Here is a 72,089-nt window from a genome sequence, read left to right as displayed (position 1 = left end):
GTGCCATTGCCTTCTCTGGACCATCATGTTAGGTAATGGTAAAGAAAATAAAGTGGGGGTGGGCCAGATGGAATGTCAAGGGATGCTATTTTAGATATGGTGGTCAAAAATGGTCTCTCTGAGGAAGTAACAATTAAGCACAAAATTGAAAGAAATGAGAAAGAAAGCCATGGATATAGCTGGGGAAAGAGTGTTCCAGGCAGAATGAATAGCAAGTGCAAAGGCCCTGGAGCAGGAATGGGCTCAACATCCTGCAAAAAAAAAAAAAAAAAAGAAAAGAAAACAGCAAGGTGCCCAGAGTGGCTAAAGAGTGGGGCCCAGGGAAGAGTGGAGGAGAAGCACCAGGGGGCTAGAGCTGGGGTGTCCTGAGACACCGTGGTGGTTTTGTGGGAGTTTATCTTGCTTCTCTGACAAAGCTGAAAACCTCGGGGGTCGGTGGAGCAGAGCAGTTACGACTCCAGACTCTAGTATCAGGCAGATCTGGGAGTTAGCCAAGGTCACAACTTTGCATCACTTGGGAAAGATCTCTTAATCTCACTAAGCTTCAATTTCCTCCTCTAGAAAACGGAGCTCATAATAGTGCCCACGCCTATCTCATTGGGTTTTTATGAAGATTAGATGAGAGAAGTTGGGAAAGGTGTTGGACATTGAATAAGTGTCCATACGTTGTTGTTCAGTCAGTAAGTCAGGTCTGACTCTTTGCAATCCCGTGGACTGCAGCACGCATGCCAGGCTCCTCTGTCCTCCGCTTTCTCCCAGAGTTTGCTGCAATTCATGTCTATTTAGTCAGTGATGCCATCCAACCATCTTATCCTCTGTTGCCCCCTTCTCCTCCTCCCCTCAGTCTTTCCCAGCATCAGTGTCTTTAGCTATTACCATTGAGGACAGCAGACCCATGCTCTGCACTTTTATCCATCAGCAGATCCATATGACGCTCTTACCACGGACATGCCTTGTGAAGTATAATCCCATACTTCCTAGCATTGTGTTGACCACATAACCCAATGCCTAATGAACTTTTGTAGATTTACAAAAGAGCAATACCTTTCTAACCCAGCAATCAATTTACTGACAACTCTATTTGGAACCCAAGAACCAGAAGGAAAACAAAACATGTCTTTAAATTCCCCAAACACCTGCCAGAAAGATTGCAAGCTAAAGCTCCTCCTTCCAACTCTCTGTAACCTAAGAAACCAACTGATGGAGCACGTGATTGGGTTTGAAAACATTAGGAATAGAGAGCTCCTTGGCCTAACGTTTCAAACCCAATCACGTGCTCCATTTGGTTTCTTAGGTTACAGAGAGTTGGAAGGGACAGTGGCCAAAGGCCAACACACTTAATGTAGCTTAATGTATAGATAGCAACAGTGCAAAAGAACATCAAATGAAAACCATAGAAAGCAAGGAGGAGAATTCAAAACAGGAAAACAGGAATCTACTCACTCACCCCTTTATTCCTGTATTCATTAATTCAGTTACTCAACACATATTTATGGATGACTATTGTTCAGCTCAGTTCAGTTCAGTCGCTCAGTCGTGTCCGACTCTTTGCGACCCCATGAATCGCAGCACGCCAGGCCTCCCTGTCCATCACCATCTCCCGGAGTTCACTCAGACTCACGTCCATTGAGTCCGTGATGCCATCCAGCCATCTCATCCTCGGTCGTATTGTTAGATAGGTACTATTGTTAAGAGCTGGGTACACAAAAGTGGCAAGACCCTCATCCTTGCCCTGGCAGAGCTTACGGTGTGGTGGGGGACGACAAGCAAGCAGTTTCAATACAGCGTTAAGTTATGGGCCAGAGTGAGCACAGAACACTAGAGGGCGCTAGAGGAGCGTCGATCAGCCTTTATCGGGCAGCGTTCGTTTCCTGGAGAAAATTGGAGGCCATTTAGCATCAGGGCACTCAGAGGCCGTGGTCCATCCAGTGACTCAGTAAGAATCACCACACTGCAGTAATGGATGCTCAAAAACACAGTGTTCAGTGCACAAGATAAGGATCGTCAATGTTCCCTGTATTTTATTTCATAAAGCAGGGAATAACATGAAGATTTCCATTAAAAATTATTTCAGTACAGTTTTCAGTTCTTAAATTGATGCATTATCTGGAAATTTTTGCTTCACTGCAATCTTGCCCTTGTGGCACTGACATTTATTTCCTAGTGATACAAGATCTATGAGGGATTATTGTTAGGGCATAGTTTTTCAGATAATGTATGAGGCTTACTATATAATATTTTGTCTTGTATATAAATATTAGATAAAGTGCCTCCTTTAAAAAAAAAAACTGGTTATGGGGAAAGGTTTAGAAAGAAATATCCTTTGCTATGGGAGTCCTGTGAAAGTTTGGCATTTTTTTTTCTATTTTCTTTATTGTGGTAAAAAGACAAATAATATTTTAATGCAATATTTTAAAACATCAAAATCAGTGCAGAAAAAGCCACAATGAATGAAATAACAGTTTTCAATACAGTAAGGTGGGTGAGGTGACTATGCAAATTGAGGGTTGGATCCTGCTTTGTTTTATTTATTTTTAATTTTCTGGCTGCCCTGGGGCTTCATTGCTGTGCACAGGCTTTCTCTAGTTGTGGAGGGTTGGGGGCAGCTCTCTAGTTGAGAGTGGGGGCTTCTCTCGTTGTAGAGCACAGGCTCTAAGTGCATGGGTTTCAGCAGCTGTGGCATGTAGGCCCTCGATCGCACAGGCTTCAGCTGTGGTATGCAAGCTTAGCTGCTCCAAGGCATGTGGACTCTTCCTGGACTAGAGATGAACCCACGCCCCCTGCATTGGCAGACAGATTCTTATTCATTGTACCACCAGGGAAGTCTCTATTTTGTTTTTATTGATGTGTTGCTGCTGCTGCTGCTGCTAAGTCGCTTCAGTCGTGTCTGACTCTGTGTGACCCCATAGACGGCAGCCCACCAGGCTCCCCCATCCCTGGGATTCTCTAGGCAAGAACACTGGAGTGGGTTGCCATTTCCTTCTCCAATGCATGAAAGTGAAAAGTCAAAGTGAAGTCGCTCAGTCGTGTCTGACTCTTAGCGACCCCATGGACTGCAGCCTACCAGGCTCCTCCATCCATGGGATTTTCCAGGCAAGAGTACTGGAGTGGGGTTATTGATGTACAATTGACATACAATATTATATTAATTTCAGGTGTACAACATATTGATTCATTTGTATATAATGATCACCACAATAAGTCTAGTTGCCATATGTCATCATAGAAAGTTAGTACAATATTGTTGACTATATCCCCCATGCTGTATTGTACATCCCTATGACATTTATTTTATAACTAGAAGCTTGTACTTTCTGATCCCCTTCACGCATTTTGCATGCCCTTCCCATATTTCCCACCCTTCTAGAAACCACCGATCTGTTCTGTGTACCTATGAGTCTGGGTCTGGTTTTGTTTTGTATGTTTGTTCGCTTTATTTTTTTTAGATTCCACATATAAGTGAAATTGTGTGGTATTTGTCTTTCTCTGTCTGACTTATTTCACTTAGCATGATACCCTCAAGGTCTATCTCTGTTGTTTGAAAATGGCAAGATCTCATTCTTTTCTATGGTTGAGTAGTGTTCCATTGTGTATGTATAAACGGCAACCCACTCCAGTACTCTTGCCTTGAAAATCCCATGGATGGAGGAGCCTGGTAGGCTACAAGTCCATGGGGTCACAAGGAGTCGGACACGACTGAGCGACTTCACTTTCACTTTCACGTGGATATGTGACCATGTGCATGCATGCTAAAGTCCCTTCAGTCGTGTCTGACTCTTTGCGACCCCGTGGACTGTAGCCTGCCAGGCTCCTCTGTCCATGGGGTTCTCCAGGCAAGAACACTGGAGTGGGCTGCCATGCCCCTCCTCCAGGGGGTCTTCCCGACCCAAGGGCTGAATCCCCATCTCCCATGGCTCCCATTGCAGGTGGATTCTTTACTGCTGAGCTACTGGGAAAGCACGTACATATGGTGTGCATGTGATATACATGTGCACCATATATATGCATCTTCTTTCATTCACTGATAGGCATTTAGGTTGTTCTGTATCTTGACTACTGTAAATAATGCTGCATTGAGAAAGCTTGGTACTATCAACGCTGCCAATCTAGAACGTGAATCTAAAACCGGAGTCAGTCAGTTAACTGGGCTATGTTTCATAGCTAAGTCATGACCACAACTGTCCACTTCTTCAGTTTACTAAAAAGTACATACCATTGGCAAGTCAATGCAGTGTTGATTGTTAGAGCAAAACACTGTAAACAACCTAAAGATCCAACAACAGGGAACAAAATGTTAAAATGGAACATTCTTCAAGATGTATTGTTAAAGAAAAAATTGAGTGAAAAAACTATATATTTTATAGTAAGTGGAAAGATGCCCAAAACATTAGTGACAATGCTAGCCTCAAAGTAAGGGTGCTGGGTGACTGAGGTTCAGGAAAGGGAAGGAAATTATTTTACGCTGGTATCCTTTGTACCTTTTGAATTTTGTACCATGCGCATGTGTTACAAATTCAAAAGTCTACAAAAAAAACTTTTAATGAGGAAAAAGTAAGAAATGTCATCAATTGAAAAGGCAATTGAGATAGTGGAGCAGATTGACCAGGTGCCAAATGAGGGCTGAACAAGGACCCCCTCCTCCTGGTTCTGTTGCTCAGAGCATGGTCCAGGGTCAGAAGCCACCAGCCTGCAGAGAGAACCTGGCTCAAAAATCCGTGCTTTAAAAATGTGGATTAGATGGACTCCAACGCAGATATGCAAATGACTGGTGAGCACATGAAAAGATGCTCAATGTCAGTAATCATTAAACCACCATTAGATACAACCTCACATCCATTAGGATGGCTACTATTAAAAAGAAAACAAACAGAAAATAAGTGTCGGTAAAGAGACAGAAAAAAGGGAATCTTTGTGCATTGTTTAGAAACAGAAAATGGTGTGATTGCTGTGGAAAATAGCATGATTGTTTCTCAAAAAATTAAAGATAGAATTACTGTCAGATCCAGCACTTCTGAGTATATTCCCAGAAAAATTGAAAGCAGGGTCTTAATGGGATATTTGTACATACATGTTCATGACAGCATTACTGACAACAGCCAAAAGATGCAACTCAAGTGTCCATCACTGAATGAATGGGTAAACAAAATGTGGTGTGAACAGACAGTAGAACATTATTCACCCTTAAAATGGAAAGAAATTCTGACACCTGTGACAACATGGTTGAACCTCGAGAACATTATGCTAAGTGAAATAAGCCACTCAGGTCATCTCAGGAGGCAGATCTTCAGAAAACTAAGATCATGGCATCCAGTCCCATCACTTCATGCAAATAGATGGGGAAACAATGGAAACATTGAAAGACTGAAAAAGATGTTCTTTTCATCATAGGGGACTGGAATGCAAAAGTAGGAAGTCAAGAGATACCAGGAGTAACAGGCAAATTTGGCCTTGAAGTACGAAACGAAACATGGCAAAAGCGAACAAAGTTTTGCCAAGAGAACACACTGGTCATAGCAAACACCCTCTTCCAACAACACAAGAGAAGACTCTACACAAGAACATCACCAGATGGTCAATACCGAAATCAGATTGATTATATTCTTTGCAGCCAAAGGTGGAGAAGCTCTATACAGTCAGCAAAAACAAGACTAGGACCTGACTGTGGCTCAGATCATGAACTCCTTATTGCCAATTTCAGACTTAAATTGAAGAAAGTAGGGAAAACCACTAGACCATTCAGTTCAGTTCAGTTCAGTTCAGTCACTCAGTCGTGTCCGACTCTTTGCAACCCAATGAACCACAGCACGCCAGGCCTCCCTGTCCATCACCAACTCCCAGAGTCCACCCCAACCCCTGTCCATTGAGTCGGTGATGCCATCCAGCCATCTCATCTTCTGTTGTCCCCTTCTCCTCCTGCCCTCAATCTTTCCCAGCATCAGAGTCCTTTCAAATGAGTCAGCTCTTCACATCAGGTGGCCAAAGTATTGGAGTTTCAGCTTCAAAATCAGTCCTTCCAATGAACATCCAGGACTGATCTCCTTTAGGATGGACTGGTTGGATCTCCTTGCAGTCCAAGGGACTCTCAAGAGTCTTCTCCAACACCATAGTTCAAAAACATCAGTTCTTATGTGCTCAGCTTTCTTCACAGTCCAACTCTCACATCCATACGCGACCACTGGAAAAACCATAGCCTTGACTAGACGGACCTTTGTCGGCAAAGTAATGTCTCTGCTTTTTAATATGCTGTCTAGGTTGGTCATAACTTTCCTTCCAAGGAGTAAGCGTCTTTTAATTTCATGGCTGCAATCACCATCTGCAGTGATTTTGGAGCCCAGAAAAATAAAGTCTGCCACTGTTTCCCCATCTATTTGCCATGAAGTGATGGGACCGGTTCAGGTATGACCTAAATCAAATCCCTTACGATCAAATCCCTTACTGTATAAGTGGAAGTGACAAACAGATTCAAGGGATTAGATCTGATAGAGGGCCTGAAGAACTATGGACAGAGGTTCGTGACATTGTACAGGAGGCGGTGATCAAGACCATCCCCAAGAAAAAGAAATGCAAAAAGGCAAAATGGTTGTCTGAGGAGGCCTTACAAATAGCTGAGAAAAGAAGAGAAGCTAAAGGCAAAGGAGAAAAGGAAAGATATACCCATTTGAATGCAGACTTCCAAAGAATAGCAAGGAGAGATAAAGCCTTCCTCAGTGATCAGTGCAAAAAAGTGGAGGAAAATAATAGAATGGGAAAGACTAGAGGTCTCTTCAGGAATATTAGAGATATCAAGGGTACATTTCATGCAAAGATGGGATCAATAAAGGACAGAAATGGTATGGACCTAAGAGAAGCAGAAAATATTAAGAAGAGGTGGCAAGAATACACAGAAGAACTGTACAAAAAAGATCTTCATGACCCAGATAACCACAATGGTGTGATCACTCACCTAGAGCCAGACATCCTAGAATGTGAAGTCAAGTGGGCCTTAGGAAGCATCTCCAAGAACAAAGCTAGTGGAGGTGATGGAATTCCAGTTGAGCTATTTCAAATACTAAAAGATGATGCTGTGAAAGTGCTGCACTCAATATGCCAGCAAATTTGGAAAACTCAGCAGTGGCCACAGGATTAGAAAAGGTCAGTTTTGATTCCAATTCCAAAGAAAGGCAATGCCAAAGAATGCTCAAACTACCACACAATTGCGCTCATCTCACACGCTAGTACAGTAATGCTCAAAATTCTTCAAGCCAGGCTTCAACAGTATGTGAACCATGAAACTTCCAGATGTTCAAGCTGGTTTTAGAAAAGGCAGAGGAATGAGAGATCAAATTGCCAACATCCACTGGATCATCGAAAAAGCAAGAGAGTTCTGTAAAAACATCTACTTCTGCTTTATTGATTACGCCAAAGCCTTTGACTGTGTAGATCACAATAAAATGTGGAAAATTCTTAGAGATGGGAATACCAGACCACATTACCTGCCTCCTGAGAAATCTGTATGTAGGTCAAGAAGCAACATCTAGAACCAGACATGGAACAACAGACTGGTTCCAATTTGGGAAAGGAGTACGGTCAAGGCTGTGTATTGTCACCCTGCTTATTTAACTTATATGCAGAGTACATCATGCGAAATGCCAGGCTGGATGAAGCACAAGCTGGAATCCAGATTGCTGGGAGAAATATCAATAACCTCAGATACGCAGATGACACCACCCTTATGGCAGAAAGTGAAGAGGAGCGAAAGAGCCTCTTGATGAAAGTGAAAGAGGAGTGGGAAAAAATGGCTTAAAACTCAACATTCAGAAAACTAAGATCATGGCATCTGGTCCCATCATATCATGCAAATAGATGGGGAAACAATGGAAACATTGAGAGACTTTATTTTCTTGGGCTCCAAAATCACTGCAGATGATGACTGCAGCCATGAAATTAAAAGACACTTGCTCCTTGGAAGAAAAGTTATGACCAACCTAGACAGCATATTAAAAAGCAGAGACATTACTTGGCCAACAAAGATCTGTCTAGTCAAAGCTATGGTTTTTCCAGTAGTCATGTATGGATGTGAGAGTTGGACTATAAAGAAAGCTGAGTGCTAAAGAATTGATGCTTCTGAACTGTGTTGTTGAAGAAGACTCTTAAGAGTCCCTTGGACTGCAAGGAGATCCAACCAATCCATCCTAAAGGAAATGAGTCCTGAATATTCATTGGAAGGACTGATGCTGAAGCTGAACTCCGTCCAATATTTTGGCCACCTGATGTGAAGAACTGACTCATTTGAAAAGACCCTGATGCTGGCAAAGATTGAAGGCAGGAGGAGAAGGGGATGACAGAGGATGAGATGGTTGGATGACATCACCAACTCAATGGACAGGAGTTCGAGCAAGCTCTGAGAGTTGGTGATGGACAGGGAAGCCTGGCATGCTGCAGTCCATGGGGTCGCAAAGATTCAGACACAACTGAGCCACTGAACTGAACTTTCCTGGTAGTGAGATTTACCATCTGAATTCAATAACATAATTTAACAAACATCAGTTCAGTAATAATGAAGAGGATTACTGGGAGGCACACAGATCAAAGAAACATAGTTTCTGACATCAGGAGCTCGCCCATAGCCCCTAGCATGCAGGACTGTTTCTTCAGGTGTTTAGCCTGATTTGTAGTTTCTACTATAGCTAGTACCATTTTCAACCCTTCATGTGTTTTGTATCTAAGAGTTCTGTAAATAGGAGCTGGTTTTTCTAAAGGTCCTTCGTTACTTCCTCCCTCCCTCTCTCCCCTCCCTCTGTCCCTCCATTCCTTCCTTCCTTTCTGCCTCCATCCATACTCTTTGAGCATCTGCTATGAGCCAAATGCCATTGAGATATGGAAGGTACCATGATTAATAAGACAGAATCCTTAACCTCATGCCACTAACACTCTGATTGAGAAAGTTTCCTTCCTCGCCAAAACTCTGTAGTACTCTGAAAAACGTCATCTGTCTTTAAATAATGTCCTTGAAGAAGCTAGATGACATCAGTGTATCAACACACTGGGCACTGCTTGACTCTGACCTATGAAACAAGTAACAAAAATATTTGACTTTATAAATAATACTGTACGTATATTTATAGTGTGCCTTTCCTGTGCACAGCTCCAAGTGTCTCAGGATTTATGTAGTGGAGGAGAAGATCATCCTCATGTGAAAGATATGAAAACAGGTTTTTTAAAAAAAAACTCAAGTGACAGATCTCTGTAGGATTGTCAACTTGAGGACACTTGTCGAGGAATATCCCACAGGAATCATCTTACTTAATTTTTTGTCAACAAGTTGGTTAAGTGGTTTTAATAAATGATTCAAAATATGTCTGAGTGGCTGGAGCTAGAAGCACAAATGGCTTTTAAGACAACCTTGACAGCCTTTTCCTGCTGACACCCCAGGGGCAAAGATGATGAACATTCCCAAAACAATAGGTCCTCCTTGTAAGGGAAGTGGTTGGCATGAAGGTTTGAACACACTGAGCCCAGCTGCTGTCTAAGATATTGCTATTCATTCAAAGATGCTAGAATTTGGAAAGGAATGTAGAAAGGAGCCTGGGAGATGAAGCCTTGTCTGCACTTTATAACTTTGGTTTTATGATGAAACCATTAAAATACTGAAGTTGACATGACACCTAAAAAAGTCCCAGGGTGTCCCAGGTGTTGACTTAGAGCCTCCCGGCTCCAAAGACTCCTCTCATGGTTCCTCTTGTGATTCTGGAGGTGGATCCTCTGGCTGTTTATCCTCTGCCAAGTGGCACACTATGGACCTCAGTCATAATGGTGCTGTAGGAGCACTGCAGGAGGAAGGGCCTTGTCTTCCTGAATCTGGGGCTTTTTCCTCTCTCCTTGTTCCTACAGCACATGGGACATCCCGTGGCAGTGAATTCAGTGGTTCCATTCCAGGTGGTCACCAGAAAGTTCTCCAGAGCCGCAGCCAGTTTCCTGGAAAGTACACCCCCACAGCAACTTGCCATGACTTGGCCAGTGCCCCAGCCAAACCCTAGAGAGTGGTTCATAGCTAGTTTCATCAGGACCTTACAGAACTTCTCTGCTAGCCAGAGGGCTGTATAGCCATGCCCTCTGCAGGAAATTCTGAGTCTCGGTTTGCAGGAGAGAAGGCCCTCTCTTCTAAATTTGTTCCTTCCTTGGGGCGTCTGCTCCTGTCCTAGGTCATAGTTGTTCTTCCTATAATCTTGGGAGTTTCTTAACCCCTTAAGGTAACGAATCCTCTGTTACTAGCTAATACTTTTGTATATGAAACTTTTCCTGTTCATTACAGTATGATTTCTGTTTCTTGACTAAAGACCTTGATTAATTCACTGATACCCAACAGAAATGTGCATTTATGTTCACCAAAAGTTATGTACAAGAAATTTCATAGTTGCACTTTTCACAGTGGCCAAAATGTCCATCACCAAGAAACTGTAGTACATTAATACAAGGGAATGCTATCCAGCAATGAGAGTAAATGAACCCCAAGTATATGCAATGACACAGATGAACTGACAAACAATGTTAAGTGAAAGAAGCAGAAACAAAAGAAAATATTCTGTGTGATTCCATTTATGTCAAGTCTAAAACCAGGCAAAACTAATCTCTGGTGCTAGAAAGTAAGAAATGTGGTTATTCCTGGAGGGGACTAATGATTCAAAGGAGGCACAGGGATCTTTGGGGGTGCTGGTAATGTTGTTTCCTGGCCAGGGTATTGGTTATATATCATTGTTTATGCAAATTCATTGAGCAGTGCATTTTTGACGTTTGTATTTTAGAAATGTTTCAAGCTGAAATGTATTATGTAGTTATTGAAATGATGAAGTGTGACTTATTTGACTCAAATAATGATAGCTCAGTTGGTAAAGAATCTGCCTGCAATGCAGAAGACCCCAGTTTGATTCCTGGGTCGGGAAGATCTGCTAGAGAAGGGATAGGCTACCAACTCCAGTATTCTTGGGCTTCTCTTGTGACTCAGCTGATAAAGAATCCACCTGCAAAGTGGGAGACCTGGGTTTGATCCCTGGGTTGGGAAGATCCCCCGGAGAAGGGAAAGGCTACCCACGCCAGTATTCTGGCCTGGAGAATTCCATGGACTGTATAGTCCATGGGTCACAAAGAGTCAGACGTGACTGAGTGACTTTCACTTTCACTTCCCAATGAAGTCAAACTCATTCATTCAACAAAAAGTATATGTACATATTAGATACCAGTCACTGTCTATAATGCTAAGGATCTAGAGATGAATTAGTTATTGTAGTTCCTGTTCATAAAGGGGCATAGTATAAAGGAGGAGGCTGACATGAACATGTAAACTACAGTGCAACATGATTCATGGGTTGGTTCAGGTGTGTATGGGGTGCTAGAGATATAGAGAAGCTGTGAATGGTGCACTGAAAAACTACACACAGAAAGGTGATGTTTCAGCAGGGAACTGACCCCCATGCACAGTGTAGAAGTATCTACTCACTCCTCTGTCCTCCATTGCCGTAAAGCGATGAGCAGGAGCTGGCCAAAGTGAAAAGGGTGTTCTGAGCAGGCCAAACAGCATGTGGAGATGTGAATTTTGAGTCTCCATAAACTCAGAGAACAGAGTGTTTAATGTGGCAGGAATCCAGGTAGTACTGGAAAGAATGGCAGGAGAGGCAATTCCAAATGTAAACTGAGGCTTTGGCAGGAGAGGAAATTCCAAATGTAAGCTGAGGTTGATGATGCCTTCTACAGAGTGTGAATTTCACACAAGGAGCCAAGAAACAATGTATAATTAGTCTTCAAAGATGCCTCTCTACCCACATAGCTGATGCTTTCACTAGTCCCTTCTCAGAATGAATCTGAGACTCATTCTTGGCCAGTGGAACCAATAGGATTTGGTGCAAGTGATATCTGAGACCACTTCAGCTTCTGAATTGATTTCTTGGAATGCTTGTTCTAGGGGGAGCTAGTTGTCTTGTGGGAAGTCTGGCTATTCTGAGCTCACCTTATTGTGAGGAAGCACAACCTAAGAGAGGCCATGAGGAGAAACCCTTCACCAGCCAAGACTTCGGATGACACCAGCTGCAGCTGACATCTGGCCACAGCTACATCCAAAACCCCAGTGGAGAACGGACTAGCCATGTGTCAGATGTTGTCAACGTACAGAACTGTGAATAAGAGAAAATCTTCTCATTCTGTGCTATCTTTTCTAAATATTTATTTATTTTGGCTGCACTGGGTCTTCATTGCTTTGCATACAGGCTTTCTATACTTGTGGCGAGCGGGGGTTGCTCTCTACTTCTGGCGTGTGGGCTTATTGTGGCTTCTCGCCTTCTCACGTTGTGGAGCATGGGCTCTAGGCTGCTCAGGCTTCAGTAGTTGGGTTGCACAGGCTTAGTTGCTCCATGGCATATGGGATCTTCCCAGACCAGGGGTCGTACCCGTGTCTCCTGTATTGGCAGGCGGATTCTTAACCACTGGACCACCAGGGAAGCCCTATACTATGTTTTCAGTTGCCATATTTTGGGGTGGTTTGTTACACAGTAGTAGCAATTGGAAGACTTGTTGGAATAGCACTGTGACATAAAGAGTCTATTTTTGGGAGCAGTGTGGAGACAGCATGGAGGATGGGCTGAAGCTACCAAGAACGTGTTAGGAGGGGAAGTGGGCATGGATGTAAACTGAAAGGAGAGGCTGGAATCTAGAGATACTTGTCAGGTAGAAGTGTTGTGAAAAGAAGACTGTGAATATCTTTCAGGTTTTTGCCCAAAGAGAACAGGTGGTGGATAACATCCTTAATAGAAATAAGGGCCCTATTTGAGAGGGTAGATAATGAACTGTGTATATGTTGATGTTGAGGAGGTTACAAGGATTCATTGGTGAAAATGTCTGATAAGCAACTGGAAAATTTAAGGCACACAGCCGATTGGGGCTGCACGTGTACATTCATGTACCATCTCAGTTACAAACAGTGATGGTTGAAGTTATGAAGGTGAGGTCATCAATAGAAAGTATACACAGCAACAGGAGGAGGGACAGATAGTGGAGGTTTGTTAGGAGAATTCAGTGGACAGAGCAGGAAAAAGCCAAATAAAAACTGAAAAAAGATTAAGTCAGAGAGGTAGAAAATTCATGTCATATAAGCAGAAGGACAAGAGAATGTCAAGAGCGTTGCGCTCTCATTATCAAAAGTCATTCCAAGATTGAGTAAGGTGTGCTTGTGGTATTTGGTTTTGACAATTAAGCGGTCACTAGGTTTCTTAAATAAGACTGCCTTCAATAGGCTGGCTTCAGTCAGAGTAAAATGAAGAAATCATGAATATAGATTACTCTTTAAAGATATTCGGTGTGAAAGTGAAGGAGAAAAACATGGTAGCTTATTTGAGCATGATTGTAGGCCATGGGGGAAAAAGGAGCCTGGCTGGCTGCCTGAAAGTGAAAGTCGCTCAGTCATGTCTGACTCTTTGCAACACATGGCCTATACAGTCCATGGAATTCTCCAGGCCAGAATACTGGAGTGGGTAGCCTTTCCCTTCTCCAGAAGATCTTCCCAACCCAGGGATGGAACCAGGTCTCCTGCATTGCAGGTGGATTCTTTACCAGCTGAGCCACAAGGGGCACTAAATCCCTGAGTCAATGGAAGGGGTGGGATAAAAAGGTCTTCAGTGTCAACTATTTAATAGGCATCTAGGGGGAAAATCCCATAGACACAGGAGCCTTGCAGGCTACAGTCTGTGGGGGTTGCAAAGAGTTGGACACAACTGAACAATAGCACACACACTTCAAAGTGTGGTAAATGGATCTGTAGCATCACCAGCACCTGGGAACTTGCTGGAAATGCAGAACCTCAGGATCTGCACTTTCACAAGGTCCCCAGATGATCATAGCTTTTAATCCTCACAACCACCAGGTAAGATGGGCATTGCTGTGTTCTGTGCTTAGTTGCTTCTGCTGCTGCTGCTGCTGCTAAGTCACTTCAGTTGTGTCCGACTCTGTGCGACCCTATGGACAGCAGCCCACCAGGCTCCTCTGTCCACAGGATTCTCTAGGCAAGAATACTGGAGTGGGTTGCCATTTCCTTCTCCAGTACTGGGATGTGGGATACCTAAAACAGAAGGGCAACACATGTGGGGAACCAGAGTCGTAGAGTAGAGTGTAGTCTGGTCAGGGTACAAGGGGGGATTGCTTGGACTCAGTTTTTTATGGTCTGTAAAATTGAGGGAGTTGAGTGATAGCCCCTTCCAGTGCTGATATAATGTACTGTTGTATGTTAGCTGCTCAGTCATGTCCGATTCCTTGCAATCCATGGACTGCAGCCCACCAGGCTCCTCTGTCCATGGAATTCTCCAGGCAAATACTGGTTGCTTCAATTGTGTCCAATTCTTGGTGACCCCTTGGACAGTAGCCCCCAGGCTCCTTTGTCCATGGGGATTCTCCAGGCAAGAATACTGGAGTGGTTTGTCATGCCTTCTTCCAGGGGATCTTCCCAACCCAGGGACTGAACCTAGGTCTCCTGAATTGATGGCGGATTCTTTATCATCTAAGTCACCAGGAAAGCAAGATGGGCATTACTGTTCCTATCTTTACCTATAATAAGAAACAGGTTGCCTTCAGTTCAGTTCAGTTCAGTTCAGTCGCTCAGTCGTGTCCGACTCTGACCCCATGAATCACAGCACGCCAGGCCTCCCTGTCCATCACCAATTCCCGGAGTTCACTCAGACTCACGTCCATTGAGTTGGTGATGCCATCCAGCCATCTCATCCTCTGTCATCCCCTTCTCCTCCTGCCCCCAATCCCTCCCAGCATCAGAGTCTTTTCCAATGAGTCAACTCTTCGCATGAGGTGGCCAAAGTACTGGAGTTTCAGCTTTAGCATCATTCCTTCCGAAGAAATCCCAGGGCTGATCTCCTTCAGAATGGACTGGTTGGATCTCCTTGCAGGTCAGGTTGCCTTAGCCGAGCTGATTAGTGGCTAAGCCAAGACTGAGTACTAGAACTTCCTGAGTCCAAGTTCAGTTCAGTCGCTCAGTCGTGTCCGACTCTTCGCGACCCCATGGACCGCAGCACGCCAGGCCTGCCTTCCATCACCGGCTCCCTGAGTCCTAAGTTCTTCTCAAAAGGTAGAGAAGCAAGTTCAGAAAATTTGCACTTTCTCCCAATTCAGGAGAATTGTCAGATCCTAGAACACTTCTAATTCTCAGTCAATAATAGGTGTGTTGTTCTAGTGCCCTCAGCTATGAGTTTGCCCTGAAAATGATGGACGAATCCCTTTCGTAGCCTTTGGATGTCTCACGGGAAACAACATTGACAGCGTTGGAACTTCACTTCCCAGCAAGCCTCGCGGCTCGCTACGGCGCGAGGCATGACGGGCACCTCACCTCTCTCTCTGACTGAGCTGCCCAGCAGAAGCGGAATACGTAGCCGCCTGACGTACGGGCGCGCGGCATTCTGGGAAGTGTAGTCTAGAACGGACTCGGACGCCCCCTCGTATGAATGGGGCTCCGGTTGACGGCGAACTACAGCTCCTTGACCGGCAGCGTTGGTGGCAGCCGCTGAGAAAAGGGAGACCGTCACGCACCCGGGAGAGCGGCGCTCCAGGACGGTGGTGATGTTCAGTGCCGCGGCGAGGCGGTAGCCGGGCTTTCAGGGGTAGTGGTCTAGTTGGGCGCTTCCTCTGCGCTCTCGCTCCCCTTCCCCTGTCTTGGCAATGCGCCCGGCCTTCGCGGTGGGCCTGGTTTTCGCAGGCTGCTGCAGTAATGTGATCTTCCTAGAACTCCTGGCCCGGTGAGTGACCCCCGTCGGTCGCACAAAAGAAGCGGGAGGAGGGGAGACCCCGAACGCCGCAGCTCGGCTTCCCCCCGCCCCGTCTTGTTGCCGTTCCTTTCTCACCCCGAGGCGCGCGCGGGCCGGGATGGAACCGCCTCCGCCCTGGTCTGCTCTGGACTATGCCCCGTCAGCTCTCCTGCCCAACAGTTTCTCAGCATCCCTCGAGGGGAACCCTCTGGGTGTTTGCTGTCGTCACCCGCCCGTTTCATACCCTGGAGGATTGAAGCCTGTAGAGTTTCCCACCCCCCAAGGTCGAAGGGAACTCGTGGCAGAAGCCAAGATTCCCCCCAGCTCTTCTTGATCCTGCTAATGCCTCTTGTATGACTTGAGCAAAGCTTGGACTTAAAAAGCAGTCTGACTTGGTTTACACTGCAAAGAAAGTTTCAGTTGTATTAAAGTAGGCTGCAAAACATTTGTTTTATTGGCCTTAGGGATGGTTATGATACTTCGCCCAGCATACCTCTTGGGGATGTAGTAGAACGAATTCTTAAGCAGAAAGTTGTCTAATTGACCGGAGATAGACTTTCCAGCATTAAGATACTATTGAATAAATTAGGAAGCTTGCAATTTGAGGCGTAAAACTTTATAAATTAAGAATGGTTATGACACTTTCCCAAAGGACACTAGGGTAGCTGTATTGAGATGGCACACAAACAGTATTAAGTAACAATGTGCAAAGGTCATTGAGCAGAAACAGTTACAGAAAAGGCGACAGGTGGACTGGAAAAGCTCAAGACTGAAAATCTCATGAGTTTCAGCCTTTGGCTCTGTCATTCCCCTGGCTGTGTGACGTTTTCAAGTTATTTAGCCTCCATGGGCTTCCTTTTTCCACCTATAAAATAATATCTGCGCTGTTTAACACCTTGTTTTAAAATCTGCACAATTATCTCCATTGCCCATCAGAACAATCTTATTTACAAGATAGGTCAATAATTATATTCTCTGTTTTACTGAAAGTGAAACACGTCCCAAGAAATTAGGTTCTCTTTTATCACTTGTAAGTGGCGGAACCAGAACTGGAACCCAAGAATCTAAACTCCTAGTCCAGCATCTTTTTCAGCCTTCCTGTTATTTTTAAACTGGAGTAGCCCATAATTTTGGTCACCCAATTCCTTGCGTGGTGCCTATTAGACTTGTATTTTATTTTCATGACACTATTGATCGGTTAAGTTATTTTGAAGCAACCAGTTTACTTAAGGGAATTCTGTGGGGTTAATTTTTGCAATTACAGAGCTTGAAATTTTATTATGCAAAAAGTGTTGATAAAGATCTGTCATTTGTCATTCTTGGGAGTAAGTGGTGAGGGGTATGAAAATAAAAGGAAAAGATGCATCCAGCTGTCAGCTGGTACACTTCAAAGGAAGGTCACTTTGGAAATTGGTTTAAAAATATAAAAATGTGATGAAATCAGGTCAGCCATGGAAATGAAGGTCAGAGAATAATAGTGTGTTTATGTTGAATATGCCATTAAATTAAATCTTGCCAAAGGCTGTATGACATCAGAATATGCTAGCAACTGAGAGCCTTTTTTTTGTTTTAACCAGTTGTGAGCCCCTAGCTAAATTACTTAGTCCTTCTGAGTCTGTCCTCTGAGCTGTGAAAGGGTGGTGATAGCTCTGCCAGCCTTACAGGGTTTTGAAGAAGTAAATGAAATTTACGTGCAAAGCCTGAAGCTCATATTCGGTTTGTTCCCCTTTTAACAACATTTATTTCAGTATTTGTATACCCATTTTATTGGGCTTCCCAGGTGGCTCAGTGGTAAAGTATCCGCTTGCAGTGCAGAAGATCAGAGTTCAGTCCCTTGGTCAGGAAGAAGCCCTGGAGGAGGGCATGGCAACCTACTCCAGTATTCTTGCCTGGAGAATCCCATGGACAGAGGAGCCTGGTGGGCTACAGCCCATGGGGTTGCAAAGAGTTGGACATGACTTAGTGATAAACAACAACTCTGTTTTATTAACTGTTCCTGAAAAGTTGTGGGTAAATATAACTGTACAGAATGTTTTTCTGCATTATTCATCTGAATGTTTGCATACAGTGGTAAGGGGTACATTTGCTAATTTAATGAGTGGTACCCCAGACTGAATAGCAGTTTTTTCCTAATTTGCTTGGGCAACTCCAACTTAATCATGTTTCAGATTGAGAAAATAAGAACTTGTTGGACTAGATAGTCTTCACGGTTCTTTGTAGATTTGGCTTCCCATAATTTGTATTTCTTATCTTGGGACATCATGCTGCTGCTGCTGCTGCTAAGTTGCTTCAGTCGTGTCCGACTCTGTGTGACCCTATAGATGGCAGTCCACCAGGCTCCCCCATCCCTGGGATTCTCCAGGCAAGAACACTGGAGTGGGTGGCCATATCCATCTCCAATGCAGGAAATTGAAAAGTGAAAGTGAAGTCACTCAGTTGTGTCGACTCTTTGTGACCGCATGGACTGCAGCCTACCAGGCTCCTCCGTCCATGGGATTTTCCAGGCAAGAGTACTGGAGTGGGCTGCCATTGCCTTCTCCGTAGTGGAATGCTAGTAAAATTTTGTAGAGCAGGCACTGTGCTTCTTCTATGGTTTTCTTGGAATCATTAGGTATGGAACACCAAGTATGAATGGGAATACTAAAGCGACTTGTAAAGTGAGCATTTTTAACCGTTCTCTTCCAAATTCGAAAACAAATGTAGGTTTTTCTTTCTGATTTCATACCTATGATTGAGACCTATAATAAAATACAAAGCACCCATACAGTGTATAGGGCAAGCATAAAGTATTGAATGAGTGCCTTGATCTTCCTTCTGAGAGAGTTCACCTTCTACTTGGGAATCAAGATACACATCAGTTCCCTATCTAGGCGAAGTGTCTCAGGAAAACAATCTGAAACATTTTCTTTTTGGCATTTTATTTTTTAATCAAGTGCCTAATGTTAAATAAGGACATTTTCTAAAAGTAAAACTTTGGATTCTTGCCAAAGAGAATTCAAACAGAAATGATTTGCAGTTAGTGATTATAATTCCTGAGGAATAAAGTTCAAGAAAACAAGTGATTTAGGGGAAAAAGATCTAAGTTTGTACTCTGATGTTTTCAAAAGAATTATTCAAGTTAAATTGTTCCATTGGTAGCTATACAGCATTGTGTTCTTAAAAAGTTCGGTAAATTGATTTCTTAAAAATTGAATTATGGGGGCACATTAGGGAGATATGAAAATCCTATAGAAATAGAGGCAAAGTAGATTAGATTGTCAAGGGGAGGGGGAAATGGGGACCGATTCCTAATGGGTATGGGATTTCTTTTGGAATGTCCTAAAATTAAATAATGGAAATGACTGCACAATTCTAAATATACTAAAAGTCACTGAATTTAAAAAAAAAAAAGGGACCTCCTTGGCGGTGCAGTGGTTAAGACTCAGCACTTCCAGTGCCGGGGCACGAGTTAATCCCTGGTGGGGGAACTAAGATCCCACATGCCACGTGGCAAAAAAGAAAAAAAAATAATAACAATGATAATAAATAGAATAATAATAAAATGCAAACACCATTTATTTGCCAGGTAGCCCTGAGAGACTTACCTAACTCAGTATCATATGGCCCTCGGTGTCTTTAGCAATGAAATTGGCATAATATTACGTACTATGGAGACAGGTATTGTTATAAAAGAACACCCATGAAGCCATCATAATCAAGGTAGTAAACATATCCATCACCTCCAAAATTTTCTTGTGTTCTATTTTGTGATAAGAACACTGAACATAAGATGTACCCTCTTAACAAATTCCAAAGTGTACAATATGGAATTGTTAACCATAGGTACTACAATGCACAGCTATCTTTTGAACTTATTCGCTTTGTATAACTGAAAACTTATACCCATTAAACAACAGGTCCTCATTTTCCCTTCCCCTTTGACCTTGGCAGTCTCCATTCTATTGTCTGCTTCTGTTAGTTTGATTTTAGATGCTTCATGTAAGAGGAGTCATGCAGTATTTCCCCTTTTGTGACTGACTTCATTTAGCATGTCTGCCACATTGTTGCAAATGATATCATTTCCTCCTTTTTTAAGGTTGAATAATATTGTATGTTTATACCACATTTTCTGTATCTATTCACCTGTCCACTGGAGAAGGACATGGCAACCCACTCCAGTGTTCTTGCCTGGAGAATCCCAGGGATGGGGGAGCCTGGTGGGCTGCCGTCTGTGGGGTCGCACAGAGTCAGACACGACTGAAGCGACTTAGCAGCAGTAGCATTGACCGTCCATGGACATTTCAGTTGTTTCTGTATCATCACTAGGTATTGCAAATAGTGCTGCAGTGAATATGGGGGTACAGCTATGCTTTCAAGATCTTGATTTCAATCATTTATTTTTAACATTTTTTAAAAATTGAAATATAGTTGCTTTCTAATGTGCCAATCTCTGCTATACAGCAAAGTGACTCAGTTATACACATACATACATTTTTGTGGGAGTGGGGGAGTGCTTCCCTTGTAGCTCAGTAGGTTAAGAATCTTAACCTATCTGTAATGCAGAAGACCTGGGTTTGATTCCTGGGTTGGAAAGATCCCCTGGAGAAGGAAATGGCTACCCACTCCAGTATTCTTGCCTGGAGAATCCCATGGACAGAGGAGCCTGGCGGGCTACAGTCCATGGGGTTGCAAGTGTCGGACACCACTTAGCGACTAAGCCACCAACCACCACCACAGACATGTTTTTAAATATTCTTTTCCATTATGGTGTATCCCAGGAGACTGGATATAGTTCCCTGTGCTATACAGTTCAGTTCAGTTCAGTCGCTTAGTCGTGTCTGACTCTTTGCGACCCTATGAATCGCAGCATGCCAGGCCTCCCTGTCCATCACCAACTCCCGGAGTTCACTCACACTCACGTCCATCGAGTCAGTGATGCCATCCAGCCATCTCATCCTCTGTCATCCCCTTCTCCTCCTGCCCCCAATCCCTCCCAGCATCAGAGTCTTTTCCAATGAGTCAACTCTTCGCATGAGGTGGCCAAAGTACTGGAGTTTCAGCTTTAGCATCATTCCCTCCAAAGAAATCCCAGGGTTGATCTCTTTCAGAATGGACTGGTTGGATCTCCTTGCAGTCCAAGGGACTCTCAACAGTCTTCTCCAACACCACAGTTCAAAAGCATCAATTCTTCAGCACTCAGCTTTCTTCACAGTCCAACTCTCACATCCATACATGACCACAGGAAAAACCATAGTCTTGATTAGACGGACCTTAGTCGGCAAAGTAATGTCTCTGCTTTTGAATATGCTATCTAGGTTGGTCATAACTTTTCTTCCAAGGAGTAAGCGTCTTTTAATTTCATGGCTGCAGTCACCATCTGCAGTGATTTTGGAGCCCCCCAAAATAAAATCTGACACTGTTTCCACTATTTCCCCATCTATTTCCCATGAAGTGATGGGACCAGATGCCATGATCTTCGTTTTCTGAATGTTGAGCTTTAAGCCAACTTTTTCACTCTCCTCTTTCACTTTCATCAAGAGGATTTTTAGTTCCTCTTCACTTTCTGCCATAAGGGTGGTGTCATCTGCATATCTGAGGTTATTGATATTTCTCCCGGCAATCTTGATTCCAGCTTGTGTTTCTTCCAGTTCAGCGTTTCTCATGATGTACTCTGCATAGAAGTTAAATAAGCAGGGTGACAATATACAGCCTTGACGTACTCCTTTTCCTATTTGGAGCCAGTCTGTTGTTCCATGTCCAGTTCTAACTGTTGTTTCCTGGCCTGCATACAGATTTCTCAAGAGGCAGGTCAGGTGGTCTGGTATTCCCATCTCTTTCAGAACTTTCCACAGTTTATTGTGATCCACACAGTCAAAGGCTTTGGCATAGTCAATAAAGCAGAAATAGGACCTTGTTATTTATCCATTCTATGTATAATAGTTTGCATCTGCTAACCCCGAACTCCCTAGTCCATCCCTCTCCTCCCCTCCCCCTTAGCAATCACAAATCTGATCTCTATGTCTGTGATTCTATTTCTGTTTTATAGATGGATTCATTTCTGCCATTTTTAGATTCCATGTATAAATGATGTCATGTGGTCTTTTTCTTTCTGACTTCACTTAGCATGATATTCTCTAGCTGCATCCATGTTGCTGCAGATGGCATTATTTTGTTTTTTTTTATGGCCGAATAATGTTCCATTGTATGTATGTACTATATCTGTATGTACTATATGTACTATATAAATGTGCTATCTTTATCCATTCATCTGTTGATGGACATTTAAGTTGTATCCATGTCTTAGCAATTGTGAATAGTGCTGCTTTGAACATTGGCGTATGTGTATCTTTTTGAATTAGAGTTATCTCTGGATGTATGCGCAGGAATGGGTTTGCTGGAACATAAGGTAAGTCTGTTTAGTTTTCTGAGGAACCTCCATACTGTTTTGCATAGTGGCTGCACCAACTTATATTCCCACCAACAGTATAGGAGAGTTCCCTTTTCTCCATACCCTCTTCAGCATTTGTTGTTTGTAGTCAGACGGGTCATTCTGACTGGTGTAAGGTGGTACCTCATTGTAGTTTTGATTTGCGTTTCTCTAATACAGTGATGTTGAATATCTTTTCATGGGCCATCTGTATGTCTTCTTTGGAGAACTGTCTATTACGGTCTTATGATTGGGTTGTGTTTTTTTGTTGTTGGGTTGTATGAGCTGTTTGTATGTTTTGGAGATTAAGCCCTTGTATGGCGCATCATTTGCAAATAATGCTCTGGCTTTCATTCTATAGATTTTTTTTTTTTTTTTTTTTTACGGTTTCCTTTGACTTCCCTGGTGGCTCAGGGAGACCCGAGTTCAAGCCCTGGGTTGGGAAGATTCCCTGGAGAAGGAAATGGCAATCCGCTCCAGTACTATTGCCTGGAAAATCCCATGGACAGAGGAGCCTGGTAGGCTACAGTCTATGGGGTCGCAAAGAGTCAGACACGACTGAGTGACTTCACTTGCTCTGCCAAAGCTTGTAGGGTCACATTTGTTTATTTTTGTTTCTGTTGCCTTGGGATATTGACCTAAGAAAACATTGGTATGATTTATGTCAGAAAATGTTTTGCCTATGTTCTCTTCTAAGAGTTTTATAGTATCATGTCTTATGTTTAAGACTTTAAGACATTTTGAGTTTATTTTTGTGCGTGGTATGAGGTTATGGTCTAACTTCATTGATTTATATGCAGCTGTTCAACTTTCCCAGTACCACTTGAGGAAGAGACTGTCTTTTTCCCATTTTATATTCTTGTCTCCCTTGTCAAAGATTAATTGACTGTAGGTGTGTGGGTTTATTTCTGGGTTCTCTGTTCTGTTCCATTGATCTATACATACGTTTTTGTACCAATACCACACTGTTTTGATTACTCTGTGTGTGTGTTAGTCACTCAGTTGTGTCTGACTCTTTGTGACCCCACGGACTGTAGCCCGCCAGGCTCCTCTGTCTGTGGAATTCTCTAGGCAAGAATACTGGAGTGGCTTGTCATGCCCTCCTGCAGGGTTTGATTACTGTAGATTTTTATTAACAGTATTGTCTGAAGTCTGGAAGAGTTATGTCTCCTGCCCCCCCACCCCCTTAGGATTGCTTTGGCAATTCTGGGGCTTTCATGGTTCCATATACATTTTGGGGTTATTTCTTCTAGTTCTGTGAAAAATATCATGGGTAGTTTTATAGGGTTCACATTAAATCTGTAGATTGCTTTGGATAGTATTGCCATTTTTTTGTGTTAGTCGCTCAGTCGTGCCCAACTCTTTGCGACCCCATGGACTGCAGTCCACCAAGTATTGCCATTTTAACAATATTAATTCTTCCAAATCAAGAGCATGGGATATTCTCCCATTTCTTTGAATCCTATTTGATTTCCTTTATTAGTGTTTTGTAGTTCTCGGCATTTAAGTCTTTTACCTCCTTGGTCAGGTTTATTTCTATTTTTTTGTTTTGTTTCCTAGTGTGATTTTTTTAAAGGTTTTTTTTTTTTTCCCCCTACATTCTCTTTCTGTTATTTCATTGTTTGTATAAAGAAATGCAACTGATTTCTGAATGTTAATCTTGTATCCTGCACTTTGCTGAATTCATTTAATTAGATCTAGTAGCTTTTGTGTGGAGACCTTAGAGTTTTGTATATATAGTTTCATGTCATCTACATATAGTGACAATTTTATCTTTCCTTTTGATTTGGATACTTTTAATTTCTTGTCTGATTGCTGTGGCTAGTACTTCCAATACAGTGTTAAATAAAAGTGGTGAGAGTGGGCATCCTTGTCTTATTCCAGATTTTAGCAAGAAAGCTTTCTTGCTAAAAGTATTATATTGAGTGCTGCTGCTGCTAAGTCACATCAGTTGTGTCTGGCTTTGTGTGATACCACAGATGGCGGCCCACCAGTCTCCTCTGTCCCTGGGATTCTCCAGACAAGAACACTGGAGTGGGTTGCCATTTCCTTCTCCAATGAATGAAAGTGAAAAGTGAAAGTGAAGTCGCTCCGACTCTTAACAATCCCATGGACTGCAGCCTATCAGGCTCCTCTGTCCATGGGATTTTCCAGGCCAGAGTACTGGAGTGTGTCGCCAGTGCCTTCTCTGTTTATATTGAGAATTAAAATGGCTATGTGTTTGTCATAAATGACTTCTGTTATGTTGAGATATGTTCCCTGTATAACCACTTTGGCAAGAGTTTTTCTTTTTTTAATCACAAATGGATGTTGAGTTTTGTCAAATGCCTTTTCTGCATCTATTGAGATGATCATGTGGTTTTTTACTTTTCTTTTGTTAATGTGTATTACACTGATTTTGCATATATTGAACCATCCTTATGAATTTGGGGTGAATCCCACTTGGTCATGGTGTATGATCTTTTCTGTGTGTTGTTGGATTTGATTTGCTTATAGTTTGTTGAGGGTTTTTGTATCTATATTCCTCAGAGATATTGGCCTGTAATTTTATTTTTTGGCGGTATCTTTGTCTGATTTTGACATCAGGGTGATGGTGGCTTTGTAAAATGTCTTTGGGAGTGTTCCCTCCTCTTCAAGAAGAATCAGTATAAGTTCTTCTTTGTGTGTTTGGTAGAATACGCCTGTGAAGCTGTCTGGTCCTGAAATTTTGTTTATAGGGTGTTTTGCTTGTTTTTGTTTTTTTTCGTTGCAGATTCTATTTCACTTCTAGTGACTGGTCTCTTCAAATTATTTCTTCTTGATTCAGTTTTGGTGGGCTGTATGTTTGTAGAAAGTTGTCTGTTTCTTCTGGGTTGTTAACTGTGTTGGCATGTAATTGTTTATAGTATTCTGTTAAGGTTTTTATGTATTTCTGTGTTATCAGTTGAGATTTCTCCCTTTTCATTTCTTACTTGGTCTCTCCTCTCTTTTCTTCTTGGTGATACTGGCCAGAGGTTTGTCAGTTTTGTTCACCCTTTCAAAGAACCAGCTCTTGGTTTTATTGATTTATTTTTTCTGCTGCCCTTTTAATTTCTATTTTATTTATTCCCTCACTAATCTTCAATGGTGGCTCAGATGGCAAAGACTCTGCCTGCAATGGGGAGACTTGGGTTCAGTGCCTGGGTTGGGAAGATCCCCTGAGGAAGGGAATGGCTTCTAATGCCAGTAGAATTTCTTGGAGAATTCCATAGACAGAGAAGCCTGGCAGGCTACTGTCCATGGGGTCTCAAAGAGTCAGACACAACTGAGCAACTTTCACACACAATCTTTATTATTTCCTTCCTTCTTCTGACTTTAGATTTTGTTTGTTCTTCTTTTTCTAATTGTTTTAGGTGGTAGGTTATTATTTCAGATTTTTCTAATATTTTGAGGAAGGCCTGTATCACTGTGAATGTCCCTCTAAGAACTGCTTTTACTACATCTTGTAGACTTTTGTATGGTTGTATTTTCGTTGTCATTTGTTTCAAGGTATTTTTTAATTTTCTTTTTGATTTCCTCATTGACCCATTGGTTTTTTGTATGTTGTTTAGTCCCCATATAATCTTTTTTTTTTTTCCCTCATTTCTTTTCCTGTATTTGATCTATAGTTTCATGCTGTTGTGGTCAGAGAAGATGCTTGAAGTAATTTTTTTTTTTTCTAACAAAATTCTTTATTTCACTAGAAAATAGCTTTATTGATGAATTCACCAGGAATTTTCAACACAAGATTTAATATCTTAATATCCACCAAGGCCTGGGCTCTGGGGTTTACTCTGCCTCTCCCAGTCCTTAAAGGGGTTTAGAGAGAGATGTCATTAGCAGCGATCAAGTAAAGTGGTTGGAGGTCCTCCTTTCCCAGGCATTGGACAAGCTGCTCAATTCTTGTCCAGAGTAGGAAAGAGCCAGTATTTCAGAGTAGTCTGAGAATTTGACATTGCATTTTAATCTCTCATAACAGTTTCAGTTTATCAACAGTATTGGTCCAAACTTATTTGCTTCTGATCTAAGTGTTTTTCATTTTGCAATTTATTTTTGGTGTCTATGTAATTTTAATAAATAACCTCACTCCTTGTGAAAAAATCAATTAACCCTGTGCCAAGAAATATATCTCAAACCTGAATAATCTCATCTTGCTCTTGGAAAGAGGAAGTGGGGTTTCCTGCTCTTTTTCTCCTCAAGAGATGAACAAATCTACCCCTTGGAAGTCTAGAATGTTACTTCTGGCCTTGGAATCTGCAGTTTTTGATGAGCTAATTCGAATTACCTCGGGAGAGCAGCTGGCAATACTAAGTGGGCAGCCTTCTTTGGAAATTTTTTCCTAAAACCAGCTGTAGAGAATGGTCCATGCTTGTGTACAACTTGTGCTGTTCCATCTCACAAGCCAGGCTCAGAGGAGGCACTGGAGTTCTCAGGAGCAAGAGCAGTAGCAGTGGTCCCACAAGGCAGGACCTCAATAACTTGAGGCTTGTCAATGATCCGGGCTGTCTGGTTTCCCTTTTCAACAATGCTGACAATCTGAGCTTGACGACCCTCCCCATACTTCGAAGATTTGATTTCTGAACAAAAGTGAGCTGCCTGTTCTCTTGGCAGACAAATCAGTAGCCCTCCAGAAGTTTCTGCTGAGGTTCCTTGCAGGAAACCAGAGCACCTTGTGGCCTGGCTGATGGCAGCCATCTTGGCAATGATGGGCAGATTACAAATGACAAAGGACACTTCATTTCTGTTCTTTTACAGGGTTCTGAGAGTGACCTAGAATGCCAAAGCCTGTGATATCTGTGGCTTCGTGGGCATTAAAACGTGGGCATTAGTCCGGCAGCAGTTCTATTGAGGGTAGCCATGTTGAACATAGCTTCCTGATGGCCCAGCTCTACCTCTTCTCTGGAGAACACCATCTTTATCTTATTCCATCCTTCAGGATTATCCAGCCATTGGTGGGCATTGACAGGCAACTTGGGTTCCTAAGGGTTTAGTTAACACAAGCACATCCCCAACAGCCCCGCTGTCAGGCAAGACGAATTCATTTGGTTGACATACCACAGTGGCAACCCCACCGATGATACCACCATTTGCCCACCGGTCACTGCAGTCCCTCCTTCCTCGGCAGCATCCCGAAAGCCTTTGATCATGGGTGGTGTGATCCTTCCTCAGGCGTATGCTGAGGCGTCTGGCTGGCGCTGAGTAGCATCAGCGTGTTGTCACAGTCAGTAATGCGCACGGCATAGTGGTCACTCAGCACGTTGGTGCATGTGATGGGCCCCATCACTGTAGGGATCTCCCACCAAGGGGTAAAAGAGGTCGGTGGTCTGCACCAGGGACAGGCCCCCTGTGCCTCAGGGGTATGATGCCGGAGTCCATCCCAGTGCTGAGGATGGGGAAGGGCGGGCTGGGTCCCGCCCTCACTGGGCAGATCGGCCTCCCACCAGGCTCCGGCCCATAGCGGGTCGCACTTCTGGTCGCATCAGTCCCGCCCGGGGTTTGAGCAGTGTCTCCTGGGGGACCTTGAAGGCTCAGCCCTTCCTGCCGAAGCCAGTGAGCTGCCAGCTCTGGCTGCTACCCAACACCTGGGGCTCGAAGGGCCGGTAGTTCGAGAAGCCCCGGCCTAGAGACAAGCCCGCCTGCCCTGAGGAGCCTTCTTCCCGGCAGCCACCGCCACCAGAGCCTCTCGCCAGCACCTGTCGCTGCGGCTTCCACCACCATGCCTGCCCTGCAGGGAGAGGAAGAAGAAGATGGAGGAGGAGAGGTCCCTTTTACTCTCCACTCCAGTTAGCAAGGCGTAACGGATATTACCGCAGTGTCTCTCTGGCACAACTCGCGCAGCCCAGCTGCCGCCACAGCACACGCTCCGGGGCCTCCTTCTATGCTCTAAAATTTGCTGAGGTTAGTTTGTGCCCTAGTGTGTGGTCAATCCTAGAGAGTGTTGCAGGTGCACTTGAAAAGAATGTGTTTTCTTTTTTGGGGAAGAAGGCGGTTCTAATGTCCTGAAAAACGTCAATTCTTTTGTATTATTTAGGATCTCTGTTGCCTGATTGATTTTCTGTCTAGAAGATCTGTCCATTGATGTGAGTGAGAACTTAAAGTCTCCTACTATTGTATGCCCATCAATTTCCGCTTTTATGGCGGTGTTTGTTGCATGCATTTGAGTGCCCCTCTATTAGGTGCATATGTGTGGATGGGTGTAATTACTTTTCTTCTATTGATCCTTTTATCATTATATAGTGTTCCTCTTTATCTTTGTTTATAGCCTTTGCTTTAAGGTCTATTTTGTCTGATATGAGTATTGCAACTCCTTTCTTGTCATTTCCATTTGTGTGAAATACGTTTTTTCCATCCCCTCACTTTCCGTCTATGTGTGTCCTTTGCCCTAAGGTGGGTCTCATACTGCAGGCAGCATATTCTAGGCTCTTGTGTTTTAATCCAGTCTGCCACTTTGTTCTTTTGATTGGAGCGTTCAGTTCACTGACATTTAAGGTAGTTATTGATACATGTGTATTTATTGTCATTTTAAACTTTGTTTTCCAGTCGATTCTTCTGTTTCTTTTTGGGGTTTGATATATTTTATGCTTGTGTTCTCTTCTTTTTGGTTTTTGTGAATCTATGTTTTTGATTTGTGGTAGCCCACCTTTTTATCCCTATTGTGTTAACCGCTTCTAAAGCTTTAGATTACTTTAGACTATAGGCTCAAACACATTTTTTTTTAATCTGTATTTTTTTTACTGTCCTTCCCCACATTTTCTGATTTTTGGTGTCTTTTTTTGCTTTTACATGTTTATCTTTCTCATTTATCTTGTTCTTTGTGTTGATCATCACTTTCACAAGTAGGTTTGTTGTTGGTTTTTTTTTTAATCTGTGTACTGGCCAATTTAAATGAATTCCTTTCCAATTGTGATTTCCTCCTTTTTCTTGCTTTTTTTCTGTTTGGAGAAGCCCTTTCAATATTTCTTTGGGGATTGTTTTTAAAGTTGCTGTATTTGTTTAGTTTTTGCTTGTCTGAGAAATTCTTTATTTCTTCTAAATGATGATCTTACTGGGTAATCTAAGCTCCAGATTTTTCCCTTTCAAGACTTTGAATGTGTTTTGCCGTTCCCTTCTGACCTTCAGTGTTTCTGTGGAGAAATCAGCTCATAGCCTTATGGGGGGGGGGGGGGGTCCCTTATAATTAACTCATTTTAAAAAGTGCTTTTATTTATTTATTTTTGGCTTTGCTGGGTCTTTGTTGCTGTTCGGGCTCTCTCTAGTTGCAGCGAGCAGGGGCTTCTCTCTAGCGGCGGTGCACAGGCTTCTCATTGTGGTGTCTTCTCTTGTTGCAGAGCGCAGGCCCTCAAGTGCAGGCTTCAGTAGTTGCGACCCTCAGGCTCTAGAGCACAGACTCGGTAGTTGTGGTACGTGGGCTTAATTGCTCTGCATCATGTGTGGGATCTTCCTGGATCAGTTGTTTATCACTGAGCCGCCAGGGAAGCCCTGTAGTTGACTGTTTTTCTTTCCATTTAGAAATCTCTCTTTAGCTTTAGTCATTTTTATTAAAATATGCCTTGGTATAGGTCTGTTTGGGTTTATCTTGTTTGGAACTCTCTGTGCTTCCTGTATCTAGATATCTGTTTCCTTCTTTAGGTTTGGAAAGTTTTCAGCAATAATTTCTCCAAATACATTTTCAATCCCCATTTCTCTTCTTCTTCTAGAATACCTATTATATGTAGATTGGCATGCTTTATATTATCTCACAAGTCTTTTATATTGCTTTCATTCTTTTTTTTTTTCCCCATTTGGCTTCCTGTCTGCTGTTTTGATTGGGTAATTTCCATTATTCTGTCTTTCAGTTCACTTATTCTTTCTTCTGCGTTATTCACTCTGCTGTCCATTCCCTTTAGGTCTACTTTTGTCTTGGCAATAAATTTCTAAATTTTTATTGCCTCTTTATGTTTCTAGTAATTTGCATTTCTGTCAATAGCCTTTGTTAATTTCTTCAGTATTTTCATTACCTCCTTTTTGAACTTGGTGTCTTTTAGACTGAAGAGATCTATGTCATTGTTTGTTCCTTCAGGGGAATCTTCTTGGTCTTTTAATTGGGAGTGTTTCCTCTGCTTCTCCATTTTGCTTATATCCCTCTCACTCTGTGAGTTTTGAAAAAACAACTATCTACTGTAGTCTTGGAAGGCTATTTACATGTGGGAGCATCCCCGCATAGCTTGTGTGAGTTTAATATTTTTTGGCATGAGGGCTGTTTTGGGTTTGGATGGTGTCTCTTTCCTCGGGACTCCTAGAGTTCAAGTAGCCTGTGCCATGCCTCCTGAAAGTGTACTCAGAGAAAGAAGCTCCTATGGTGGGCCCACCACCTCCTCACAGCACCCCCCAACAATGGCCTTGCTTCTCTGGTGGGCCCAGGCATCTTCCGATACTCCCTTGCCTGTGGCACACCACATCCTAGCCAGCCTCCTCAGGCTGTCTGCACGCAGCCAACCCCAGTCCTCTCCCCAGAGTCTGAGCTCTGAAACCCGAGCCTCAGTACCCAAGCCCTCACCCACCCCAGTAGAGGAGCATCTCAGTCTGGGGAGAGCTGGGCAGCACTGACTGTCTGTGTGGGTCTTTCTCTTCTTTGCCCTTCACAGATGGGTTGCTGTGCTCTCCTCCAGGACTCCGAAGCTCCCCCTCTGTCCTGGCTGATCTCCCTACTAGAGAGGGCCTTTCCCAGGGGCAGGAACCTTTCCTCCTTCACAGCCCCCTTTTAGGGGGTCAGGTTCCCATCTCGATTCCTTTCTCTTTTCCTTTTTTTTGTCCCACCCAGTTACATGGAGATTTCCTTGCCCTTTTGAAAGTCTGAGGTCTTCTGCCAGTGTTCAGTAGGTGTTCCATGAGAATCGTTTCACACGTAGATGTATTTTTGATGTGTTTGTGGGAGAAAGTGAGCTCCACGTCCTACTCCTCTGCCATCTTGATCCAATCCGTTATGATGCCCTTTAAAACATCCTGTGAAGAATATACTTTTAAAGGGAATCTTTTTTTTTTTTTTTGAAGTAGTTCCTTTTTAACTTTCATACAATCCTAATATTCTAGGTCATATTTGCTTCAGTTGCTTGAGTGAAGGCCAGACTCAGTGCCCAGAGACTGGAGGCATGAAGATGAACAGGACACCCTTTAACCATCCAGGAAGAAGGATCAGGGCACTGGGTTCTTTCTCCCTCTTACTCCATCCATGCTTGGCAGGGATCATGTCTCATTCAGTTGGCAGCTCCCTCACAGCCAGCACTTTACTGCACATGCAGAATGTTCCCAATAATTATTCATTAGTTGAATTGGCCTAAGCCAATTGGCCTAAGCCATTGGTAAAGAGGAAATGGAAGGGAAATCAAGAAGTATCATGAGCCCTCCTTGGACCGAGTCCTGTGATTGTTGATTTCTCATTGAATCCTCACTATGGCTTTAAAAATACGAAACTTCTATTTTACAGGTGAGAAGACTTGGTCAATATAAATGTCTTTAAAAGAGCTACTGTACTTAGGTTGGAGGCATCCTAGCATTCTGCTCTTTGCCTTTTCCCTCTGTTAAGTGCGTTTCAGGGACTGGCTTATTTACTCAAGGAGATAGGCACTAGTACTGTTCCCATTTTAAAGATAAGGAAACTAAACTTAGGGTAATTAACTTCCGCCGTCATCAGGTAAGTGGCAGAGCTGGGCCCTGCATGTCACTGTGTGCTTCTAAGCCATAGGGTTACAAAGAGTCAGATATGACTGTAGCAACTTGGCATGCACGAGTTCTGTGGAGCGCACGGACTCTCAGCCCCATGGTGGCCCTTAAGACTTGTGCATCTTATACACACACACACTCCTACGCCTCCCAGACCTACCCTAGTGGTTCTCAGCTCTGGGTGCACATTAGGATCTAGTGGGAAGCTTTCAAAAGTACAGATTCCAGGGCTTCCCCAGAGGGGAAGGTGAGGCTTCCCCGGCTTACAGGTTTTTAAAGAGCAGCCTAGCCTGAGTCCCTTGTGGCCCAGCTGGTAAAGAATCTGCCTGCAATGTAGGAGATCCCGGTTGGATTCCTGGGTCTGGAAGATCTACTGAAGAAGGGATAGGGGCTACCCACTCCAGTATTCTTGGGCTTCCTTTGCGGCTCAGCTGGTGAAGAATCTGCCTGCAATGCAGGAGACCTGGGTTAGGAAGATCCCCTGGAGAAAGGAAAGGTTACCCACTCCAGTATTGTGGCCTGGAGAATTCCATGGACTGTATAGTTCATGGGGTCACAAAGAGTCGGACATGACTGAGCAACTTTCACTGGCATTTCAGCCGGAGTTGAAGAGCACTGTGCTAAAGCTAAAGTTCCCTCTCCTGTCACTTATATTTAGGCTCATAGTCTTGATTAGTTCCTTGAATGAGGGAAATGACTTACATGATTATGTATGAATTCCTGCAGTGTTTCGCCCTGTCCCTCAAACATAAGGAGTGCCGAAAGGGATCGTTGAATACAGAGCAGTAGTTTTCAAGGAACCTTCATAAGCAGTAGAGCCTAGAGAGGAGCAACAGTTCTGCTTCAGATGGAAAGCACAGCTCCATACAGGAATGGCTTATGCTTGGCATTGTTCATTTTTATTTAGTGAATTTAAGAATGAGATCCTTGGGATTGCTATTTTAATATTAATATCACCAATAGGGGCTTCCCTGGTGGCTTAGCAGTAAAGAATCCACCTGCAATACAGTAGGTGCAGGAGATGTGGGTTCAATCCCTGTGTCAGGAAGATCCCCTGGAGGAGGGCATGGCAACCCACTCCAGTATTCTTGCCTGGAGAATCCCATGGACAGAGGAGCCTGGTGGGCTACCGTCCATAGGGGGTCAGGGAGTAGGAGACGATTGAACAACTGAGCACACACACACCACCAATAGAGAATGGAGTTGTTAATAAAGAACATTATTTTAATATACGATAATTGTTAAATCCCTCTAATCACTAGGCTTGAGTAAATGTCTTTGGTTAAGATGTGGATACAGAATTGGGAGGCTCTGTTTCATAATATGGGAATAATGGTAACGTGAGGACTGTGGAGGACTCAGGAAAACAAAGACAGCTGCTCATTTTGTCCTTCCAGTGATGGGGCAGCACTACACGATGCTAAATGAAGCTGAAAACAAACCACACATATTAAGAAACTAACTTTCACAAAGTGCCTCAAGTGGGACGTCAGAGAATTTTTCTACCTTGTAGATTTGTTCCTAAGCGTCACTGTGGAAGATTGCCCAACCCTTACATAGATGACTGAAGGGGTTCTGGTGAAGTCCAGGGATGTACGCTGAGTGCCTTGTACATTTATGTTAAGGATGGTGGAGACTGGCAGACTATAACAGTGCTCCTCGGTCTTGTCTTCATCATTGCCCCTCCCCCAATGCCCACAAAAGACCCTTCCCCCTAGTCATCCCTCTGCAGATACACTATAGATGGACTTACATGCTGTATGTTTATCCTGTGCTTTATACTTAGAAAAAGAGTAAGATTCCACATCCCTCTCCCCACAACCAGTTGTGGCCCGCGTCGGGTCTCTGTCTAAGATAGTGTTCTTGTGGTCAACACTAGGCAGGAGTCTTTGATTGACAGCAGTCTTGGAGATTCCTGGTCGGGAGGATATGTAAACATTACAGGTCAAAGTGAAAGTGTCTCAGTCATGTCACTTTGTGACCCCATGGACTATACAGTCCATGGAATTCTCAGTCATGGAGTGAGTAGCCTTTCCTTTCTCCAGGAGATCTTCCCGACCCAGGGATTGAACCCAGGTCTCCTGCATTACAGGTGGACTCTTCCAGCTGAGCCACAAGGGAAGCTAAAACATTACAGAAGACCTGAGCATATTTCTGTCCCTGGACTTTGTGTCCAAGCTGACAAGGATCTGGACTAAAGCCCTCTTGGTTAAGTGAGGATCCCAATGAGAACCTATGACCAACTTCCTACAGTTCCCTGGGAAAGTTGTATCATAGTTCTGGGAATGAGCATTATCAGAGTGGTTCTTCCCCGTGTCCTGCTACACCCTTGAAGAGTGAAGGAAGAAAGCTGACGTTCTTCTCTGTGGGTCTGCTGCTGTGTGTGTGAGATCCATGGGATATGAAAACTCAGATAAAGACGGACAGTGGGTAATAGAAAGCCATCTTCCCTGTTATTCTGAACTACCAGTAAAACAAGTGTTAATGCCCTTTAGCTCAGTTTTCTGTGCTTTTTTTTTTTTTTTCTTTCTGTTATCCACTCCACAGGAAACATCCAGGATGTGGGAACATTGTGACATTTGCACAGTTTTTATTTATCGCTGTGGAAGGCTTCCTCTTTGAGGCTGATTTGGGAAGGAAGCATCCGGCTATCCCAATAAGGTATGGCACGTTGAAGTCTTCTTTTAGCCCCTTTATAAAACTTAACAGCTGTTCTTCTCATAACCATATAAAAGGAATGTGAGGCATCCTTTTATAAGATTTATATCAAAGATATCAGTAGAATAATTCATTTTCTGAATTTAATATGTGCAGGGAGCCTATTTTTAGAATACAGTTCCTGCCACAACACTTAAAATAACTCATTTGTGTGTGTGTGTGTGTCTGTGTATCTTCTGTGTCTGGCATATGGTCAGTTAAAGGCCTAGTGTGGTAACCAGTTTTTAAGTACTTATGTGTGTTATCCTCATGATGGCAAATATGGTAAGAGTGGTATTGTTACTTTTTAAAAAACTAATGGCTTTTGGAGATAGAGGTGATAGTTACATAACCCAAACTTTTTGGTCAACATAATACTAAATACCACTGAATAGTTCACTGTAAAATGGTTGGGTTTTCTGTTATGTGAATTTCACCGCAATCGAAACAAAATGAATGGCAAGCTAAGGTAAGATTCTTATTTCCAGACGTCCCTCCATGAGTCTAAATTTGTGTAATTATACTCATGGGGCCAGATACAAACAGGGCAGATCTTATAATAAACACTGTATTGAAAAACAGCGTTCTTGCTGTGAGATACTTGAAATCAAAGCGTATTTATTTTTTTTTTAATTTGATTTTTATTTTATGTTGGGGTGGCGTTGATTAACAATGTATTTGTTTCAGGTGTACAGCAAAGTGATTCAGCCATGCATATACATTATATCTGTTCTTTTTCAGATTCTTTTCCTGTACAGGCTATTACAGAATATTGAGTAGAGTTCCCTGTGCTATACATTAGTTCCTGTTGTTCAATTAAATTAAAAAGATACATGCACACAAAAACAAACTGTAATCCATCCAGTTGTGAGTATTTAGTAGGATAAATACCCCCATCCCCCAGTGTCTTTAGTATCTGTATAAAACTTTCTCCTCCCAAGACCAGCATTTACATCACAGTAGGTGCCCCAACCTTTTTTTTTATTCCTCGGGTCCTTCTTCTCCTCCTCCCTCCACTATTTCTGTTTACTCTGGCAGCCAGTAGCATAGCTCAAGAACATTTTCACTCTCCCCATAACTTTTATACTAGTAGCCTAGCAGGCTGACCTCCTGCCCATCACCTGTTCATCCCTCCATGTCAGCTTCCTACCATTGTATCATAGTACCCACTCTCACAAACGCTCAGGGTTCACCACTGGACTCAGGGTGAAGCCCAAACTCCCTAACCTGCCTTTGGAGGCTCCCCCGAACTTGCCCTAACAACCATGCTCCCATGTGTGCAGTTTTTGCTGGCTATTTTATTTTCTATCGGTGAAGGCATAATCAAAATCTTGCTCATGTCATTCATCCCCACAAGCAATTTCTAGGCAGTGCAATATGTAGGCAGTGAGGTGGAATAGTTGGAATTAATTGTCCTGAAAGAACTTGATGAACTCTATCTCCAAATGGCATCTTTTCAAGACAGGACAAGGAAAATTGGACAAAAAAGCTTGTGAAATCACTAACAGTTTATTATTCAGAAGCTGTGAAATTGCTCTTAGCAGTAACTTTGCATGTGTGTATTACTGGGTTCTGCGTTCATTGTAAAGCTCTTCAAACTTCCCAGACTGGATTAATGTTGCCCTGGCATGGCTGCCTATGAGGGCAGAGAGCCCTCTACCTCACCAGGAACACAAAACTGGTTCTTGTTAGGGAAGGTAACTTGAGACTCAGTTACATTCTCCAGATGTGCAAAGGGGTAAAAGGATGGGATTCTGTGCTCAAAGACTTCCGACACTTCTGAAGAATATGGAACCACTTGTTCATGTTTGCCCTGAATTCTTTAGCTCTACTTTGGGTTAGTCGTAAAGTTCATTCAGGTTTTTCTGTAACATCTTGCAAAAAAAATCCAAACAAACTTTTTGGCCAACCCAACTTCAAATACAAACAAAGCTAGTGGAGGTGATGGAATTCCAGTTGAGCTCTTTCAAATCCTAAAAGATGATGTTGTGAAAGTGCTGCAGTCAGTATGCCAGCAAATTTGGAAAACTCAGCAGTGGCCACAGGACTGGAAAAGGTCAGTTTTCATTCCAATCCCAAAGAAAGGCAATGCCAAAGAATGCTCAAACAAACACACTTGCACTCATCTCACATGCTAGCAAACTAATACTCAAAATTCTCCAAGCGAGGTTTCAACAGTCCATGAACCAAGAACATCTAGATGTTCAGGCTGGGTTTAGAAAAGGCAGAGGAACCAGAGATCAAATTGCCAACATTCATTGGATCACAGAAAAGGCAAGAGAGTTCCAGGAAAACATCTATTTCTGCTTTATTGATACGCCAAAGCCTTTGACTGTGTGGATTGCAACAAACTGTGGAAAATTCTTAAAGAGATGGGAATACCAGACCACCTTACCTGCCTCCTGAGAAATCTGTATGCAGGTCAAAAAGCAACAGTTAAAACCAGACATGGAACAACAGACTGGTTCCAATTTGGGAAAGGAGTACGTGAAGACTGTATATTGTCACCCTGCTTATTAAACTTATATGCGGAGTACATCATGCAGAATGCCAGGGTGGATGAAACACAAGCTGGAATCAAGATTGCTGGAAGAAATATCAATAACCTCAGATATGCTGATGACACCAACCTTAGGGCAGAAAGCGAAGAAAAACTAAAGAGCCTCTTGATGAAAGTGAAAGAGGAGAGTGAAAAAGTTGGCTTAAAACCCAGCATTCAAAAAATTAGGATCATGGCATCCGGTCCCATCACTTCATGGCAAATAGATGGGGAAACAGTGACAGACCTTATTTTCTTGGACTCCAAAATCACTGTGGATGGTGACTACAGCCATAAAATTAAAAGATGCTTGCTCCTTGGAAGAAAATCTATGACCAACCTAGACAGCATATTGAAAAGTGGAGACATTACTTTGCCAAGAAAGGTCCATCTAGTCAAAGCTATGGTTTTTCCAGTGGTCATGTATGGATGTGAGAGTTGGACTATAAAGAAAACTAAGCCCTGAAGAACTGATGCTTTTGAATTTTGGTGTTGGAGAAGACTCTTGAGAGTCCCTCGGACTGCAAGGAGATCCAACCAGTCAATCCCAAAGGAAATGAGTCCTGAATATTCATTGGAAGGACTGATGCTGAAGCTGAAACTCCCAATACTTTTGCCACCTGATGTGAAGAGCTGACTCATTTGAAAAGACCCTGATGCTGGGAAAGATTGAAGGCAGGAGAAGGGGACGACAGAGGATGAGATGGTTGGATGGCATCACCAACTCGATGGACATGAGTTTGAGCAATCTCTGGGAGTTGGTGATAGACAGGGAAGCCTGGCGTGCTGAAGTTCTTGGGGTTGCAAAGAGTCAGACACAACTGAGTGACCGAATTGATACTTCAAATACAATTTTTCTCATTTTGAATATATTAGGCTGAATCGTATGAAATTGCTGATGTTTAGCATACCAAAAGAGAAAAGCATTTTAAATGGCTTAAGCTGATTTATATGAAAGTCTTCTTAAATATTTTCTAGCTCAAAATGGGGGCATACAAATATAAAACTTTTTCATTTGTATTTATCCCTTTATCTAAGTGATTAGAGTTCCTAAATTTTTTAAAAGTTGTTTTTTATCATTATGCTGCTGCTGCTACATTGCTTTAGTCGTGTCTGACTCTGTGTGACCCCAGAGACGGCAGCCCACAGGCTCCCTGTCCCTGGGATTCTCCAGGCAAGAACACTGGAGTGGGTTGCCAATTCCTTCTCCAATGCATGAAAGTGAAAAGTGAAAATGAAGTCGCTCAGTCGTGTCCAGCTGTTCACAACCCCATGGACTGCAGCCTACCAGGTTCCCCCGTCCATGGGATTTCCCAGGCAAGAGTACTGGAGTAGGGTGCCATTGCCTTCTCCATTTATGGGAGAATATTAAAATAGTGTCACATTCTATAGTTCAAACTTTTTCTGTGTTAGTCTAGCTTTGTGAAGTATTTTCATATATACTTGGTATTTGACTTCATGTGATAGTGTTACCATCTTTTAACATAGAGAAGATAAGCACAATACTTTTAAAATCAAAAATATGTATTTCCTAGTCGACTTGATTTTCTTGAAATTGTGGACCCTGTGTGATGATGAACTGCTGTCTCTGCCTCTCAGGTACTACGCCGTAATGGTGACCATGTTCTTCACTGTCAGCGTGGTGAACAACTACGCCCTGAATCTCAACATCGCCATGCCCCTGCACATGATATTTAGATCTGTAAGTCTGCAGACTCACAGGCATATGTTCCTCTGGAAAATGAAGTTAAGTGGGTCCATTAAATTCAAAGGTCCTATAGGAAGTAAAGTCTAGGGTGTAAGACTAGGTCTCATGGATGAATGAAAAGAAACTGAATTTCATCTGAGACAGAAAGCAAAGAGACAGAAATGTGAAGGTGGATGGTTTACTTTCATTTATCAGAGAGCTTATAGGCAGTTAATAAAAGAAAAGTTAAAATTTCCCCAGATAACAGATCTTGCCTTTAATTTTCTGGTTGGTTTTATATTCAGTCTTGCTATGAATGTTATTTAACTTTTTTCTCATCACTTTTTGTTTCTTCTGTAAAATTATATTTACTTCTAGTATGTGGTATGAAAGTGAAAGTGAAGTCGCTCAGTTGTGTCCAACTCTTTGCGACCCCATGGACTGTAGCCTACCAGGCTCCTCTGCCTGTGGGATTCTCCAGGCAAAAGTACTGGAGTGGGTTGCCATATCCTTTCTCCAGGAGATCTTCCCAACCCAGGGATCGAACCTGGGTCTCCCGCATTGCAGGCAGACACTTTACCATCTGAGCCTCCAGGGAAGACTCAGTATGTGGTATAGATTACTTCTTTTTTCTGCTGTTTTTTGAAAGCAGAGACTTGAGATAATTAGCTAAAGGGAAATTCTTGAGGAAGGTAGGATTTCTCCCGAAGCAGCAGAGGTTTTTGTCTTTGCCTCAGGCATGGTGGGAGAGCTTTGTTGTCTGTGTATAAATAAGGACAGTGTTTCCTGAAGAACAGGAGAGAAACTCAAAGGGGAATGTAGTTAGGCTTGTAGAGGAATGCAAAATGGGTGAAAATTGGAATAATAACTTTTTTGTGTGGCCTGAGATTTTTGTGAGATGAAATGTGAGATTCCCTAAAGGAACTTTCCAGAGCTGATTATAATAACTAACATGACCTTCAGAGCACTGCACACAGAGTAGACTTTCAGTAAACACTTGCTGGCTGACTGATGCCTTTTGAGAGGATAGAGAGGTCCCTGCACAACTTCATTCAGTCGAACAGCAGCTCAGGAGAAGCTTATTAAAGGCTCCTGTGAATTATATGGGTGTCCCAGGTGGCTCAGTAGGAAAGAATCCTCCTGTCAAGCAGGAGACCTGGGTTCAATCCCTGGGTGGGGAAGATACCCTGCAGGAGAATGGCAACCCACTCCAGTAGTCTTGCCTGGAGAATTCCATGCACAGAGGAGTCTGATGGGTTACAGTCCATGGGGTTGCAAAAGAGTCGGACATGACTAAACAACAAACAACAATTATACCATCTGCCCAAAATAAGTCTGTAATATTCCTGCTAGCCCTAGCTTCACCTGTGACCATATTGGGAACTGATCGTTTTTATTCTTAATTTCATCTCTAAAAGGTGTTGTTATTTTCTATGATAGATTTTTATAGTTTGTCCTTTTTGCTGTCCTAAGAACAAGTGATTCTCGCTAGTTATTGATCCTAACCTCCGTCTTTGTAGTTGTTTCTCCCCCTTGTCTATTTTCATGTTTGTCTTGAATCACATTATTTTCTTTCCCTCATGCACTAAAACTGTTGTCTCTCTTTACAGGGTTCTCTAATTGCCAACATGATTCTGGGAATTATCATTTTGAAAAAAAGGTAAGCAGTGCTTTTATTTTGTGTATAGGAAGGCTCACCCCCACCACAGTTTTGCCTGGATTCCTTTTCTCATAGTGCTGATAAGTTTGCTCTTGGCCATCCGCCTTGGTTCTTGGTTCTGTCTGTGACAGTGAGGCCCATTCCTGAGGCAGTGGATCAGGGAAGAGGCTCCACCTGTGTCTTTGGAGCAGCATTTTCTCTGTGTAGAATTAATAGACTCTTGTCATTAAATCTTTAGTACCATACGAACGTGTGAAGCCAGGCTTCCCTGGTGGCTCAGTGGTAAAGAAATCTGTCTGCCAATGCAAGAGCCCTAGGTTCAATTCCTGGGTTGAGAAGATCCCCTGGAGAAGAGAAGGGCAACTCAGTCCAGGCTTCTTGTCTGGGACAGAGGAGCCTGGCAAGCTATAGTCCACAGAGGGTCAGACACAACTTCGCAACTAAATAACAACAGTAACTTACAAAGCAATTGATCTAGAACTTCACTGAACCGCATGGTCATCACTGGCTACATGGGACTATATACTAAGACATATATGTGGAGTTTAGAAAGATGGTAACGATAACGCTGTATGCGAGACAGCAAAAGGGGCACAGATGTACAGAACAGACTTTTGGACTCTGAGGGAGAGGGTGGGATGATTTGGGAGAATGGCATTGAAACGTGTATACTATCATGTTAGAAACGAATCGCCAGTCTAGGTTCGATGCAGGATACAGGATGCTTGGGGCTGGTGCACTGGGATGACCCAGAGAGATGGTATGGGGAGGGAGGTGGGAGGGGGGTTCAGGATTGGGAACTCATGTACACCCGTGGCGGATTCATGTTGATGTATGGCAAAACCAATACAATATTGTAAAGTAAAATAAATAAAAATTTTTTTAAGTAAATAAAATTAAATATATAGTTTCTCCATCTCTCTAGTCACATTTTAAATGTTCAGTAGCCATGTGTGACTAGTGGTAACCATATTGGAGAGCCCAGGTGTGGAACATTTCCAGATTTACCAAAGTTCTGTGGGACAGGGCTCTCCTAGGAAGCATACAACATAGTGAACTAAGGAATAATCATACCCATTACAAAGAAGATTCCTAACAAAGGCCCAAGTGGCCAAGAAGAGGCAAGGAAAAGTTTTAGGACTGGTGTTTGTGGCTATCACGAGCAGCTCACTCTGGGTACAGTTGGGAAGTATCAGAAGTACATGAGGGACTTTCCTGAAGGTCCAGTGGTTAAGACTTCACCTTCTAATTCAGGCAGTGCGGGTTCCATCCCTGGTTGAGCTAAGATCCCACATGACCCCAAAGCATAAAACAGAAGCACTATTGTAACAAATGCAATAAACACTTTAAAAATGGTCTACATCAAAAAACAATCTTTAAAAAAAAAAGTAGCAGTACCTGGGATGCTGTTTCCAGGGATTTGTGTCTCACCTTCGTTCAGAGCCTCACCCCTCACACCCAAGGAGGAGGGGCAAGGGGCAGAGAGAGCACATACAGGCCGGAACGTTTCTTAGGGAAAGTTCAGCCTCACTGTTAGGACCAAAAATGTGAGTTGGTGCCAGCTTTTCAATGTAGTCCATACCCAATCCCAGTACTGGGACTCTGTACCAGCTTGGAAAGTAGCTGTCAGCTCAGCATGGGAACCTAGGTTTTTTTAAGTAAAAAGGACTGGGGCATAAAAAGGATAATTGTCCTGTCCTGCTGGCTCCTGGTGATGAGCTCTTTATCTCCCGAGGCTCATATATTCCCCAGATGAGAACAACCTTGTAGTTGATTGCTTTTCTAGGCTCTTCTGTTCAAGCATACAGAGATAATGCTCAGGCTCATTACCTTTGAAGTGACCCCTGTGCTTCTTGGTAGTGTAAAATTCACATTGGGACAGACCTGTGGTCTTTATAACCTTTGATTTTGGTGCATAGCAGGGATATAGAAGAATGTACTATAAAAGGAATGCATTAATATTCTGACATACCCCAAATGTCAGGGGCCTTTATCAAACATCTAATTTTTCCTTAAGAACCTGTTCTGAGTCTGTCATCTCTCTCTCTCTTTTTGACTCGGTCCAGTAGGTCTTACCCAGAGAGCAGAAACTTCTCTAAGCTAACTATCTATATCATGGATTAGTCATTTAGCATCTCCTTTTGCTTATCTTGAGTAGTGCCCCTTCAAGTTTATAGTGTGTTCCCCACTATAGACCAAACCTCTATTCACCTTAACTGTGTTCTTCATGATTGTTCAGACCTGAATTCTAGACCTCTCTCTCTGATCATTGCAGACTGAAGAGCTCCCGTCTGTTTATACATCTGCTGCAGCAGTGTCTGTCTCCTCACCCACCCCTCTTCTCTAGAGGGGTGCTTTTGGCTCCTTGCCCCACCCCTTGGCCGGTTCTTAGTCACCCCTTGGCCTTTTTCTGACACGCTGTGACCAGAACTATACAAAATATTTCAGTAGAAAATTTCAGATGTAAGGTTTTAACACCTTTTTATTGTCGCCGGAAGTGTTTTGCTTCACCAAGAGCCTGAAAGGGATGTTAATTGATACTATTTTAGTTAATGTGAAATGCCACCGTTATTCCTGCTAATAGTCCTATTGGTTTAGTATTGCTCGCTTTATCCAACTATGCCAACATTTCAAAACAATATTTAAGTCATTCAGAGACATTAAGACAGCACCCTCCCCTGAAAAGGGACAGTTGAATTCTTTTCTGAGGGTGGAATCCTTCTGCTTGTCCTGGTAGTCCTTCTGTCCTGTTCTTCCCCTGCAGGCTGTGTCTCTTCACACTATGTTTGGGCCCCAGAAACCAGGAAAAGCAACAGGAATTCCGTATTAAGATCTGTCAGACTTTCATTTAGACACAACAGCAGAATGGACTGTCGTGCCTGATCTGTCTTTTTGTTTTCTGATGAAACAGTCTGATGAAACAGTTTTCTGATGTACGAAGTCTTGGACACCGCCAGAAAGGGTGTGGTCTAGAAACGAGTCAGTATCCTGATTCTTTCACGCACATACTTAGGTGGACTCTGCTGAGAAGTGATCCCCTTGATCATGTCTTGGTGATCGGTACGTTTGTGAACCACACTTTACTGTCAGCATAATGTGGAAATTCATATCTGTGCTCTTTTTATTATTTTTGCAGATACAGTATCTTCAAATATACCTCCATTGCCCTGGTGTCTGTGGGGATATTTGTTTGCACTTTCATGTCAGCGAAGCAAGTGGTAAGAGTCTGTTCACAAATGATTTCTATTCACTCCTCACCAGGGATGCCCAGGTACTTATTAATAATCCAATAAATGTAAGTGCTCATGTAATACAAGGATCTACATCTTTGGAAGAGAATTATGGAGGGAAATGGGTGACATAAATATTTTCCTTGTATCAAGGCCCCTTGCATGTAGTTCTGGTCTCTGTACCTCATATGTTTTTTTATTTCCTAGACTTCCCAGTCCAGCTCAACTGAGAATGATGGATTCCAGGCATTTGCATGGTGGTTGCTAGGCAAGTACAGTAATTACAGTAAAGCTAATTGCCTCTGCAGTTCTGTGTTCAGAGTTTCCTCCTAAGGGATATGTTTCTTGGCAAGAAGCTTCAACTGAACAGATTATGCCATGGAAGAGAGAGGCACCTTTAACTATATATCTCTGAACCTTAGGGTTGAAGAAACTAAAAAGAAAATGTCTGTGTTCAGGGTAGCATGTTCTACAACATGGATGTTTTTCCTGGTTGCCACTAGTATAGAAAGAAAAGTCTGTGTCTAGTTGCCCATCACACTCTCTGGGAACAATGGGAGTGTCACCCATTTCTTTATGATCTGTCTGCTGAGCAGAAGCTTCTACAAAAGGAGGGCACATTACAGCAGTTGACTCTTTAAATTTCCATAGGACCCATTTCTAAATCTTAGATTTCTTTTCTTCATAAGCTCTTCCACAGGGCAATGTTCCCAAACCTGACTGGTCATCAGAATCTCCTGGGTAATTTTTAAAAATACAGATCTCTTTGTTTAATTAAGTAAACAACTCCTATAGAGCTTTGCCCTCGCTGTATCCTATAAGGAAGGGAGAGTCAGTGACAGTGATAAGAGATGGAGCCTGACCAAACGGAAGAAAAGCAGCAGTGAAAGAACTGGATTCTCCTTGCTTCTTGACTTTGCAGCTTTATCCCTTTAGGTTGCTATTCTTGACACAGGAAGATCTTTATGAGCTGTTAGGAAGATACTTTCTCCAATAAGAATGAAAGACGTTAACACACAATTCATGGGCACAGAATTAATATTCAGTAAACTTATGTTCAGCCTCATTGGTTTACTAAACAAAGAAATGTAAACTGAAACCAAAATGCCGTACCTTTTTGTTTTGGTCTGTTATATTGGCTAGATATTGATTATTCTCATTGCTGCTGAGGGTGCAGCAAGGCAGCCATATTCATATAAATTGTTTATGGTAAATTGACACAGACTCTCTGGGCAAAATATTAAGTACTGAGCTTTTTAAATGTCTACAACTTTTGTGTCAGTAATCCCCCTTATAAGAGTTTTCCCTAAGGGAATAATCAACATTTTGTTTAAAGATTTATGTACTAGGATGTATGTTGATTTTAATGATGAAATAATTAGAAGTAATCTAAGCATTCTCCTCTTGTAAGACATTTAAGTATGGTACAGTCCACATGATAGAATAGTATGCCGTTTTTAATCATACTTTTGAAGACATTTTTAATGGAATGACTTGAAAGAAAATCCAGGGAAAAGATCATGAAGAAAAAGATATGAAATTACATACTCATTATGATCCCATCTCAGCATAAAGTATCTATTGGGTTGGCCAAAAATCTCCTTTGAGCATTCTGTAAGATCTTAGAAAATCCCGAATGAACTTTTCGTCAACCCAATATCTACGTAACATATACAGGGAAAGATAGCAAACTATTTAGGACTGGATGGTAATATGGTGGTTGATTTTTATTTCTTTTTAAATTTCGTACATGTTCCATGTTTAGTGTGTAATATTTGTAGAACTGAATAATTTTTTTTTTTTTTTTAAGAAAAGAATAAATGTTTTTTGAGAAGTTAGCCAGTATGGGCGTTTTATAATTCCATGTTTGCTTTTCAGGCATTGGGGCACTGACTTTCGCTCTTCTGATGTCTGCAAGGATGGGTATTTTCCAAGAGACTCTGTACAAACAATTCGGGAAACACTCCAAGGAGGCTTTGTTTTATAATGTAAGCAATTTCTTGAACCCGGGGAAAAGGAAATTACTGAGTTGTTTTTGTAGTATATTAGTTCAAGTATGATATGCCATCTTTCTGATATAGTTGAAGGATCAATTTATTATCCAGTAAACTGCTTTGGGGCCCACCGACTTTGGCACTTTTAATAGCCTGCCGTAGTTCTCTACAAGAAATGATTGTTATTAGTCAGTGTGAACAGAATATGTCTGCCAACCAAGAACAACCATTCCCTTCTAGGAACCCAATGTTCCTAAAGATGAAATCAAGTTAAAACCAATATGGAAACCTGGAAAGGGAACAAAAGTTCCAAAAGCCCTATGCCAAGGAAAAGATGTGCAGGCGGGAGTTGGGGAGAACTGGGGGGGTTTGAGGAGTAAGCCAGTCTCTGTTCCTTTGAGAGAGAGCTTAATTAGCTAATTATATGCCCGTTTGCCTTTTGTTTGAAATTGCTGATCTCGAGCCACCTTCTCTAGCTTTCTTCTTTCTCCCCACTCGTTTGTGTTGAGATAACGCCCAGCTCCTCAAGGTCTCAGGGACAGCGTTGCCTCCAGGTTCAGTAACCTCAAGGAATCCTTCCCTGTGAACCTTTTGAACTGAAGTTGCAAACAAGCAATTTGAGATATTTAATTGTAGCTACAGTATGTGGCTGGGAGTTTAAAAAATAAAGGAGCATTCTGTTTGGTTCCCATGTTTCTTTTAGCACAGTACCTGGCATATAGTTAACTGCTTGGTAAATGTTTACTGTGATTCCTTAGTAAATGTTTACTGTGGTGGTGGTAGGTGGGTGGGTGTCAGGCACCTTAATGTTTGCTTACCTATTGTTTCCGCTTCCTCTTCAGTCTCTCTCTGTCTTCATTTCTTTTCCCCTGACTTCATATTATCCTCCAGTCTCTCTCCCATTAGTTTCATGAATTCCCTAAAATCTGTCTTCACATTCCGTAGAATTTTTAAATCTGTTATATTGTTTAACCATTCTCAAAAATAGTAAGATGTAGGCAGATCCTTTGGGCAGAATGACTGTGTTTCAATTTCCCATTCCCTTTTGTTGAGGAAAGGATGCTAGCTCTATTGTTTTGTAATGACCATCAGCTTCTGTGGGGCAAGACTGTAATTCTCGGGTTGATATCATACCATACAATGTCAGGACTTACTAAAAATATCCAGTGCTTTAAAAGGCACTGCGTATGTGCCGAGTCACTTAAGTTGTGTCCGACTCTTTGTGACCCTATGGACTGTAGCCTACCAGGCTCCTCAGTCCATGGATTCTCCAGGCAAGAATACTGGAGTAGGTTGCCATTCTCTTCTCCAATGGATCTTCCCAACCTAGGGATTGAACCCATGTCTCTTACATCTCCTGCATTGACAGGCAGGTTCTTAACCATTGGTGCCACCTAGGAGGCTATTAAAAGCATTGGATACTTTTAACAAGTCTGACTTGTTTTTCTTGATATTGCTTGTTGCTGCTGCTGCTAAGTCGCTTCAGTCGTGTCCGACTCTGTGCGACCCCATAGATGGCAGCCCACTAGGCTCCCCCGTCCCTGGGATTCTCCAGGCAAGAACACTGGAGTGGGTTGCCATTTCCTTCTCCAATGCATGAAAGTGAAAAGGGAAAGTGAAGTTGCTCAGTCGTGTCCGACTCTTCATGACCCCATGGACTACAGCCTACCAGGCTACTCCGCCCATGAGATTTTCCAGGCAAGAGTACTGGAGTGGGGTGCCATTGCCTTCTGCGTGATATTGCTTTTTACACAACTTGTAAAACTTTCAATCATTGTAAAAGATACTCTATATTATACTTCTGTAATGTTTTTGCATTTAAATTTACATGAAATGTTTCTTCCCCTAGCACGCCCTTCCACTTCCTGGTTTCATCTTCTTGGCTTCTGACATTTATGACCATGCAGTTCTGTTCAATAATTCTGGTGAGTTTGGGGTTATCCAGTAGAATTACCTGACGATTTCAGAGGCAACGTCTCAGTTTTACTCATGACTTCACCTCGGCAGTTTTTGTCATATCCAGATCACCCATCCCCATGCCACCTTCCTGAAATATAGTGCCATTAATCAGTGGTTGCAGAAACAAAAGCTTTTGCAGGCACTTCTCAATTATTTGCCAATGAAGTAAGATAGTGTCTTCAAATTTCCTGTTTTGCTTTGGAATTTGTGTGCTGTTTGCATTTGAATAGGGAATGTATGATGATCTGAGAATGCAAACAAATAGTAATAATACTGCAGTGACTGGAGCCGTGAGAAGTTGGACAGCAGTCCAGCTTCTTTTCCCCTGTTCCTCCTTCTCTGCTAGGAAAGGCACATCTGCTCACAGATACAGGCCGAGCTGCCTCCAAGCAAGGAGGAACAGAAATGACAACAGGGTAGATAGGCCACAAGAATAAGCAAAATTAGTTCAGGTATCTACAGTGTGACCTGGCTATTACTTTTTACAGTGGCTGTTTAGTACATTAACTAGTAATTGCTAGTTAACTTAAAAGAAATTACCAGTGTTAGGTTGGCCCCAAAATTCCTTCGGGTTTTGCCATAAGATGTAATGAAAAATTTGAATAAACTTTTTGGTCACCCCAATATAATCTGATTATCTACTAAAAGACAGAGCATGTTGTACAGACAAATGAATACACAGGGAACAAATATTTTTAAAATTAAGGCTTTATGTTGCTCAGACCTATAAAATGGGAAGTGTGTTTTGTAGCATGACAATAGGGGCTCAGTAAACATTTGTTTGCTATCTGGTCACAAGTTGTGAACTTTGACTGTTCTCTGAGTCTGCAAAGTTGTATTTCCCATTTAACTGCAAAAAAATGTGTGATGACGGCATGTAAGAGTTTTTAAGGCTCTGGATTATTCAATTGGTTCTGACTTTTAAAAAAATTGAGATATAATTGACATATAGATGATTTTTGACACAGGGTTTTCTAAGGTCTCTTAAGAGGCTCCATATAGCAAAGGGCTATTGAAATAAATACATTATCAAGTTCCTTGAGATTGATATTTAGTTACTTGAATGCTCCTTCTAGAAGTCACAGAGATAGGTATTTTTATTAAAAAAAAAATCTGTTAAGGTCTGCCTTCAACTTCTTTAAAACTGTTCCTAAGTATACATTTTTTCGTCTCAGATGAACTTGTTATTTGCAAGGAAACTGAACATCCGTCTAAATACTGTACGTCATATGGATTGTCTTTCCCCAGCAAGCTGATACAGTGAATCTCTCAAGTTATTATACAGTAATAACATTTGTTGACTTTCTTTTCATTTCAGTACTTGCTAAGTATTTCAAAGACAATAGAACACTAAATTATTGGGATTTCCCACTAGTCCAGATGTAGAATTTCAGAAATTATTTATATGTATATAAATTTTTATTTTTTGCAAAAGAAAATTAATGTTCATTTACTAACCATATTTCAGCATCACTTTGTTAGACTTTGCTCAGTTATGCTGTATAATTCAAGTGAAAGTTTTAGTGATTCAGTCATGTCTGACTCTTTGTGACCCCATGGACAGGCTCCTCTGTCCATGCAATTCTCCAGGCAAGAGTACTGGAGTGGGTAGCCTTTCCTTTCTCCAGAGGATCTTTCCTGACCCAGGGATTGAATCTGAGTCTCCCACATTGCAGGTAGATTCTTTACTGTCTGAGCCACCAGGGAAGCCTGTATAATTCAAGCCTCCCAAACAGTTTAGCAATATAAAAAGACTGATCCTTCAAGGATTACTATGTCCTTATTCTCTTTGATCTTGAATATTTTATTTCCTCCCACATATTTACCGTGCAAGCCTCATTATATAAAACTAAACATAAGGAAGTATTTTAAGGAAGGAAAGTTACAGTTCTGTTGTCCTACACATGAGCTAATTTCGTTTTACCAGTTTCCGTCCTGACACTATTTACATATATTCTCACACAGTCATAATCCTTGTGTAAATATAATTTTATACTTTCTTTTTCACTTTCTTTCTGCATTTTTTATGCGACTATATATAATCTTTGTGATTTTTTTTTTAATCAAGTATATAATGTCACATCTAGTTAAAGTACCTTTGCTTACATAGTCCTTGCTCTTATCACTGGGCGTTGTGACTCATTTAGTTTTTCCTTTATTATAAACACCACCACAATGTATGTTGAACTTGTTTCTTCTTTTGAATTAACTAGGACTAATTCCTGAGAATAAGAATCAATGCCTTTCTGACCATTTAATACCTATTGTGAAACTGATTTTGAAAACACCAATTTATACTGCCACCGCTGAATGGCTGCTAGTTCTGCCACCACCTTGCCAGATCAGGATATTATTATAAGTGTTTAATTGCTAAGTTAATAGATAAAGAGTGGTATAGCCTTGTAATACTTTAGAATTCTTTGATTACTGGTAAGATTGAACATATTTCCAAATGGCATTTATTTAAGGCTTGTCTATCAAGACAAGTATTTTAAGTATACTTAAGACCATATCATTTTGAACTTCTCTGTGTTGCACAATCTTTCTCTGTAAAGTGGGGTCCTATTCTGGTGAAAGGTAAAAAGTTTAAAGTTAAAATATAAATTTTTTTAAGAAACCAGTGTAATGACTCTTGAGGACAATGTAGCCTGGCATCAAAGCAAGTAAAGTACATGACCCAAGTCTGTTTGCAAGAGAAATAACGTTGCTATCTCTGCTATGTTCATCTGTGTTACTGTGTTCAAAGGGATGAAAACATAAGCTGTCCACAGTGATACGACTGTCTCTCAATCTCTGCAGAACTGTATCGGGTTCCAGTCGTTGGTGTGACGGTGCCCGTCATGTGGTTCTACCTCCTCATGAATGTCATCACTCAGTATCCTTTGCACTCCTCTGCCATGTGGTCGTTGCTGTGCTACTTTGCCACAGAAATGTTTTTTCTTCTAACGGTGCAGTGACATGAATTTCGCTTTTACTCTGATCTGTTCTGCAGTAAGTAGGAGACAGGCCCATCCAGTGAACTCCTTTTTGCAGGGAGAGAGAGGCAAAGAGATGCTGGCGGTGTGGAGGGTCAGTAAGTCATAAGACACCAGGAAGGAAAACCCCTGGGTGGGGGGATAGAAGTCAGTGGGTAACTAAGAATTAATATGTGAAGAAATCCTCTATAATTTCTATATGGAGTTTTCCAGTATCCTAGGATATTTCACAAGCTGCCACAAAATTCTGCAAGAAATTTCAAAGTAAATAAGGCCTAATTTTTTAAATGGCTCTTTTGAACCACCTTGAAAGTTGCTCAGTCATGTCTGACTCTTTGTGACCCCGTGGACTATACAGTCCATGGAATTCTCCAGGCCAGAATACTGGAGTAGGTAACCTTTCCCTTCTCCAGGGGATCTTTCCAACCCAGGGATCAAACCCAGGTCTCCCACATTGCAGGTGGATTCGTTACCAGCTGAGCCACAATGAAAGCCCTTGAAACACCTTATGCCCATTGGAAAAACCCTTGAGCCTTTGAAACAATGGAACGGATTGTAGTTGACCTCATTCCTCTACCTCATATGCTTGCCCTACAGAGTTACTTTTTGGAGATGTGATCAGCTTTACTGACAGTGTTACCTTCTGTCATTACTTGGGAGGTGACCTTCACTGTAAACTACGGGAAGAATCCAAAAAAAATCCGAAATAACTATCATAGGAAGTTTTCAGGCAGCTTCAAGTTAGGATCCACAAATGGTGTGGCAGGACAGGAATTCTGCAGGGTGTTCTATCAAGGAGCCGCCTCAGGGCAGCCGTGGCCGACGCCCTGTTTTCTGGTTCCTGGAATATGAAGCCATAAACCTTGCCAGAAGGTTCTCCCGCTAATCTCTGGGTTGTTTACTGAAAACTGCCTTAACCCCGCCCCTCCAGGTACGTGTGCATCCGGGGCGTCTTCATTCTCACCACAGAATGCGCCTCCCTCACCGTCACCCTTGTCGTGACGCTGCGCAAGTTCGTCAGCCTCATCTTTTCCATCTTGTACTTCCAGAACCCTTTCACCCTGTGGCACTGGCTGGGCACCTTGTTTGTCTTCATTGGGACCCTCATGTACACAGAGGTGTGGAACACCCTGGGGGCCACCAAAGGCCAGCCTCAGAAGGAGGAGAAGAAGAACTGAGGCCCACCTGCAGTAGAGAGACCCGAGGCTGATGGGCTGGGGCCTGGCTGCTATTTCACCTTGGTTAATGCTGAATTACCCGCCGGGTACCAGGGAATCCTCAGAGGGAGGGGCTTCTCAGATTTCTCATGGCTCTGCAGACCCACATTTGTGGACCCTGAGTAGAAGCCCCTCTACCCTGAAGTAGAAAAGAGAACGGTTCTCCACTATCGGGTAGCCCTGTTCATTTGTTATTTCTGTTTTGTTTACCAAAATATTCAGCACTGTACTGGCTTACTGTATTCTGAGTCCCCAGAGCTACTAGTTTTATATCCATGGTCTCAGACAAGATTCTCCCTGTTCTGATGATTCTCTTCTGTAACAGCCATCCTCCTCCTGGGGCCTTGACCCCTTGCTCCATCACCCTGCCACCCGCAGCTCCACTTTTCCATCTGACGCTCCAGGCACCCTCACCAGGAAGAGAACTGAGGCTCCGGTGATAGTGGGGCTGGGCTTTCTCCCGAGAGTTGGGAAAGAAGCAGGTATCCCTATGTGCCCTGGTGACACTGGGGCAAGACTGGTGGGAATCCTTTCCCACATTTTTCCTTTTTTTCCTCCCTCTATGCAACAGTCATGTGCTTTCATACCTTTTGCTTTCTACTGCAGCAATTCTCTATGGCACAGTGCTAAAGAAGAGTTGTATATGAATTGGGAAAGAGAGACTTTTACTCTCTGTCTTCTCTCAGTTGTCTGAGTCATTTAACCTCAGGGTTAGATGGTGATGCCAGGAGGACACAGGAGAAACTGGCCAAGAGGGCACTTGGAGAGCCTCGGGCTCTCCCGCCTCTACACCCAGCCAGGCATTCAGGGCGGGTTCCACGTGGGAGAGAGGTTAAGTCTTTGAAATGCTGCTTAATCAGAGAGGTTCATCTCTGCCTGGCAACTCTTTTCAGAGTTATGACCAGTCAGGCTAATGGGTAAACCAATATATTCAGTACATGTGGGTGTGGCGTATCAGGCCAAACTACATCTGAAATAGAAGGGTTTTCTTTTTTTAGTGTTCTTTCTGGGTTTGAGGGTGAGCGTGTGTTTTTATATGTAGAAACCTGTCCCCCCCTTTTTGCTAATCATTTCAAATGTCTGGTTTTCCTCCCATGGGATAATTTTGAGAAAGAACAACAGCGTTAGGGTGGTGTGTGTAGGGGTGTGTATGCTCTTGTGTGGTTTGTGATCACTGGTGAGAGGAGAACCTGAAAGTCAGTGTTTTATTTCCTCATCCTTCAACAGCCCTGACCTGCATCACCTCACCAGGTATGTGCTTTGAGGGTCCATCAGATTTACCAGCCTCTCTTTTTGCACATAGAGGCCTCTCCTTCTGTGCTGGGCACAGATTGTGTTCTTAAATCGAGAGGTGGCTCTCCAAGTCTCCTGGGCTCACCCAAGGTATGATGTGTTTATTCCAGTTTCAGGAGCTGTTCTCTGATGGGCCTGAGATGAGTGTCCTAGAAACCCTGGGTCACTTTGGGGGAAGTCAGTTAAGCTGCCTTGGGTTTTTTGTTACATACAGTATGGATACTGTTTCTCCATCTAAGTCCCAGGGTTTTCAGATCGATTTGTTGTTCTGGACATTGACAGCTGTGCTGTGCCAGTGAGAGTCTATACTAAAAGATGCTGAATTAAGTGTGAATTTGTTCATGTACTCAAAAGGTATTTAATTTCTTTGAACTGTGTAGAGTTTCTCAGACTGGTGGTGCTATAAATACCATGTGTTAAATAGCCTCTTAAGAACAAAAGCTACTTTTCTTACTGTATAATAAAAGAACCTGTCCCCAGGGGCTGTTTGATTGCTGCATGTCTGGAGTCTTGACAGGATAACTATAGAGCTTTACATGAAATAGTATCACTTTTTTTATTTTTTAATGTGGATGGGAAATATTACAATTTTTAGTAACTGAAACAGTGTTGATGTACACAGACAGCATTTAACTGGGTTCCCGAGGTTTTAGGTTCTGCCTATGGAGCGTGTGTTTCTCTCAGGCTGAACACTTCTGCTGGTCTTATTCATAGGAGGGTGGGCATGGATAGCTTAGGGCACTTGTACAATGAAATGAGTCCATGTAAGAACACAGTGCCCTGGGAATTGGTTTTTCTTTCCAGTAGTTGCATATAAGGAAATACATGTAACAGATCCTAGTTAATACTTTTTAAAAACAGTTTATTCCCCACCTTGGTTAACTGTTTTTTCGGTCCTGGTTGAACTTGATTTCAATCCCTGTTAAAAGGGCAAATAAACCATTTTAGAGGATCCAGCTCATCTGTAGCTGGAGAAGAAACATCTGTTAAATGCCTCTCCTCTTTCTCTGGATCAAGGCCATGTAATTTTGTGCCCCAGAGGGGGTATGGTTTGTTTACAAAAGAGATCGATGTTTCAGGCATCCAAAACTCTACCCTTAGAGCAAAGATCAAATAGCAAATGACTAGCTAGAAAACACAAGTTCTGTGTGTGTAAATGTACCTGTGAACTCACTTCATAGCTTGACCAGGGTCATAAATGAGGCAAAAGGAGAAAGTTGGTGATATTTGAGTTATTCCATTTAATGTCTGCATATCCTTTACCACGGTTTCATTGTTGTATTATCAATGCTTTTTCATTTTTTATCAGGAATTTGTTTTTGGTCTTTTATATTCTTTTTCATCCAGCTGAAACCATTAATCCATTTAATAAGTTTCTGTCAAGTTCTGAAGTATTTGGACACGGTCTAGATAGTCTTTTCCTTCTTTCTGCACAGTTACCCACAGTGAATACAGTACTGAAATTTGGTCATTGCGTCCAGTGGAGAAAAACACAGAAGCTGAGTTGATCTCTGCCAACCTCACCAAACCCCTTCCATTCTTCTGGGAAGATCACCTGGTGTTTTGTAAGGATTATAATAGCTCGCGTCATTCCCTGAGCACCTTTCCTCCCTTCTGCATATTTTTTTTTTTTCACATCCTAACCCCTGCCTCCGATTTCTTCAGCAGCCTCTGGTTACTCGTGTAGTTTTCTACTGAGCGACACCTATAATGTTGTATTTATTTATGCCTCTATTCTTTGGGGCCTCTAGGTGTCTTTTGTGGATTTTTATAGGATATACATATCTGTGTAGCATGTATTTTGTTATACGTTGTTTTAAGCACTGATACTAGGGGTGTGTATATATACAGATGCAAATATCGGGCAGAGCGAATGTATGTGTAGATGAGTAAGAACAAGAAGGGTTAATGTACAAATGTTTATATACTGTTACAGCTCAAAGTGGGGTGGAGAATCCTATCAATCCTACCACATTCTTTCTATATTTGGGAAGCAGTAGTTTTCGTCTTTTGCTCTTTTTACCCTACCTCTGGCTGACTTCACTCACAGTGCCAAATGTCTGTGGTGAGGGGAGGTGGGCCGCATTAGGTCAGGAGTAATTGTAAACCAATGAATTAGTTCTGGGCTGGGGGACACGCTTATTGGTGGGCTAGCACATAAGCCAATATAGCAAAGACCTGAGCATCTCCACAAATGCACGGTGAAACGCACCCTAACATGGAGATAGGAAATCAAGATCCTACATTTGCTGTAGTTTGTTTCTCTTTGACTAGAACTATGAGCATTTTGGTCTCAATAGCTTTATCCTGAAAAATGTGCATGGAAGTTACCTATGAGAGTTCAGTCTTAGGGTGAAAGAACTGTCAATATAGATAAAATCCATTTTTATTACAGATGTGTGACCTTTGGAAATGAGTATAAACAGTAAAGTTAATAATAAGCATTAACATACATGTGTGTACCAGGCTGGGCTGGGAGACAACCATAGTTGTGTGTGCTCTCTAGCGCCTTCCTTATAGTGGGCACTGCAGAGGAGGGAGGGACCAGGATCTGACTTGCATCCCATGAATAAATAAATCCTCGCCAAGATCTCTTACTCCCTCAAGTTTCTGAGAAAGCTTCTAATGGTTCTTGATACCCGTTCCCACCCTTCATCAGTAGGTCAGCAAGAAAGCAAATAAGACAACATTCCTGAGATTCTAAGCCAGACAAGGAAGGGAGGATGCACACCAGTTGTGCAAATGCCGCTTTCTGCTCTCCAGTTGCCAGTGGGAGGAGGGCAGAGCATTACATATTTAGCACCTTGCATCATTTGATGCTCAGTGCAAGCAGAGGCCCTCAGGGTACCATTAAAGATGCTTAAAAGTTTTAGGAGTAGGCTGCTTGGGGTGTCCCTTACATCTCCAAAGCTGGTATAGTGGGTTTGCATTGGCTGATGCCTTAAGCTCATTGTCTTTTTGTCTCCTCAGAATCACACGGAGATTTACCTACTTAAATCACAGTGTTCTACCAAACGCCCTCAATTTCAATCAAGTAAGGCAAGCTGCAAGGGTACCAGAGATAGGTGGGTTGTGGGGAGGAAAGCTTGGTCTCCTTTATAAGACTCATACTTTTTAAAGTAAACGTTGTAATGATTCTTTGGCACACTGATTTATTTATAGCTTTTGAGATGTAAAGAAGACTCCCACGAACCAGGAAAAGCAGTAATTATTCCTCAACATGATAAAAATGTTCTTTGTGTGTCACTTGCAATCACAAGTCATTGCTGTGCTACTTGCTTTCATTCCAGAGAATGGCATCATCCTCCCCAAAAAGAGGATGATTTTTACAGCAGGATTTTGTAACAGATTATGTGGCATGGGGCTGGGGAAGGATGATGGGGATTTGATTTCTCCAGCCTCTGAGCTCTTCATTCATATTGTGATTTAAGAACAAAGATGGCGGTGGGAGGGGGCCGGTGGCTAGACTGTAGTGGAGTATGTAGAACAGCTCAGACGTTAGTTGAGTATTCAGATTTTGAGCTGTGTAAATATCAAATGTCAGCTTCCAGCCTTCTGAGTTATTTGAGCAGAGAGTTACAGAGAAAAGGGAGATTTTGTGAATAAAATGTTTTTGCCAAACAAATTGAATGAGTCTTTTTACCATGATTTCTTATAAAGAGCAAATTTCTGCCTTCTGAAACAACTCATCAGACACCTGGTTTTTAATCTTGAATTGTACAATCATTGTTCCTTAATAAAAGTGATACATATCTTGCAGGTGTTTCCAATCACCATTACCTTTCAAGCGCTTGGGTGCCATTTCAAAAGCTCTGCAGTTTTTGCCTTATACAGTGGTGAGACATTTTACCACAATCGTAAGCAACCTATCTTCTGCTGCCTGGCAGCTGGGTCAATCACAAACCACTTCCCCGGCTACAGGTCAGTTTCTACTTCAGAAATTTAAAGAGGATTGGCTTACTTTGGGAGGTTTTAGAGGTTCATGGCAGTAAGTTCTGTAGCAAATCTCTCAAAACCTCTTTGCCTTAATAGAAACACATTGATTTTTGTAAGGTTGCAATGGCCAGCTCTTTTCCTCTTCCATCTGTTGCTTTTAAATGAATCTTAATGTGGAAGCAGCTTTCATAGCAGTTTACTATACTCTGTCTTTTTTTTCTTTTTTATTGAAGTATAGTTGATTTACAATAATACTAGTTTCAGGTGTACAACCTGGTGACTCAAGTTTTATAGATTATACTCCATTTATAGTTATTATAAAATACTGGCTGTATTCCCTGTGCTGTAAACAGTATCCTTGTAGCTTATTTATTTTATACTTAAAACTCTATCTCTTCATCCCCTACCTCTATCACGTCCCTCCCTGCTTCCCTCTCCCCACTGGAAACCACTAGTTCTCTATATCTGTGAGTCTGTGACTTTTTCGTTGTATTCACTTGTTTTATTTTTTAGATAATATATAAAAATAGTAACATACAGTATTTGTCTTTCTCTGACTTTAAATTTCACTAAGCAAATTTAACCCTCCAAGTCCATCCATGTTATTGCAAATAGCAAAATTTCTTTGGCTGACTACTGTTCTCTTATATTTATACATATCTTTATCTATTCACCAGTTGATGGACATTTAGGTTGCTTCAAAGTCTTGGCTATTGTAAATAATGCTGCTATGAACATTGAGGTACATGTATATTAATGTTTTCATTTTCTTTAGATACATATACCCAGGAGTGAAATTACTGAATCATATGGTAGTTCTGTCAGTATCTTTAGATTTTTGAGGAAAGAACCTCTATACTGTTTTCCACAGTGGCTGCAACAATTTACACTGTATGAACCTTGGTAGTTCTTTTTTTAGTGTTATGTTTGAATTCCTCTGTTTGTTTGTGCATGTACTACAGATTTTTGGTTTGTGGTTACCACAAGGTATCTGAATCTATATATGTGTATGTGTACACACACATATATGTATACACACATACATATGATTAAATTGCTAACTCCTGAAGCATTTTAATAACACTGCATTTTACTCTCCTTCCCTCATAGTTAGTTTTTTACATTATATATCTGTTTTGTGTATCCCTTAATTCCTTATTATGGATATATTTTACTGCTTTTGTCTTTTAACCTTCCCACTAGCTTTGTATATGGTTGACTTTCTACCTCTACTGTATTTTTTTTGCCTTTACCAATGAGCTTTTCCCTTTTATGTTGCCTTTGCTTAGAGAAGTCCCTTCAACATGTCTATTAAACAGCTGATTTGGTGGTGCTGGACTCCTAGTTTTTGCTTATCTGTAAAACTTTTGACCTTTCCATCAAATCTGAATGAGAGCTTTGTCAGTTAGAGTATTCTTGGTTGTAGGTTAGTCCCTTTCGTCGCTTTAGATATATCATACCACTCCTTTCTGGCCTACAGAGTTTTTGCTGAAAAGTCAGCCTTATGGGAATTCCCTTGTAGGTAACCTGTTGCTTTTCCCTTACCACTCTTTAATATTCTCTTTAATTTTTGCCATTTTACTTATAATGTGTCTTGATGTGGTCCTCTTGGAGTTGATCTGGTTTGCAACTCTCCATGCTCCTTGGACCTGGATATCTGTTTTTTAGGTTAGGAATATTTTTACCTATTATTGCTTTGAATATGTTCTCTGCCTATTCTCTCTTCTCCTTCTGAGATCTCTATAATGCAAATATTAGTATGCTTGATGTTTTCCCAGAGGTCTCTTAAACAGTCATTTCTTTTTATTCTTTTTGCTGTTCACCTCATTATTTCCACTGTTCTGTCTTGCAGCTCACTGATTCATTCCTCTGTATCATTTAGTCCTCTGTTTATTCCTTCTGTATTCCTAGTGTATTTTTCACTTCACTTATTCTTCATCTAGTTTGTTCTGTATATTTTCTAACTCTGTTAACAACTCAAAACTTTTCACCCTTTATTCGCAAGATCTTTATCTTTGACCCTTAAACTCTTTCTCAGGTGCGTTGCTTACCTCTAATTCACTTCTTCTGGGTTTTTTCTATCTTATTCCTTTATTTGGAACATGTTCTGTCACCTCATTCTGCCGACTTGCCATTTTTATTTTACTGTATGTGGCAGGCTGGTTATGTTTCCCAACCTTGGAGAAGTGGCCTTTCGTAGGAGACTGCTCTTCGGTCACCAGAGCTTTATGCTCTAGTGATGCCCCATCTGACGGGTGTATGGATCCTTCTCTTATAGTGAGCCGACTACTGTGAGAAGTCTGGTAGGCATGGCTTGATCCCACTCTGGTTTCCAGGCCCTTCCTCATGTGGAGGCTTCTGGCCACTGGCTGGCAGGGCCAGGTCATGATGCACCTGCCTGTGAAACCGCTGAGAAAGTGAAAGTCACTCAGTTGTGTCTGACTCGTTGTGACCCCATGGACTATACAGTCCATGGAATTCTCCAGGCCAGAATACTGGAGTGGGTAGCCTTTCCGTTCTCCAGAAGATCTTCCCAACCCAGGGACTGAACTGGGGTCTCCCACGTTGTGGAAAGAATCTTTACCAGCTGAACCACAAGGGAAACCCAAGAATACTGGAGTGGGTAGTCTATCCCTTCTCCAGCAGATCTTCACGACCCAATAATCAAAGCAGGATCTCCTACATTGCAGTGGATTCTTTACCAACTGAGCTATCAGGGAAGCCCTGAAACCTCTGAGAGCCCCAGGGCTAATGCTGGTATTCTGGTGAATGGATTTGGGTTCCAGGAGGAGATCTTAGGACTGGTGCCCACCCACTGGTGAGAAGTCATGTCCTGGGGCTAGTTCCAGCCTACTGATGAACAAAGCTAGGTCCTGAAGTCTGGCTACAGGGTTTTGAGTGTCCTAGAGCTTGTGTTCGGAGCAGGCAATGGCATCCCACTCCAGTACTCTTGCCTGGAAAATCCCATGGACTGAAAAGCCTGGTAGGCTACAGTTCATGGGATCGCGAAGAGTCGGACACGACTGAGTGACCTCACATTCACTTTTCACTTTCATGCACTGGAGAAGGAAATGGCAACCCACTCCAGTGCTCTTGCCTGGAGAATCCCAGGGACGGCGGAGCCTGGTGGGCTGTTGTCTATGGGGTTGCACAGAGTCAGACACGACTGAAGCGACTTAGCAGCAGCAGCAGCAGAGCTTGTGTTGGCCTACTGGTAGGTGGGGCCATGGCCTAGCAGGTCTGAGAGCTTTTGCTCTCTGTTAGTAGATGAGGCTGGTCCTGACAGTAGAGGAGGTTTGCTAGTGGATGAGGCCAGGGCCAGAGCTCGGGCAGTTCTGAATCTAGCACCTGAGCCCTTGTGTGTGGCAATGGGTCCTGGGCCCTCTAGTGGGCAGGGCTGTGTCCCTGCCCAGGTAGTTGCTTGGCCTGAAGTATCCCAGATCGCGTGCCTACAGGTTGGTAGGTGGCAGTGAAGTTAGATCCTGAGGCTCATACTAGAGGGAGGATTCCAAAATGGTGGCTGCCAGCGCCAGTGTCCAAATGGTAGAAAGAACTCACCAAAATGACTGCTGCCAGTCTCTGTCCCCAGGGTGAGCTCCAGTTGCCTCCTGCTTCTCTAAGAGACTTCCAAGATCAGCAGTGTCTGCCCCTTTCAAATTACTGCTGCTGCTCTGGGTCAGTTCAGTTCAGTCGCCCAGTCATGTCCAACTCTTTGCAACCTCATGGACTGCAGCACACCAAGCCTCCTTGTCCATCACCAGCTCCCAGAGTTTACTCACACTCATGTGCATTGACTTGGTGATGCCATCCAACCATCTCATCCTCTGTCATCCCCTTCTCCCGCCTTCAATCTTTAGCATCAGGGTCTTTTCAGTGAGTCAGCTTTTCGCATCAGGTGGCCAAAGTATTGGAGTTTCAGCTTCAGCATCAGTCCCTCCAATGAACACTCAGGACTGATCTCCTTTAGGATGGACTGGTTGGATCTCCTTGCTGTCCAAGGGACTCAAGAGTCTTCTCCAACATCACAGTTCAAAAGCATTAGTTCTTCGGTACTCAGCTTTCTTTATAGTCCAACTCTCACATCCATATGTGACAACTGGAAAAACCATAGCTTTGACTAGACAGACCTTTAATATGCTGTCTAGGTTGGTCATAACTTTCCTTCCAAGGAGTAAGCGTCTTTTAATTTCATGGCTGCAGTCACCATCTACAGTGATTTTGGAGCCCCAACAAATAAAGTCAGCCACTGTTTCCCCATCTATTTGCCATGAAGTGATGGGACTGGATGCCATGATCTTAGTTTCCTGAATGTTGAGCTTTAAGCTTTCACTCTCCTCTTTCACTTTCATCAAGAGGCTCTTTAGTTCTTTGCTTTCTGCCTTAAGGGTGGTGGTATCTGCATATCTGAAGTTATTGATATTTCTCCCGGCAATCTTGATTCTAGCTTGTGCTTCATCCAGCCCAGTGTTTCTCATGATGTACTCTGCATAGAAGTTAAATAGACAGGGTAACAGTATACAGCCTTGACGTACTCCTTCTCCTATTTGGAACCAGTTTATTGTTCCATGCCCAGTTCTAACTGTTGTTTCCTGACCTGCATATAGGTTTCTGAAGAGGCAGGTCAGGTGGTCTGGGATTCCCATCTCTTTCAGAATTTTCCACAATTTGTGGTGATCCACACAGTCAAAGGCTTTGGCATGGTCAATAAAGCAGAAATAGATGTTTTTCTGGAACTCTCTTGCTTTTTCAATGATCCATTGGATGTTGGCAATTTGATCTCTGGTTCCTCTGCCCATCTGGAAGTTCACGGTTCACGTACTGCTGAAGCCTGGCTTGGAGAATTCTGAGTATTACTTTACTAGCGTGTGAGATGAGTGCAGTTGTGCAGCAGTTTGAGCATTCTTTGGCATTACCTTTCTTTGGGATTGAAATGAAAACTGACCTTTTCCAGTCCTGTGGCCACTGCTGAGTTTTCCAAATTTGCTGGCATATTGAGTGCAGCACTTTCATGGCATCATCTTTTAGGATTTGAAATAGCTCCACTGGAATTCCATCACCTCCACTAGCTTTGCTTGTGATGCCCACTTCACTTCGCATTCCAGGATGTCTGGCTCTAGGTGAGTGATCACACCATCGTGATCAGCTGGGTCGTGAAGATCTTTTTCGTATAGATTTTCTGTGTATTCTTGCCACCTCTTCTTAATATCTTCTGCTCTGTTAGGTCCATACCACTTCTGTCCTTTATCGAGCCCATCTTTGCCTGACATGATCCCTTCGTATCTCTAATTTAAGATCTCTAGTCTTTCTCATTCTATTGTTTTCCTCTATTTCTTTGCGCTGATCACTGAGGAAAGTTTTCTTATCTCTCCTTGCTATTCTTTGGAACTCTGCATTCAGATGGGTATATCTTTCCTTTTCTCCTTTGCCTTTCACTTCTCTTCTTTTCACAGCTATTTGTAAGGCCTCCTCAGACAGCCATTTTGCTTTTTTGTATTTCCTTTTCTTGGGGATGGTCTTGATCCCTGTCTCCTGTAACGATGTCACAAACCTCTGTCCATAGTTCATCAGGCACTCTATCAGATCTAGTCCCTTAAATCTATTTCTCACTTCCACTGTACTATCGTAAGGGATTTGATTTAGGTCATACCTGAATGGTCTAGTGGTTTTCCCTACTTTCTTCAATTTAAGTCTGAAGTTGGCAATAAGGAGTTCATGATCTGAGCCACAGTCAGCTCTCAGTCTTGTTTTTGCTGACTGTATAGAGCTTCTTCATCTTTGGCTGCAAAGAATATAATTAATTTGATTCAGTGTTGGTCATCTGGTGATGTCCATGTGTAGAGTCTCCTCTTGTGTTGTTGGAAGAGGGTGTTTACTATGACCAGTGCGTTCTCTTGGCAAAACTTTTGTTGGCCTTTGCCCTGCTTCATTTTGTACTCTAAGGCCAAATTTGCCTATTACTCCAAGTGTTTCTTGACTTCCTACTTTTGCATTCCAGTCCCCTATAATGAAAAGGATATCTTTTTTGGGTGTTAGTTCTAAAAGGTCTTGCAGGTCTTCATAGAACCATTCAGCTTCAGCTTCCTCAGCATTACTGCATGGGGAATAGACCTGAGTTACTGTGATATTGAACGGTTTGCCTTGGAAACGAACAGAGATCATTCTGTCATTTTTGAGATTGCATCCAGGTACTGCATTTTGGACTCTTTTGTTGACTATGATGGCTACTCCATTTCTTCTAAGGGATTCTTGCCCACAGTAGTAGATATAATGGTCATCTGAGTTAAATTCACCCATTCCAGTCCATTTTAGTTCGCTGATTCCTAAAATGTCGATGTTCACTCTCACCATTTCCTGTTTGACCACTTCCAATTTGCCTTGATTCACGGATGTAACATTCCAGGTTCCTATGCAATATTGCTCTTTACAGCATTGGACCTTGCTTCTTCAGCAGTCACATCCACAGCTGGGTATTGTTTTTGCTTTGGCTCCGTCTCTTCATTCTTTTTGGAGTTATTTCTCCACCCATCTCCAGTAGCATATTGGGCACCTACCGACCTAGGGAGTTCATCTTTCAGTGTCCTATCTTTTTGCCTTTTCATACTGTTCATGGGGTTCTCAAGGCAAGAATACTGAAGTGGTTTGTTATTTCCTTCTCCCGTAGACCACGTGTTGTCAGAACTCTCCAGCAAGACCCGTCTCTCTTGGGTGGCCCTACACAGCATGGCTTAGTTTCATTGAGTTAGACAAGGGTGTGGTCCATGTGATTAGATTGGTTAATTTTCTGTGATTGTAGTTTCAGTCTGTCTGCCCTCTGATGCCCTCTCTCAGCGCCTACCTTTAAAAGTGAAGTCTCTATTTCCCACAAGCCATTGGGTCTCCTGAAAGTAAGCCCCACTGGCCTTCAGAGCTAAATGTTCTGGGGTCTCATCTTCCCAGGGCAGGAGCCCTATGTGGGAATTACATCCCTTGCTCCTTGGGGAGAAGCTTTGCAATTCTAATTATTCCCCCATTTGCGGATTCCTTATTCAGGGGTGTGGGTCTTGACTTCACTATAACTCCACTCCTACACATCTCAGTGTTACTCCTTCTTTGTCTCTTTAATTGTAGATCTGTTTTGGTAGGTTTCAATCTTTAACACTGATAGTTGTTCTGTAAATTGTTTTAGTTTTTAGTGCACCCATAAGAGGAGGTGAGCTCAGGGTCTTTCTACTCTGCCATGTTGAGCCTTTTCCCTAGTCTATCTTTAATTATGTTATTCAGTGGCCCTTAGGTACGGAACACTAAAGGAAAAAAAAAAAACAGATTAACACGAACTATAGCATAATTAAAGTTTCGCTCTATAAGAATCACAGCACAGATAGGGGAGAGAAAATGGTGTAATAGAATGATGTATGCTCACCTCCTCTCATGAAAACACCAAAAACACAACTAACTGCTGGAAAACTATCAACAACTACAAAAAAAAACAAAACAAAAACAAACACTGAAACCTACCAAAAACAGTACCCTGCATCCACAGAGAGGAGGCCTCAGTGAGACAATAGAAGGGGCACAGTCACAATGAAATCAGTTTATTGCAGTAGCAATAAAACCACTCATAGCTGCTGGGTGGCCTACCCACAGACTGAAAAATAACTATATTGCAGAGGTTCTACCACAGGAGTGAAAGTTCTAAACCCCACATCAGGGTCACCAGCCTGGGGATCTGGCATGGGGAAGAGCCACCAGAGCATCTGGCTCTGAAGGCCAGTGGAGTTTCACTGCAGGAATTCCACAAGATGAGGGGAAATAAACTCCAATCTTGGAGGGTGTACCTCAGGACCCAGGGGAAAAGCAGTGACCTCGTAGGATCCTGGGTCAGACCTACCTGCTGGTATTGAAGAGTGTCCTGCAAGGACCAGCTGAGGGTCACTGCAGACACAAGAACATTGGTTGTGGTAGTTCTGGGACGTGTTCACTGGTTTGAGTCTGCCTGCAAAGTACTATTTTCTCACCAAGACCTGGCCCAACCCAACAGCCTATAGGTCTAATGCTGGGATGCCTTGGGCCACAAAACCAACAGCAGTCTGTCTGCCTGAAGTTTTCCTGAGCCTACAGCTGCCTGCTAAACAGATCCCTTGACATGGCCCTGCCCAGCAGAGGGACAAGACCCACCAGTGGAAAGGAAACCACCTACCAGGACATCTGCACAAGCCTCTTAGACCAGCCTCATCAACCAGGGGACAAACAGCACAAGCAAGAAGGACTACAGCCCTGCGGAACAGAAATTGCAATCACAGAAAATTAGGCAAAATGAGATGGCAGAGGAATTTTTCCCAGACAAATGAACAAGTAAAACCACCAAAGAACAACTAAGTGAAGTGGAGGTAGGCAATCTACCCCAAAAAAGAATTCAGAATAATGATAATAAAGATGAGCCAAACCTTGGAAAAAGAATGGAGGCACACACTGAGAAGACACAAGAAATGTTTAACACAGAGCTAGAAGATCTAAAGAACAAACAAGCAGATGAATAATACAATACCTGAGATGAAAAATTAACTAGAAGGAATCAATAGCAGAGTACATGAGGCAGAAGAATGAATAAGTGAGCTGCAAGACAGAATGGGGGGGATTACTGTCACAGAGCAGAATAAAGAAAAAAGAATGAAAAGACATGAGGACAGTCTAACAGACCTCTGGGACTACAGTAAACACCAACATTTGCATTATAGGGGTCCCAGGAGGAGGAGGAGAGAGAGAAAGGACCTGAGAAAATATTTGAAGAGATAATAGCTGAAAACGTCCCTAATGTGGGAAAGGAAAGGAAGCAAGTCCAGGAAGCAAGAAGAGTCCCAGGCAAAATGAACCCAAGAAGGAACATGCCATAGTGATCACATTGACCAAAATTAAAGACAAATATACATATATGACAAACATATATATATATATATATATATATATATATATATATATATAGGCAACAGGGGAAAAGCAGCATCCAAGGGAAATCACATACGTTATCAGCTATTATTTCAGCAGAAACTCTGCAAGCCGGAAGGGAGTGGCATAATATATTTAAAGTAATGAAAGGGAAGAACCTCCAACCGAGAATACTCTACCCAGAAAGGCTCTCATTCAGATTCAACAGAGAAATAAAAAACTTCACAGCCAAGCAAAAGCTAAGAGAATTTACCACCCCCAGACCAGCTTTCCACAAATGCTAAAGGAACTTCTGGTGGAAAAGAAAAGGTCACAAACAGAAACAAGAAAATTAGGAATGGAAAACCACTGTTAAAGGCAAACATACAGTAAAGGTAGGAAATAATCCACACACCATTGTGATATTAAAACTAGCAACTTTGAGAAGAGGATAGTGCAGGATATTGGAAATGCATTTGAAATGAAAAAAGTAAGACAAAATATTCTTGTTTTTTTTATAGACTGCTATATCAAAACCTCATTATAATCACAAACTGAAAATCTGCAATAGACACACAAAAAAGGAATCCAAACACAACAATAAAGTTCATCAAATCACAAGAGAACAAAAGAGAGGAAGGGGGAGAAAAAAGACCTAACAAAAACAAATCCAAAACAATTAAAATGGCAGAAAGAACATACATGTTTCCAAGTGGTGCTAGTAGTAAAGAATCTGGCTGCCAATGCAGGAGATGTAAGAGATGCAGCTTCAATCCCTGGGTTGGGAAGATCACCTGGAGAAGGAAATGGCAACTAACTCCAGTATTCTTGCTTGGAAAATCCCATGGACAGAGGAGCCTGGCAGGCTACAGTACATAGGGTCACAAAGAGTTGGACACAACCAAAGTGACTTGGCACACATTGATAATTACCTTAAACATAAGTGGATTGAACGTTCTAACCAAAAGATAGACTGGCTGAATGGATACAGAAGCAAGATCTGTCAATATATGCTGTCTATGAGCGACTCATTTCAGATCTAGGGCCATGTACAGACTGAAAGTGAGGGGATGGCAAAAGGTATTACATGCAAATGGAAATCAAAAGAGAGCTGGAGTAGCAATACTCATATCAGACAAAACAGACTAAGGAATGTTACAAGAGGCAATGAAGGGTAGTAAGTAATGATCAAGCGCTTGATCCAAGAAGAAAATATAACAGTTATAAATATTTATGCACCCAACGTAGGAGCACCTCAATATACTAACAAATACTAACAACCATAAAAGAGGAAATCAAAAGTAACACAATAATGGAGACTTTAACACCCCAATTAAACCAATGGACAGATTATCTAGGCAGAAAATAAATAAGAAAACACAGGCCTTCAATGACCTTAATTGATATTTATAGAGCATTCCATCCAAAAGGAGCAAAATACACATTCTGTTCAAATTCACATGGAACATTCTGCAGGATTGGTCACATGCTGTGCCACAAAGCTAACCTGAGTAAATTTAAGAAAATTGAAATCCTATCAAGCATTTTTTCCAACAACAACTCTGAGATTAGAAATCAATTATAAGGAAAAAAAAAACTGCAGAAAACAAATACACAGAGGCTAAAGAATGTGCTGCTACTAAATAACCAATGGATCACTGAAGAAATCCGAGGAAATCAAAATGAAAGCACAATAATCTAAAACCTATGAGTTCAGCAAAAGCAGTTCTAAGAGGGAAGTTTACAGCATACAGTCTAACCTCAGGAAACAAGAAAAATCTGAAATAAAAAACCTAACCTTACACCTAAAGCAACTAGAGTAAGAAGAACAAACAAAACCTAAAGTTAATAGGAGGGAAGAAATCATAAACATCAGGACAGAAATACAGACAGACAAAACAATAGGAAAAAAATCAATGAAACTAAAAGCTGGATCTTTGAAAAGATAAACAAAATCGATAAACCTTTAGCCAGACTCATCAAGAAAAAAAAAAAAAGAGGGCTCAAATCAATAAGATGAAAAAGAATAGAAATGAAAATGAATAGAAATGAAAAAGAATAAGTTTTAGTGGACATCACAGACATACAAAGGATCATGGGAGACTAGTACAAACAACTATATGCCAATAAAATGGACAACCTAGAAGAAACCGACGCATCCTTAGAAAGGTATGATCTCTCAAGACTGAATTAGGAAGAAATAGGAAAAAATATGAATAGACTAATCAAGTACTGAAATTAAAACTCATTTAAAACTCCCAAGCTGGGCAAGGAGCTGGTGGGACAGAGAGAGTAGCATTGACATATATACACTACCGTTTGTAAAGTAGATGGCTAGTGGCAAACTGCTCTGCAGCACAGGAAGCTGCCCTTGGCACCCAGTGATGACCTAGAAGGGCAGGATTGGGAGAGGGCGCTCAAGAGGGAGGGCATATATATACATATGTATACTTACAGCTGATTCACATTGCTGTATAGCAGAAACTAATACAATATTGTAAAGCTATTATACTTCAATTAAAAATAAAAATATTTAAAAATAAGCAAAAGACTCCCAAGATAGGAAAGTCCAGGATCAGATGCTACACAGGCAAATTCTAGCAAATATTTAGAGAAGAGTTAACACCTATCCTGAAACTTTTCCAAAGACTTGCAGAGGAAGGAATACTCCCAAACTCATTCTGTGAGGCCACCATCACCCTGATAGCAAAACTAGAGAAAGATACAACAGAAAAAGAAAGTTACAGTCCAAAATCACTGGTGAACTCAGAGGCAAAAATCCTCAACACAATACTAGCAATCCAAATCCAACATTACATCAAAAGGATCATACACCACGATCAAGTGGGATTTATCCCAGGGATGAAGATTTTTTCAGTATCCACAAATCAATCAGAGTGATACACTAGATCAACAAATTCAGGGGAAGAAAAACCCACGTGATCATCTCAATACATGCAGAAAAGCTAGTGACAATTCAGTTTTTGACAGAATGGACCCATTTATGATAGTCTCTGGAAAATGCACATAGAAGGAACCTACGTCAGTATCATACAGGCCATATAACTGCAGACGCTTTACCCTCTGAGCCACCGGGAAAGCCCCGACAAACCTATAGATAACATCACATTCAGTGGTGAAAAGTTGAAAGCATTTCCTCTAAGATCAGAAATAAGACAAGGATGTCCATTCTCACCACTTTTATTCAAAATAGTTTTGGAAGTCCTCACCACGGCAATCAGGGAAGAAAAATATAAGAAATCCAAATTGGTAAAAGTAGAAGTAAAACTGCCACTGTTGTCAAATGACATGATACTATACATAGAAAAGCCCCACACCCTACCAGAACTACTAGAGCTCATCAGTGAATTCAGTAGAATCGCAGGATACAAAGTTAATGCACAGAAATCTGTTGCATTTCTATACACCAGCAATGAAAGACCAGAAAGAGAGAGAGACAATCCCATTTACCATTGCATCAAAAAGAATAAAATACCTAGGAGTAAGCCTACCAAAGGAAACAAAACACCTGTACTCTGTATAAGACATTGATGAAAGAAATAGAAGACAACACAAACAAATGGAAAGACGTACCATGTTCTTGGAAGAATCAATATTGTCAAGATGCTTATACTATTCAAGGCTATTAATTTAACACAAAGGAGGGAGGCAAGAATATACAATGGAGAAAAGACAGTCAATAAGTGATGCTGGGAAAACTGGACAGCCACATGTAGCAGAATGAAATACGAACATTCTTTAACACCATGCACAGAAATACACTGGATTTTTAAAATAAAAATGGAATAAAAGACCTATAAAAATGGATTAAAGACCTATGTAAGACCAAATACTATAAAAACTCTTTGAGAGGAAAAAGGCAGAATACTATTTGACATAAATTACAGCAATATCTTTCAAACTGTCTCCCAGACTAATGGAAATAAAAATAAATGGGACCTAATTAAACTCAAGCTTTTGCACAGCAAAGGTAAGCATAAACAAAGCTTTTGAAAAGACAGCCCATGGAATGAGAGAAAATATTTGCAAACAGTGTGACTGACAAGGGATTAATCTCCAAATTTTACAAACAGCTAATGCAGTTTAAGATCAAAGAAACAAACAATCCAATTTAAAAAATAGGCAGATGATCTAAATAGACATTTCTCCACAGAAGATACAATGATGACCAATAGGCTCATGAAAAGATGCTCAACATCACTAATTATCAGAGCAATGCAAATCAAAACTACAATGAGATATCACCTCACATCAGTCAGAATGGCCATCATCAAAATGCCTAGAAACAATAACTGCTGGAGAGGGTGTGGAGAAAAGGAAACCCTCTTGCACTGTTGGTGGGAATGTGAACTGGTACAGCCACTATAGAGAACAGTATGGAGGTTCCCTTAAAAACGAAAAATAGAGCTACTGTAGGATCCAGCAATCCCACCCATGGGCTTATTCCCAGAGAAAGTCACAGTTCCAAAGCATACATGCTCTCCAGTATTCATTGTAGCATTATTCACAACAGCCAAGCCCTGGAAGCAACCTAAATGTCCACTGACGGATGAATGGGTATAGAGGATGTGGTACGAATATACAATGGACTGCTACTCAGCCATTAAAAAGAATAAGGCCCTAAGACAGGAAAAAAGACGCAGCTGTGTATAACGGACTTTTGGACTCAGAGGGAGAGGGAGAGGGTGGGATGATTTGGGAGAATGGCATTCTATCATGTATACTATCATGTAAGAATTGAATCGCTAGTCTATGTCTGACGCAGGATACAGCATGCTTGGGGCTGGTGCATGGGGATGACCCACAGAGATGTTATGGGGAGGGAGGTGGGAGGGGGGTTCATGTTTGGGAACACATGTAAGAATTAAAGATTTTAAAATTTAAAAAAAATTAAAAAAAAAAAAGAATAAGGCCATTTGCAGCAGCATGAATGGACCTGCAGAATATCATACTCAGAGAAAGAAAAATACGTAATATTGCTTATATGTAGTATCTAAAAAAAGATACAAATGAACTTGTTTATAAAACAGACTCACCAACTTAGAAAATTTATGTTTACCAAAGGGGAAAGGAGGAAGGAGGAGTAAATTAGGAATTTGGGATTAACAGATACACACTACTATGTATAAAAGAGATAACCAACAAGGATCTACTGTATAGCCCAGGGAACTCTACCCAATATTCTGTAATAACCTAATGGGAAGAATTTGAAAAATATGTGTGTGTGTGTATCTGAATCACTTTGCTGTACCTGTCAAACTAATAAAACATTGTAAATCAACTATACTCCAATATAATATAAAGATTTTTTAAAACCACACAATCAAGAAAAAAGTCACACAATTAAAAAAAAAAAAAGTATCACAGTACAACTTCATCAGAAGAACAGGACTCAGTGCTCTTAAACAGTACTAAGCCTGTAGTTGGATGTTCAGAATGGTCTCAGCTGCTTCTGAAGCCCCTTCACTCTCAAGTCATATAGGCATAGAGGGTGGTATTTCTAAAAAGTTACAAACCATAAAGCCTAAAAAATGTAACACTTTGGGAGACTAAATCATGGTTTTAAAGTGAAAGTCACTCAGTTGTGTCCAACTCTTTGCGACACCATGGAGTATACAGTCCATGGAATTCTCCAGGCCAGAACACTGAAGTGGGTAGCCTTTCCCTTCTCCAGGGGATCTTCCCAACCCAGGGATCAAACCTAGGTCTGCCGCACTACAGGCAGATTCTTTCCCAGCTGAGCCACCAGGGAAGACCAAATCATGGTTGAACTTCTCAGCAAAAGGTATAACCTTAGTGGAGCAGTCTTCTATAGGGTACACTGTGATTCCAGTGCCAGCAGCAAAACACAAGTACAGATGCTGCAGCCACTTCTCAGCCTTCAATATTGCTCATTAATAAGGGCTTGAGCACTTATGTGCATGTCAGAAAAGAGTCAGTTCCTTTGTCCTTGTCTTATGTTCGGCATTCAATCACCTATCATAAATGAACACAGATGAATGAATGGAGTGTGTATTAATGTCAGAACATTTCTTTAAAAGAAAAAAAAAAGCACATCTGGCTATGGAAGTATTTAATAGTCAGAGATTTTCAGTGATGTTCTTTATCTGC

The 72,089-nt window shown here is 42.0% G+C and overlaps 1 protein-coding gene across 1 annotated transcript; it reads left to right on the top strand.

Moving 5' to 3' along the window:
• Positions 1-15,602: 15,602 nt before the first annotated feature.
• On the top strand, positions 15,603-53,479 carry SLC35B4 (solute carrier family 35 member B4). The gene is made up of 10 exons (XM_052638781.1): positions 15,603-15,758; positions 34,417-34,530; positions 38,705-38,807; positions 40,403-40,452; positions 43,589-43,670; positions 43,890-43,950; positions 45,561-45,670; positions 47,526-47,601; positions 50,435-50,510; positions 51,542-53,479. Exons 1-10 carry the CDS (start codon positions 15,682-15,684, stop codon positions 51,786-51,788), a joined length of 996 nt encoding a protein of 331 aa, XP_052494741.1. The 5' UTR covers positions 15,603-15,681; the 3' UTR covers positions 51,789-53,479.
• Positions 53,480-72,089: the final 18,610 nt, after the last annotated feature.

Source organism: Budorcas taxicolor, chromosome 4 (assembly GCF_023091745.1).
Source record: "Budorcas taxicolor isolate Tak-1 chromosome 4, Takin1.1, whole genome shotgun sequence".
Taxonomy (NCBI): domain Eukaryota; kingdom Metazoa; phylum Chordata; class Mammalia; order Artiodactyla; family Bovidae; genus Budorcas; species Budorcas taxicolor.
The sequence above is the reverse complement of the archived record's forward strand: the minus strand, read 5'-3'. Positions and strand labels throughout refer to the sequence as shown.

What these genes read in the sequence shown, in the direction of transcription:
- SLC35B4 (XM_052638781.1), top strand. Translation starts at nt 15,682, where the DNA reads ATGCGCCCGGCCTTCGCGGTGGGCCTGGTTTTCGCAGGCTGCTGCAGT. An exon ending in TGCACATGATATTTAGATCT is followed by an intron (nt 38,808 to 40,402) that starts GTAAGTCTGCAG and finishes CTCTCTTTACAG; the next exon opens with GGTTCTCTAATTGCCAACAT. An exon ending in TCATGTCAGCGAAGCAAGTG is followed by an intron (nt 43,671 to 43,889) that starts GTAAGAGTCTGT and finishes TTTATTTCCTAG; the next exon opens with ACTTCCCAGTCCAGCTCAAC.